Raw genomic sequence first — 71,632 nt, 5'->3', positions numbered from 1 at the left:
AGCTACCTTTACCGGGTTTTTTATCATCTCGAGGCACCTTCACAAAACACTCATTCAGCGACAGATTGTGTCTGATACTATTCTGCCAGCCCTGCTTGTTGTCACGGTAAAATGGAAACCTCTCCATAATAAACTGGTAAATCCCATTCAGGGTCACCTTCTTGTCAGGCGAGTTTTGGATGGCCATGGTGATGAGCGCAATGTAACTATAGGGGGGTTTGACCATATCCTTGGGCTGAGGTTGAGGCGTGTACGGTCCATACGCACGGGCCATGCTGGCAGGGTACTGGTCATGAGCCGCATGAGAGTACATGTTCATAGGTGCAGGCATTCCCGTGTATCCCCCACCGGCAGCGGCCCGGTAGTAGCTCGGGTCGCTGCTGATGTAGGGCACGACGCCCAGGGAATTGGGACTGGAGACGGAGTAGCGAGCCTGCATGTCTTCACTCTGATCCGGCGAAAATAAAGCTCCAAAATACGCAGAGCTCCACTTCTCCTCTTCTGAATGCTGAGGCGCTAAAATCACAGTTCCTCACTGCTCACAAAAAGGGAATGAGAGAGCAATGTCTCAACAACAGTGTAACGTGCTGGATATTGGCAGTGTTTAAGCTGTCCCCATCTCTGTGTCTCTATGAAACGAGCATTGAAAAAGTTCTGAACTTTGGACATCCGTCACCTAAGAGGAGTTTTTGCGCAGTTGAATTCTTTCCTCCTTTTTGCTGCCAGTGGAGCTCCTCCCCGAAAAGTGGACGAGCCGTCCAATGGGAAGTGAGGCCAAGCAGAGGGAGCAAGAACGCTCCTGACCACACTCAGGGCTTTTAGAAAAACGAGAGGAGGTGTCGGTAACTCCCAGCCCACTCCAGCCAAGATTTCAGAAGTGACAGAGCCACTTGCATGTACACAAACAGATCATGGAGTGAATATTATTGCACATTTTGTCACAAAAGATAGACCTCTATCAGGCCTGAAACTGGCTTAAGCAATCAAATTAGTTCTCTTTCAAGTTTTTATATATACCATTATGTTATATATGATTGGTATTTTTCTTAAAAAATCAAAGTTTGCAAGTAATGCAGTTTTTTTTACACATAATTGTGGCTTTCACCTCCTAAATTAGGCCAACGATTCCTTTTTAAAAAAATAGTAAACAAACAAACACCCTAAAACCAAACAGCATCGTTAACATCTAGTTTAAATATCTTTAAAAGTATTTTTTTTTTGTGTGAAAAAGACTCAACACAACCAGCAGATCACAGATGTCAAAGCAGGGCAGAGCCTAGCATCGTTGGCAGTGGGAGGTTAAGTGAGATCTCATTACAACAATTAAAAGACAGTTTGGGCCAAGAGTGGCCGGAGGTGTGAGAGTTTATTCAAGAAAAACATTTTAAACCAGGGAACCAAATGGGATGAGCGCCACACCCCACATGAGGAGCTTTTTATCAAATTTTTGAATATCTGTTGTGTTGGGGTGTTGGAGGCCTATTAAGGGTTTATTGTCTCTGTGAGCGAATAAACAACCGGTTTAAGCAAATCTTACCATAAGTGTAAGTCCATCATTGTTCTTTCATTTAAGAAGTCCCTCGAGAATGTTAGAGGTATTTTATAGCAGATTTTTTTTTCTCCATGTAATTGATTGTAAGGCCATCGTTTGAAATAAAAGAAGATTTTGACCAAAGATAGGCAGCAGTTTCTCTAAGCCGACTCAGGAGGCCTCTGAATCGCCTGCTGTCAAAGGCGATGGTGCATGAAATTGTTAATGGTCATTGTGAGGCAAAGTTACAGTCCTAATATCGATGTAATCCTCTGCAGGTCGTCTTAATTAAATGTCCGTGCAGTGGCCTGGTGCTCCGCCGGTTTCTCCTTACATGGACCCGGGCATGAACTTTTTCCACCGCCCCGGGCTGTTTACACAATTCACGACGGAGTTTTTTTACTTAATACCAAGGCCTGCCCACCCAGTCCTCCTTAACTTTTCATTATTTAAGGTATCCACTGAACTGAAGAGTAGCGAAAAAATGTAAATGGGTGTGTCGAAATGTTTTGGTTGTTTTTACCCAGTAATTAAAGGCAAATGAGAACACCATTATTATTCAAACACATGTTATGGTTATATGGTAACGCAGACACCTGAAATTTTTTTGTTATGTCTTTGCTATATTTTATCCCACATGTGCACTTAAATAAAAGGCCACAATCGTAAGAAATAATCAGACAAAACTAAAATAACATTAAATGAGCATATATAGAGAGAGATAAGACATAAGACAATACAGTATGCCATAAAAAAATCTTCTTTATTCTGATTTAAAACAAATAGCGTGACAATATAACTAAACTCACAATGCTGACAGTTAAGAGAAATATAAAGAAAGAGGAGACAGGGAGACAGGGAGAGAGAATATACTTTATTAAAGGTTTATCATTACTATGATGTTGGCTCCCTCTAGTGTTCAGAGAGGGCCAAGTAGAAATGCTTTGTTGCTTTACTCAGTGAGCTCCATAGACTGTATAAGGTGAGCCTATTGATTTGAGTAAATTCATTTGAGTTACTTTATTAATTCCAAACCGCCATGAAGACCATTCTTTGTTGTCCATCAGCCATTTTATGACCTAATGTGTCACAATCTACATTACTGAAGACAAATAGAGCTGAGTAATAATAACTGACTAGTTGAAAGAAATTTATTGGACAAATAGGTCTGAAAGATTCTTTAAACTTAACTGGACACATCTGTTTTTATTGATGTTGACCTCAATTTCTTAATCCATTGTACCCATTGTTATTGTACATTATCTATTGTACCATAGCAGCCTGGCAGGCAAAGACGTTGCAGAACATTCATGAGACACTACTGTCACCTAACGGTTTGTTTTAGTACTACAGTCTGAAATCAGTGGCCTATTATAATTAGGAGATACCAGTTAGCGATTTAAAAAATCATGACTATGAATACTGAGATGTGTTACTACAAAGTATGTTCATACCCCAATCTTTCTATATTTGACAGTATGACCAGATGTTGCACACAGTGAGAGTAGGCCTGCAATGCATAAGCGTTGTCATTGAAACGCTTTTTCGCAAAATATATTGCAAACTGAGCCGTTTTACACTACCTATTTACCACATACTTCTTTTGGTTTGTAGAAGTTTGTATCGAACTATGGGCACTGCATCTTAAATAGTCGGATACGTTTTTTTTTCTCCATATAAAAAATGAAATTTGTATGTATGTAGGCTACACATGTATGTAATAGTGAAAACAGCTTAATGCCAACTCGAACAGTGGCGATCAACTGTTTAATTTTTTTAATGAAATCTTAAATGAACATGGTTAATTTTACCAAACATACAATGTATTTCAAATCCCTAAAGTCATTTAGAGCTTCCAATTTCTTCCACCGCCACACTCAGCTTCCTCCTTCTGTACATACCTTATGTTTAGTGCACCAGGATGATGAAGACAGCAATGACAGCCATACTATAAATATTATATTAAACTCAGTAATGAGGTCTAACACATCTTTCTGAATGACATTTTTCATTCATTTCCAAGCTGTTTGCTCAGGAAGTGTATTATAAATCACAAGTTTCCACTCACATCCCAACCAGACTGTCAGTCTAGTTTAGACCACTCCCATCCCTAGATGACAAAACTCCACCCTTAAGGCCTGTGACTCCCTTATTTCCAACAACTGCATTCAGAACAACGAGAAAAACTAATAGAAATATTTAGAAAATCCACTATCCACCTATCAACATTTGATCTGTTAACCATTTGAATCCACCCTTTGATTGCAATACATTGTAAAAACAGCTTTCTGGATTCAGTGTTTGAAATTGCTTATCAGATTTCCAATGAACCACACCACCAACAATAACTTTTCCAGAGATACTTTTGTTTTATTAATTGCATATAGTATGTGGGACATATCCATTATATGTGGCGCCAATCCAGCAGCAGGTACATTGTCATTTGTTTCTTAGTAAAATTCTTAACAAATAAAGAATAGAATAGAAGCATTTTATTCCTTTTTAAGGTGCAATAAAAACATTCAAAAAAATAGACAACATACAACAAAAAACACATGCAGCATTCATACTTTATAATAATAAAGTGTAGGAATTATATTCTGTAGTAGAAATGATACCTTTCTGGGTGAAGAACGTCTATCAAGAACTAGAGATAGGATGTCAAATTCCAGCAGGACTGAGTTCTAAAAATACAAAATCCATCTTACAAAAGGGTTTGGGTCAAAAAATGTAAGGAAAATATATTAACTAAAAACACAAAAAAATCAAAGATAAATTGATAAATAGTTACAACTTAAGCACGAATCCATGGTGTTCATGTGTATCAACCGCAGACTTGTCTCCCTGTCTATTCATAACAATCACACCCAGGCCCTTAAGTTTGTAATGATGATTGTTGTACATTAGTCATTTCCCAAACAATTCTTCCCTCCAAAATTGGTGACAGTGCGCATGTGTCGGCGTTTGTACCCGCAAGAGGATCTTTCAATCACGAGTTGACTGACTTTGCATCCAGTGTTTAAGTTCAATCGAAATCTCTGTGACACACTTAGATCTTCTTCGCTTACAATATATCTATACTGTGGATAAAGGATTATAGTAAAGCTGCTTTAAGGAGTTGTCCTCTGCTGCACTCACGATGGAAAACACCAGCCAAACATAAACATCAATATCAGGCCTGATGCTTTTCTTTTAACTATCATGGACTCGCTTTTACCATGTTTTACACTTTAACATTGCGCTGTTTTGAGAGGTGATGGATTACAATCAGCTATAAATACTGTGTAAAAGGATTGGGAACTTTAATACTACTCACTCGGTTAACTTTCTCTGACCGATTGTCCTTCCTGGTGGATGAGGCCCCGTTCCACACTGGCCATGTCTCTGCGCGTCTCTACCACCTGTGGCCAGCTCTGGTCAGACAGCCTGCCAATCCGCCGTATGCTGCTGCAGAAGGATTGAGCCTCATCGCCCAGCTGTTCATCTGTACAGGCCTTCCATCTTGAGTGTCCAGGTAACCCAAACACATCATCATATTGTCGTCCCCTCTCACTAAGCTGATGGTTTTCCCACATCATAAATTTGCACACCTGGCTCCATTGTATTCCATGTATTTGATCAACAATTTAAACTTGTTCTGGGACCGTGTTTTACACTTCGAGAGACGGGATTTATGTCAATTTAGCATGCATTCTTGACCTCTACACCTGTATGACAATTTACCTGGCTTTTTAACCAGTAAGCCTGCACATTCTTACTCTACGGTTTCATCTCAGGACGGCTACAGCGCTAGCACCCCCTACTGTGATACATTGGAATTATTTAAAAACATATTTCCCAATCTCTGAGTTCTCTGCTCATTTCTCCACAAGCTACCAGTACATGTGATCCATTGACTCCAACATACATTCCAGTATTATTACCACACTGTACTTCTTTTATTGGATTTCAGGGCCCCTTCTATACAAATATTTTTATTAAAACGTGTTTTTTTTTTTTTATTATTGAAAAGTCTTGATTTTTTGGGACAGAGTAATTCAGTGCAAATTTGTTTTATAAAATTGAAAAAGTAGAAAACGCGTGTACCTTTTTCTTTTCTATATGTTCGTGATAATTCAGGAGTTTCTTTATTTAGAAGCTTCCATGTCACGTGATTGATAGCTTTCATGTCATGTGATCAAATTATTCTTAATCTATTCAGAACTGAATTACTACACAGGACCGGCATGAAACACCTGTTTTATAGGGGTTTTAATCCTATTTAAAATTATTTTCATGGAAATTCAGCAGTCTGACCAGAGCCTTTATTGTTTCAATAGTTTGCTTGTCATTTCACTCTGTGACAATCAATGTAGCTTTGTATTGCTGTTCTCGTATTACTCACTTCCTTTTTATGAAATTTGAGTCCACCTCCTATTTCATATGCCTTTTTTATATAAAATAAATTAGTATTTTGTTTACTCTAAATGTTGGCATTTTATTTTTTATTTTCAATATCATGTGACTTAATGACTTTACATCAATACAGAATTGTATTATTACACTGGACAAGTGGGACACACCTTGTTATTGGACTCTTTCTATTTTATATCATTATTTTCCTAAGTGAGCTGCTAATTAAAGTTATTTTTGTGTGAGACACCTCTCTTTTCATTAGAAAGTCCTTATTTTGCTTTTATATATGAATATTATTATGAAAAGTGAGCAGTTTTTAATGAAGAGTCTTGATTTTCCCCAATTGTTTGAACGTCATGTCACCCTTGACCATACCAATCCATACCAGAGATTACTACCCTAGACAAGTAAAACTTTATTGGAATATCTTAATGAAACCATCTGCAGTTTATTATTTTAATACTATTTACTAATAGATTTAGAGCTTGTACAGCATAGATTGCTTCCCATCACAAGTTTGATGTCTGTCAGACATGTTGGGATAGTGTCCAGCCCTGAAAGCGCCAAAATGAATATAGATGAACACAATTGAAAATGTAGCTTGAAACCTTTTGTAATGAATCACCTTTAAATTGTCAAATTTCCGGAGTCAAATAGCATGTTTGTGTACAATTATTCTTTGAAATTGTATTTCCCCATATGTTTTTAGATTAGCATGGAATTATTCGGTAATCCATACTTTATTTCAGGTAAACCAGGTTTTTTAGGGAGCTATCTCAGAGGGACAGTTACATTTCAACCTAATGGATGTATTCGTTGATGACCAACATAAAACATAATAAGCCTTATTCATATTCTATATTCTACCATACCCAATGACCAACTGACTGTTCTGTTTATCATCTTAATCTCCAATTTATTTACGTTTCATAACGTAGATGGCTTAATTTAAATGTATGCTTTGAGCCCCTACATTTAAATTAGCACTAGATGGCAGTAGAGTCACGTACAAACCATTAAGACTAAATAGGAAAGATTGTTTTTTTATTTTAGACCTTCCAGGTCAGAGTTGTGTAAAAAATGTGCATTATTTGCCGTTTATATTTTTGTTAATTCATGAATCAAATAAAAATGATGTAAGTCGTCTTTTTTTAGGATATTTGGAGACACAAAGTTCACTCAAATTGTCCCCGATGTATGAACTAAATCAAAAAAGGAATTCTTTAACATCATTTAAAAATGTTTCTTTTCTTAACACAAAATGTCTGATCAGAGTTGATCACAACAACAACACCCTTTGCTAAACATTTTTTGTGTGAAAATGAGATACGGTGTGAATTAAGAGGGCACTGAATTGTGATGATGTTGCTCCTGCTTAAATCTTTATTGTTGTTATTGTATATATTCGTCTCTCTTTTTGCACTATTCTATGTATCTTATTTGCACCATGTATGTTGAGTTGTTGGAGGAGCATGCATGGGATATAAGATTTTCATTGCCTGTGCATATGACCAATAAAACCTTGCAACCTTGAAACAATGACAGTTTCTCTGATAAGTACCGTTTGACGTTTGGAATGGAGATTTTATTCTTGAATTCATTTATTTTTTCGTTATCAATACAGTGATTAAAACTCAAACTTTTTCACAAGAGTTGGGAGTCAAGGGTCAATAAAAAAAATACCCATAATAATAAACCCTAATAAATCAGATTATGTATCATGTTGGTTAATCGAAACAGCAGCAACAAAAACAATAATAATAATATTGATTATAATTATAACAATAAATAAATTGCAGAGCTGAAAACTGTGTGTATAAAATATTTTATTACTGAAATCACTTCCAAATATCATTTTAAAATAAATGTCTTTAATGGCCTGCAGCAACAATTTCAGCAAATGTAGGAACACAGAATGAATAGTGCATGAATAAAGATGAATTCCGATATGTGAAAATATTTGTTATTAAAAAAAATGTTGGTACTGCTTTATTGCTTGTTCATGTACAATCTGTCATGTTGTGAAAGTGGCAAAACGACTCATCAAAACCATTACTATACGGTTGAATGACTCAAATTGGGATAAAATCGATATTTTAACCGAGGGTCACCGATCAAAGTGACTCCAGCAATGGGATGAAATTAGCTGAAAAGTCTGTGACAGTTGTGTATCAGATGTTCTGTCACATGACGCATGGCTTCACGTCCTGGTAGACACTTTGGTGATGGTGATGAAGCTGATGGTAGTAGGAGCCGCTGGTGCTGGGGTGCAGGGAAGAGATTCCATTGAGGTTCAAAACGAAGTCCTTCCTGTCACACACAGGAGCTGAGTGGCTGGAGTATCGGGACAGTCCTGCTGAAAACAAACAGGACACAAGAGGTCAAATGTTTTCTTTAAACAGGATTTTATCTGTATTATTTGTAACACAAACAATCTGCCGTTTTTTTGGCAAATTTTATGACTCTTTTTTTCTTTTTTTTACTAAAAGGCCTTTTTTAAAAATATATATACACAATTGACAAATGCTCAATTGATCAGTGACTAGCCACTTGTAAGAGCAACTTTGGAGCAAAGACTCCTTTGGATGATTTTTTTTTTTTTAGTATTTTAACACAAATGTAAGTAATACTATAAAACGGCATACATATATATTTCTAAATAATCATCCAGTATGCAGTTCAATGCATTAATAGGGGTCCGTTTTATTTGTTTAGATTTTGCTTACAATAATCCATCAAAATTTGCAGTTGTAATTGCTAAGAAATTGTGGAAACATTTATGATTGAAAATCAATTAAGGTGATGCTGTGCAGCCCTATTTCAGAGACTTCCTCATTGACTAAGAATATAAAAAACGTTATAGCACTTCACTTTTACATGGCAACCCGAAATATTTTCTTATCAGAAGAGTCTAATTGATTAATGAAACAATAGTACATTGTTTATTTACCATTAATATAGCTATCTGTTACATACTGTGAACATTAATAAGGTTTCTTTTTTAAGTGTTTTTGCTATAGCCTAAATAGAAGACAATAAACATAATAAACAATAATAGAAAGGAACAAAATAAGTGTTTTATGATTTTAAAAAAAAGCATGTTAAAGGCCTAAATTAACCTGCACCTAAAATATTTAAATTCATTGTTGAGATTATATTTTTGGACAGCATGTTGTTTTTTATAGATTTTTTTTCCGCCGGCCCTTTCTTTAAATTCGTATTGTCATGTATTGTGTTACTGTGCCTGCTATTTATACATTACATAACACAGTGGCTTCTAAAAAAAGCATGCGTAATAATTTAGTCAAATTGGAAGAAATTAATATTTAACCCCATAGGCATAATGGGGCTATATGGTCTAAATTGCACGTCAGTCATAAACGTAGCCGCACGTGCATTTCCTGAATACATTTGATACATTTTCATTTAATAAAGAAAATAAATAGTCAAAACGTAATTTCTATAGATTTGTCAATAATTATGATGTACTTTTTTTGCATGCAAAAGATCACTCATCACTGCGATTACATAATACATCTTAGCCTTCGATTCTTATGACTTACACATGCAGGAATCACAAAAATACAAAACATAGTTATGCCCATTTTACAAGACTCTACCTGCAATTTCAGAGGAATCTCGTGCATTATGGTGCAGATAGCCTTGATCCAGAGAGTAAGATGACATCCCCGTGTGCAGAGCAGAAGAAGTGGGGCTGTTTGATGCCAGCGACTGCTGTTTGATGTATGAAGAAACACCAGGTGAACTCCAGTGTGAAGCTGCATTTGCATACGGAGACTGACAGTCTAAAGTGGATACCATCGCTTGGGGGGACTGCAAGGGGCTGCTGCTGCTGTCGGGGCAATAGTCCGCATTAGAGGCCACCTGACATGCGGCCATGTACGATGACCCGGAGCCTGATGACATTTGTGGGACGTGATATCCCCTTTCGAGTCCTTCGAATCCACTTGGCACTGTATTACCCATCAAGTCTATGTTGTAGCCGTTATGACACGCTAATGAGCCTGAAGGTGACTGGAAATCAAAGTTTTGCGGCAGCATGGACGCACCAAACCCGATACCATTCATCATCCTGTACATTGGTTTCAAAGCTTGGCATTTTCTACGGAACCCCCGAGGTCTGCGACGAAACGAGCCCTCCTCGAACATAAACTCACTGCTCGGGTCTATGGTCCAGTAGTGCCCTTTACCAGGTCTACCGAGACCCTTTGGCAACTTTATAAAACACTCGTTCAGAGATAGGTTGTGTCGGACGGAGTTTTTCCATCCCTGGTATGATCCCCTGAAGAAGGGGAAGCGGGCCTGCAAGAACTGATATATTTCACTCAAAGTAAGCCTTTTGGTCGGTGAACTTTGAATTGCCATCACGATGAGCGCGATATATGAGTAGGGAGGCTTTTCAGGGCGCCTCATGCCAGAGTTTCCCTTTTTCCATTTGGGTGATGCATTGTGCGCGCTCTCCATCACTGGCTGCGCGCTAAGAGCTGCATTCAGACCTGGGCTGGAGCGAAGATCAGATGGATCCAAATGTTGCTTGGAGATCTCGGTCGTCATAGTTCATCCAACACTTAATTAGATAAGCAAAATGATTTCTAATTTAATATTTAAACGATCACTTTACTTTTGCGATGCTCTGCGCGTCTATAACCGTGAAAATCAAGAACCACCAGCCGCTGTTCCCCCTTCCTCTCTCTGTCCATCGCTGGCAATAATCCCATAAGAGAGGGGAAATAAAGCTCCCCGACTTTGCCTGCGCATATCCACCCGGCCAAACACAACTCGACCACCTATCAATTCTTAAATCTCTCTCTGCCCCTCTATCCCACGAAATCCCTCCAAGAAATCGCCAGGAATTACTCCCTCCCCATCTGGCAAGTTTCCAGACTAGAAGCCGGACACAGCGCAGTGGAGTAAGACAGATCTCCTCCCACGACTTACTTTCCATAACATCTCTGAATGCATTTGTCATACTAATATTTGGCACAATAATTTGATAAACTTTGATGAATAAAGCTCCACATGACCGATAATCGTATACCTAAAAAAAAAACAATAAACATGGCTAGTAGTTTTATTTAGTTAAGGTATATAAGAGAAAGACTCATGCAGTGTTCATTTGTTTGGGATCTGTTCAGGGTTAGATCTCTGACATGAGAGGAAGCATGCTTTTTCCATCAGAGCGTGCCAACCACACACAGCGAGCTAGTGTCAGTTTACCTCTTGGAGCCTTGATTACATCCCTGGAGAAATGAACTGATTAAAGACTCTAAATAGTTTTAGAATTTGCTTGCATTAAATATTTGAATACATGTTGTGCTAGCTTAAGTAACAGCCACTTTTGTGCATTATAGTTTAGTTTCACACGAAGCTATGAGCAAGTCACCAATACACAAACGTGGAATAATATCCCACAACAGCAACGTTAAACACAATCTACCCAGATTGTCAGCAACATCAAACGTGTTGCCCCGCTGCGACCAGGATGCACAGCTGGTTTCAAGGAAATTTACTTTCTAGCCTCAGAAGAATAGGCCTACTTGGAATACATTTCTTCCTATTGTGGATTCAAGTTGTGTTCGTTCAGGATGCACCAAATGTACAAACCCTTTCCTGCGCATGTGTGGTGACTGAGGAGACGGCTATTTGCAGCACCAGACAGAAAACATAAATACTGGATGCCCCTATCCGACAGAGAGCTTCATGAACACTGAAAAGTAAATCCTAATAGGGAGTTTATTTTTGCATTATAAATTATGGAAAGAGAATACAGACTGTATTCGAATCATAACATTTTTTACAATTATTATTATTATTATTATTATTATTATTATTATTATTATTATTATTATAGGACGTTCATGTTTTTCTAAGGAGTCACTTACCTAATCAATTAAGAATAACTCTCTTACCTTTTACCTACAAAGTATAACCTATTAGACTGCAAACGACATTTGCATTACATTTTTACGAATAGGAAGATGGTGGTGTAGCCTCAGGCCCTGGTGCAGACGCAACAGATTCCTAAGAGCTCTCTAAGAATTTGGCATGGTGGAGTCACATGAACACACGAACAAAAAACTAGTATTGCCTTAGCACCGGTAACAGGTGTTTCAAACTTGTTTTCTCCACATGAACAACATTCAATATAAAAAGCAGACGGTGAGATTTTTATTTCATTGTAAAGAGCATACTTTTATTTTAGAAAAACACGCAACAGTCAAAGTGTTTCTAACAGTTCAGTAACATTTATAACAAACAATTGTGTATAAAGCATCACATCAGATAATGCTTAGAGAAGTACAAACATTCTGTAACACCTTGGCATTACAATAAAGTCATATGTTAACCATCCTTTGTGCATCATCAGTCCACAATGATGCTTTTTATTTATTTCTGATTTTGCAAAACTCTCTGTGAAGCCAGTATGCACTCACAGCCGTTTGGCACATGCGCAGAAAAGGAGTGCATGTAGCAGGCTGACTTGACGTATGAAAACGAGGCAGGTGTATTTAAATGAGACAACATTAGTCCAGTGTAGCGCGGCCAGGTGGGGGCAGGGGGGTGAGGTAAATATCCCGTGTTTGAGTCTCTCTTGAACGGTTTGCTGAGGATGCTGTCTATTGCAAAGGAACTTGTAAATTTGACGCGTGAATCAGTCTTGGTGGCGGATGCAGTCTGCTGAATGCTCTGCGGCTCCTCTGCTGACACCTCTGGCTCTCTGTTTATTTTTTTATCAATGCGCTTTCTTCTGCGCCGGAACACCCCATCAGCAAAGGTGTACTCGCTGTGGGGATTGAGCATCCAATAATTATCCTTTCCCCAAGGTCTGGACGGGTCACGGAGCACTTTGAGGAAGCAGTCATTCAGGGACAGGTTGTGTCGAACCGAGTTCCTCCAGCCGGTGTAGCTGCCTCTGAAGAAGGGAAATCTTTTCATCAGATAGTCGTTTATTTCGGCCAGAGTCAGACTTCCAGCGGGGGAGTCCCGGATAGCCATGGCGATGAGGGCGATGTACGAGAATGGGGGTTTGGATCTCCGAGTGTACGGTTTGGATTTGCCGCTGTTGCAGGGAGTAACAGGTGCAGGACTGTGCGCAACGCAGTCTCCATCCGAGCCCAGCTCCTCCTCGACAGAAAGGGGAGAGCACCCACTCCCCTCTGCATCCTTGGATATCTCCAAATGCTTCGTGTTATAGTGGCTTCCACACAACACCTCTAACTTCATTGTCTTGGAAGTATTTTCCGCTTTATATTACCTATCCAATTTGCTTGCTGCGTAAAGTCCGGTTTGTTTTCGTCAAGACGCGGAGTGCTTTGAATTGAATCCGAAGAAATTCTGTTTAGCTGTCATACCTGCCAGAGTGCTGAAGTCAGTCTCACCTACAACTGCGAGAGCAGCTGTTTATAGCCGGCTCACCTCAGGACCAACCCAAGTGGGCGGAGTTAAATGATTTTAAAAGATTTGGAGCATCACAAAACATTAAGTGCGGTTTATCTATTGCCTATATTAAAACTGTGAATAACACTTGTACCAAGAGCATATAAGAAACTTTTAAACAATCATAATGTTTAATGGAAAAACTTTTTCACTTGTGAAATGTGAGCAGGCAGACACCTTGGGACTATTTCACCTGAGACAACCAGGTGGCGTATGTTTCCTTTGTATTCAAAGGTGCGGTGCCTGCAGGTGTTGCAGTGTCATTTGTCAATATCAGGATGCACTGTAGAGCCACAACTGTCGTTTCATATAGAAATGGTGTATATATATATGTTTTATTATTTAGATTTTTTTAACCTTTTTTTTTTTTTTTAGAAGGAGTGGTATTAAACACCTGTGGGAATAAGATGCTCTACACATTTCCTCACCAAAGATCTATCTCAACCAAGCACAAGGAGGGAACTTTGGTTCTTTACAGCCCACATAGAAACCATGTTTTTGTGGTACTCAAACAAATAAGGTCTTGTCCTTATTGCCAAACAGTTGTAAGATAGTGGATTTACCTGGGAATTGATTGAGGTTAATTTCTTTTTTGGATTCTGGATGTAACACCAGTGTTTCTCTTGGGATATAGTTCCAAAGAGACGGTGCAAAGTGACAGGTGAAAAGACACATAATATGAACCCCAAGGAATGCTTTTAATAACCAAAATAATATAGTGCTGCTCCTTGGCGTGGATATGTTCTCCTTTTACTCACTCCCTCAGATTCATCAGGCAGTCATGTTGAACTCAACAACCCATATTGCTATAATTGATGGTCTTACGTACTGCAAATTGTCAGGCCAAACCACTGGTTTCATTGGTTGTGTTCACCAGATAGACAAAAGGAACAAACAATAACCTCATACATCACCTGGAAACCAATGTTGACATGTTGTTACTCTGACAAGTGGTTTAACTTTTGTTTATGCAATATGTGCTTTTCAAGATGTTTTTGCTGGAGTGCCTGTTTTGATGCTCAGGTAGTGATCTTTTTCTGTTGTCTGTGACACCAAAACCAGGCTGAAGTCACTATTTTTGAAAGGTGGCATGTGAAAGATGGATTCCTGTAAGCTAACCACACAATGACAGGAGCTCAAATACTGCGTATTCATTCTGGTCACTGCATGTAGCAGCTTGTGAGGCTGTGGTGTGTCTGTGTGTTCTTGTATACATCAGGATCTACTTAATAACAGCTTTACAGGTGGAACCACAGTGGAATATGTGTGCCTTTTTAAAGGTGAAGGAAGGGGAAAAAAAGTAAAAAGTGAGAAACCAACATTTAAATCTGCATTACAGAGTTGTTGGCAAACCAAAATCTGTATTAGAAGAATAACGTATTGCTAATTAATTAGTTACTATTTATAAGCCATTTCCAAGACAGTAAAGAACAACCGTAAAATCATTTGCTGAACCTACTTTAGAGAGGCTACAAGTACTGGTATTTTTTATTTTTATAAATGAGTTTAAATAGTTGTCCACATAGTGTTATAATCCTCAGTCACTGTCTCACTGCCGTACATTATTTGAACTAGAGTCTCTTATTGTTCATGAGTCAATAAGGTTGTGAGATTTACGAGCACATACATACAGTTTGTTGTCTCTCTGCAGACACCTCATCAGAAAATAACTTTCACTCACATGACATTAGTACAGTATAACTAGTGTTGTAATGAAATAATGACATTTTCTAAACAGCATTATGTCCATTAAAAATATTTCTTATGACATTGAAATTATTTTAAACATTACAAATACAAATATGTATTTGACTGCTATGTATTCTATGGCTGCAGCTCTGAATCTGGCCTAAATCGATCACTTGTTGTTGATCTGTTGGAATGAGGAACATTGTGAGGCACATTAGACATCAGTGACCAACACCCTGATTGTCCCTGATACAGTTCAGTGATTAGTTGGCACAGAGCTCAGTTTATAAACTTTAAAGAAATACCTACTCCTGCCAACATAAAAACATCCACACAGTATACTACAGTTATGCTTCCCCGCATACAACAGTTGCATTAAAACTCACTCACAGTTGAGTGTATGTGGAACATCAAGTATTCTGATCCTGACCCTCTTCTTCTCTCACAATTGTTTAAGCTCCAGCTAACCAGTACTTTGATGCCTGGAAGGTTATTAGGACCAGCATTTAACTAATAAAAGAGACACAGTCATATGCGCATGATTTATAATCTGTTCCCTCTGTTTGTGGTTGTCTTTGAAGGAACATAGTTTACCAGTTATGTTAAAGGGCAAGAAGAAGAAATAAATATTCTTAGTTGACTGCAGGTGTAGAGAACAAAGCTGGGGCTAATACTGCAAATGATTGAGAACACCAGGTGCTATGTGATGTAATTCATGTTGAGTTGTCCTGTTACTGTAGGTCGATCAGTTCAAAAGTGTGTGGTGAAATTATAATGCACTGTACGCATCGAAATAGAGGATGAAACAAAACCTTCAAGGCAGTTGATAAAGTGATGTATTCTACATTAAGCAAACAATGTGTATTTTTACATATATAACCCTAAATAACTTGTGTTACTATTTGTTAGTACTGTGCTGAGAATTCATCTTTATACATTTATCAGTTATATACATTACTGATCTGTTTATTTAAAACTTTTAATAGTAGATCATTTTTTCACATATAGGTTTTGATCCTTTTTCTTGAATGTCTTTTTAATTAATTAAACCCTGCTTAACATTTCAGTAATATAAACTGTTGCAGCGGATTCCACAAAATGTCTAAAAATAACCGTGTGAAGATGTCAACCTGACATGTATTTAGTTTGCATAACTCCCGCTCAAGGCTTGTGTGTGTCTCTCTATGCAAACACGAAGCTTTTTGCGTGCGAGGCAGCACATCATTTGAGATGTTCAGTTGTTTTGCAAGGGATTATGTTGCTGAGAGCGTAAAGATCACTGAGTGGCTTCAGAGTTGGGGATCTATTCAAAGGTTCAAAATAGAAACAGAATTTCTTATTGATTCCAGGCATTCCTCCATGCTATTTATGGCAGCCGTGTGTTTATTATCGTTGTACAATACGTCCCACCTCAAAATATTTCATCAGCCACTAATTATAGTATTTTGACAGCTCTGTTTTGAAACCATGTTGCCAGCGTCTCAGTATTTAACTTGAGCATTATGGTTTTGCACAAACATATGCGTGTTCTTAGTCATCGTCAGCTTGTTTCTTCATGTATATTTGGCTGCACACGTTTCTTCATGTTTATCTGGTCTCACCCTTTAAATGCATTCACCTGAAAGAACCTTATGTCTTAGTTTAGACTTTTGCCTTACCCATTAATATGCCCTAAATATAGGTGATGTTAAATTTAAAGATGACAGTTAACCAAGTTCAAGTTCTATCATGTCTCTTGATGAGAGAAGTAGCGATGAAAGAAAGAATGGAAGCAGGCCCCTGCCTGTTGCTGGGTTTGGAAGTTACTATTTTGGTCTTGTCTTGGAGATAAAGCAAATGAGCTGCCAAACAAATAGGAAGAAATACTGTCTTGAAGGAGCAGGGAGAGGGTTTATCGACAGTATGAGAATGATAAGCAAGTGCTTTTTTTCTCTCGCACTTACTTTCTCAGTATGTTGGATCACAGCAACCATAATTATACTCTCATAACAAGAAATGTGTTGATCTGGTACAAGAAAATCATAATTTCTCTCTAATCTTGTGTTGCTTTGTATTATCTTTCTTTGGAAATCATGGGATTTTACCTTTTTTCACTTTTAATTTCTCATTGACCAAATCATTTTCAGATTCAGCTTTTTCCCCTAGTTGATAAACTATCGTAGTTTTGCTCATCCAGCCAATTTTTTCACATTTTTCAATATTAGATTTTTACATATGGTCTACTAGTACACTCAATAACGTTATCTCAACTTCTCCTTTCTTAAATACACTGCTTTGTATGCTGCCTAATTTATACCAGTCATATTTTAAGCAAAATAACATTTAAAATCCAAAGCAGGCACCATCTGGTAAATGTTAAACTAGACACTAGAAAAATAAACGTTCAATAAATAAGTGTGAAAACTAACTGATGCAGATCCTATTTTGTTTGCATATTTGCATCAGAGAATATTTCATTTAAAACCGTTACAAGCTTCCTTGCACAAGGTTAGAGAGGCCAAGTACCTGTTAGGTACTAGACACCAGATTAGTATACCTCATGCATAACTTATGTGTGAATACACAATTTAACTCCTCTTGAGTTTATACAAAAAAAGGTGGCATACCACGTAAAACATGCCATAGACATAGTACAAAGGGAGGGGTTGTGATAGATGTGTGTTAATCTAGCAAATTGGGATACAGGGTTCTGGGTACTGAGATCTTTGTTGAGGATGTAAACTGACAGAGTCCTGCTGTAAGCGGGCAATCTGCAGGGCTGCAACTCCGGAATTGTCATCACACAATGGTAGAGAGAAAGGCTGGATAACTATCTGAATATGGGTATTAAAAGCAATAAGGCAGGCCTTCGTGTTGTTAAACTGGCTTAAATGTTCAGTCTTGAGTCGATTTTTAGTTCTTGTAAGAATTTAAAAAGAAAAACTGCACTTTGACAGAAAAGGTTAAATACTTAGGTTGGTTGAAATGTTTGGTTTCCATAATAGTTTTAAGAGATATATCAGGGTTATCATCACATGAATTACGACAAACTCTTTTACTTTTTTTGTGTCATTTCCTGTTTACAAAGATTCGGAACATGACAACGCATAACTCAAATATAGTCAAGTTAAAGCTGTAAACAAGCGAATACATGCTCTCTGTTTTGTTTTTGTGCACATGACTTGTGTTGTCGTGGCAGAAGTTACATTTCCTCAAATTCTATCACGCGAAATACAGAGGCTCAAAAAGGAAGTTAGAGCCGTAATGCGACTACTGAGATCAAAGCAGAAATGCAAGAGAATAAATGATCAAGGTACCAGAGCGGCTCTCTGAGGCAGGGCCCTGTATAAACTGGAAGAAGATATTAAACATTTATAAATATGTTTATGCAAATTGAAATTCTGTAATTAAATACATCAATGGATCTTCTTTCTCATCTGTTTGTATTCCCTTTTTGCATGTTACTGGTCAGATGTGGATGCTGCCATTATGCAATTCCTGGGAACAAGCATAAAGCATAACCGTTGCTAAACTAGAGAAAAAGCTGAACTATTTTCCCTTATTTCCCTCTGTGATTATCGTGACAAGCTGGTTATATTCAAAGTGACAACCCAGTTACACAGAGAAACAAATGTAAAGCAGACTGTGCACTGTAAACATTATGACATTCCTGACAATAATTGGAAACTAAAGGACCTGCAGAGTTTTGTTTCTTTGATCTGGGACATTGTTACCTCCATTCAAACATTTTGCCGTAACCTCTACATTTATCCTCAATTAGTTTGGACAAATTTGCAAAGTGTGGCCACATATTATCACAAATGTTAAAACATTTCATCCTGGAATTCCTACACAACACGTGTTTTTGGGGGGTTCTCCCGGAAACCAAAAGCACGATATCTAGAGGATTTTCACTTGGTTCCCCGAAACAAACTGTTATATTATAGATTAAAAAGATCTCTGTGTAGTCAAGTCAAAGTCAACTTTATTGTCAATCTTTCAATTTGTGTGTACAGACAGAAAGATCGAAATGCTGTTTCTCACAGTACCAATGTATTAAATTAAAAATGTACAATATATATCAAAATATGTATATACATTACATACATTACTATATATACATACACATACAGTATATACAAAAAACACAAAAGTTTCTTCAAAAGTAAAGTTCCTTAAACTGTAGATATTAAAAAGCTGTCTGTGCAGTATAGTTACTTTAACACCATTTCCAGTACATTTGTTTTTGTTTTAAACAAGTCAAATGCTAGCCTGAATACTGAACAGAAATCTATAGCTTTGATCTGAAGGGCAAAAGTTGCGTGAGGCCATGCTCTGCTGCCATGTGCCGAAACATTTACGGCTTCTTTTGTATGTCGACATGTGGGATCTTGATGGGGCTTCTGATATGATCCACATTTTAATCACACTGTGTTTGAAGTCTCTGTTTTTTAGTTTTTACACTTTGGATTTGGATTTCTCAGTGAGTCCGTCTCAAGCTTAAAAAAAACGATTTTGATATTTAAAAATCATGTTAAAAAACTAAATTGTGTCAATTCCTAAATGCCCTGCAACATAATGCACCTGCTACCAAATGTACTGACACGTTGCGTGTATTAACCAGGCAAAATTACAGCAACATGTTAAAAAAAGAATCCTGAAGCTCTCAGCAGGGCTTAGCCTGCCCTAACTGTGCTCAACTTGTTTTGCCTGCCTTCAAGCCTCCAGGCCATATTCGTGCAGGACGGGGGAAAAAATCAGTGCGATGGAATCCCCTTAAGGTGAAGTATGCTTAGATAATATCACCGTTACTACGTCTACAAGACCTGTTTGGGTTATTTTCAAATGAGAGAAAGGAAGACGGGGGGAAAAAATGCTCACAGAGTAGACAACAAAGGGCTCTGCGTGCAAATAAGGAGGAACTCCCTTTAGGTGAGTGCCTGTAAAATGTTGGCTTTGCACGAAACCAACACGCGTTTACCAGCACACACCTTATTTACACCTACTCACATAGAAGTCAATCAGAGGGCAGATGCCATCCTGTCAAGAAGATTTAATGCACTGTGGATCCAGGATAATCATAATCTTTATCTTCTCGTTTATTCTTTGCGTTTAGTTGCCACATTGTATATTTGTTGCTTTTGTTACCAGGGTTGTCTTTCCTAACTATATTGCCTCATCCTTATAAAACACCACAAGGCCAGGCAGATGTTAAAATGAGTTACTATCACCTATTAGCTACAGACCGGGAACTGCAGTGTGGGCTTGTTTACAACAGCATGTCTTTGTGTATGATCACAGCATGACTTTTTTTTTTTATCCATGTTCCGAAATCACAAAACTTCATTTCAGATGTAAATGAATGATGTTACACAGATCTTTTCTGCTTAAAGCAAGAGGCTAGGTCTGTTTCTCGTGTGGTCTCTGCTGGGTTCCATAAACAGATCTCCCAGGTGGTCTGAGTGTATGTGCATGTGTGTGAGTTTGTTAGTGAGTGAATGGATTTGTCCCTGCATGTGTTTGCATCTGTTCATTTTGGATTGGTGGTTTTAACATGTGTATTTCAATGAGCATGTGTGTGTGAGAGGGAAGATAGAAAATAAAAACCAGCGCTCACATGGGGGAAAGCCAAACTCTTATGGATGGCGGCGCACACACTCAGCAGAGTCAAATGCCATCTGACAGCTAAGTTTAATGATATTTATTTCCAAGCCACACACTTCCAGACATGCTCTGGATCTGTTCTCTCAGCTGGACCTCAGCTCAGCACAATGCTTCAGGCTTGGTGGAAGTTTACTTGAAATGTCTCTGTATGGGGAATGTTTACAGCACGTTTGATGAGTGCGTGTATGAAGTAGTGTGTGGGCTCGCATTGCCTGGTATTGTACCAACCTCTTACTGTCTCTTTAAGAGTGCAATTGCACATATGATGGCTGTAGTAATGGATCTCCTATGACTATTTGGATATACACAAACTCTCCTGAAGGTGAAGTATCCTGCTCCTACCTGCCACCCAAGATGGCTAACAAGCTTGACTGAAATCCACACACCTCTATTCCTTCTTCCCCATTGCAGAGCTGCATCAGCTCAGCGCTTTGTTTAGGGTTTGACTAAAACCAGTCCCACAGATTGAACATGGTCAACATTTTCTTCTTAGCGAAATGGCTCTTGGGATGGTGGTCCAAATTGTACCATCTGTTGAACAAGTTGCTATAAATAATGTTCCCTATAGAATCAATCATGCCGACTTTGGCTATCCCCTAGCACGGCCTACCTTTCCTGTTTTAATTTTGCAAAGTGTGAAAGTGATTATCAATATAAGCTAAGGCAACAAGACGTTAATGGACTTTATTTTAGTTCATTTAAAGTGAATCCATGTTATACAAAACAAAGTTATACCTTATTCTTCACAACCTAAGTGACCTTCACCATATTGTGATGATTCAAACAACTTTTTTATTCGCTATTGTATTACTTAATTTTGCTGAGGGAAACATGACTGTCTCATCTCAACTTGGCATTTCTGTTGAGATTTGAGTTTTGGTAGAAGTATAACTCTTTCGGTTTATTAGAGTTTCTCTTTTGTGTCAGTCTCTTTAGCATTATTAAACATGGAGACAAATTATATTATTTATCAACGTTTGCAAACAAGTGTGTGTTGAAAGAAGCAACCAACATCTTTTTAGGCCTCCATAAAATCATTATGAATTCAGGTTTGGCTGTCAGATGGAGAAAGTCAAGTAGATGTAATTTAAAAGAATGTCACTAGTCCACATACTGTCTCACCCACTTTAAGCACACTTTTGTGAACCGACAGACCGAAAGAAGTCAGATAACTGAAATCAAGCAATGCAGCACATAAAGTCGGTAGTATTTCATTCTAAAATATAAATGTGAAATTCAAAATGTAAACCACGATAAACATTAATCCAATAAGAATCAACAAGTCTAATAAACTAAGGGATAACCTATAAAAAAAATTACTTTCTTAGAGCAGGACATGTATCATCTGTACGAACCGCATGACTCTGCTTACTAAGAATGTGTCTTGGTGTGTGGTATGTCTACAACGAGGAGAACGTAAACTGTGCTTGAAATATGATCTCTTCTGTTATAATCTCCCAGGTTCAGAGATCTAAGAGAGATTACAGCCACATGCATAGTGTTTGATGTCATCAGGGGTAATGGCAATTGTTATTTAAAAGCTGGTTTTATCATATTATTATGACTGCTAATTAATAGTACAAGGTGTTGCCAGGCATAACTGGCACTGGCTAATGTGTTTTTGTTTCCTGTAGTTGCATATAAAGGCTAAGGTCAAAGTTATAGACTGTCTGGGCAAGGCTTACAAAAAATATGCCAAGGACAATAAGGCCTAATAAAGGTGTGTGATAGTCTCGGCTCCACCCCTTTAAATGACTCATTCCTCATTTATCAGATCAGATAAAGAAGCATAAATCATGTCGTCTATATAAACATTCCTGATTGTGATTGATGCACATGATTGATCAAAAATGAGCCTATGATTCATTTGGGTAAGACGAAAACACAGGAGAATGATTGGAAAGGCACCCAGAATCTGGTGAGGTTGAATCTCTCTCTGTAAACATAAATGTCAAGTCTCTTCTTACATTGTGAGATCTTTTTGGTGATGTGGTGAAAATGGAGAATCAGGGTTTCTCAAAAGAGGCTTTTAGCAAAAAATCCACTTTTACAAGTCTTTAATTAGCATAATACTACTGAAGCTTTTGCCAGAAGAAAAGTAATTGTCACTGGCCGCAGACTCCAAACAGAGAAAACTCTCACAGCTGCTTACAGAACGAGACCAGAGTTGTAGTCTCTCCAGGCAAAATAACGGCACAACAGTCCTGTCTTTAAATAGGCTTTGAAGAGGCTACGGAAAGCAAGCTAGCTCGGATAGCTAACTTGACTGTCTCGCTAGCGCTAGCAAATTCCCAGATGGATAGATGCCTATCAGTCAGCACTTTAGAACGTCACCGAGTTGTAACACCTGGATTACATTTGTTTATTTATTTTCAATAAAATGTCCAGTATTGTATGTTGCATGTTTTTATTAACTGTTATTTACTTGTATAAAATGAAATGTGTTTAAAAAGTGAAACACTGATTGTTTGTTTACATTTATTTCACAGACCAAACATATTTTTATTGTTAAATCTCCAGTGGGAGTTTTACGGCCAACTGCGATGATTCACCAGCTGTTACTGCTAAATAGGGAAGTTCAGGTTTCTGGGACACTGCAGGAGACTGGTATACCTTTTCCAGGAAACTGGCAGTGGGACAAGTCGTGAAAGGATGTTTTCTTTACTACACCCAGTGTTTTTCAGGTCTGGGGAGGAAAGGTGGGTTATGATGAGGTCAAAGTAGGTGAATTGTAATTTCTATTTTCGTCTCTTTGAAGGATGGCGATGTCCATCCTTTGGGGGTCTGCGCTCTGTCTCTTACCTTTGACCGGGGCTGTGACATGGGAGAGGAAGACGATATAAGTCAGAGGGAAAAGAAAGGAAATCCAACTATTGTTAGTTATAGTTTCATTGCAATATCTTCTTATCTGGAATATATTCATATTAAATTCTGATAATAATATCACCTGTTTTTTTTATTCAATTATATATTATATTATTATCTTTATGTTTGCGTGTGTCACTACATTACTCAATACACCTCTAAAATGATGCAGCACTTGGTACCTTATGATGATCTGGGAAACCCATCAAGCAGCGTGAACTTGGCCCATAAGCACAATGGAGCCGGGAGTCAAAGAGTCAGGCACGATGAAAGCATTTCCCGTCCATTGACCTCTTGTCATTCCAAGCCCGCCGTGCTATGGCGCGAGATTAAAACAAAGCCTTTGTAATCTGATCCACATTCAGCATCAAACAACCACTACCAACAAAACAACAAACCATGAGGTAAAAGGGCACAAAAATAGTCAGGGAAAAGGCAATAACACAATGCCATTGTATCCACAGAAACAGACATGGGAGACTGGCATTTTGTCTGCTTAAGTTTGACACAGGTCTCTTCTATTTTTGAATTCATTTATACCGTATGATCCCTCTTCGGTTAGATCCGATTGCAAGATGTTTTAGTCAAAATGAAAATGGCAAGTAGCTATAATGCAGGCAGGCTAGACAATAAATATCAATAAAAGGGCCAAGTATCCTCTACAGTACAAACATGTTGATCTCTCAAACTGTTGAGAGCCAACAATTAACACAGTCTATCAAGTTTCAAGAGAGCTAGAAAGTAAGGCTTTTGGAATAGCTTAAATTCCTCACAGCACAGGTGCAAACCGTACAACTAAAGTTATGATGAGTGAAAAACCTCAGGCTTTAAACAAGGATGTCGTTCTTAAATCATCCTTTAAAACATCTCAAAGTTAATAGAAGTAGTATTAGAAGTATGCCAGTTACATTAGTTGATTTACAGCCCATTTCATGGAAAGACTATGAATATATTGCTACTGGGTTGAATTCAGTCCACAGAAAAACTGAAATGAGATTTTCTACTGTTGATATATTATAAAGGGAAAAATCAACAAGCACTCCCCGAGTGTAGGAGGTTGTGATGTCCATTCAGAAAGACACAAACAAGCCATGACTCATCATGACACAGATGGTTCACTTTAGAAAAACATTTTTGTAAAACCTCAGTCGATTTTCTTAGTGAGCAAGCCATTCAAATACAGGGTTAGGTGGTTGTTTTGTGACATAAGAAGAACAGAACAATAAGAGCAGAATAATAACAGCCCTACAAGTGAATGGTGATTAATAGAGGCTGTTGTTATCTGCTATCCCATAAGGTAGAATTATGTGCACATTGTTATGTCTTTTGTGACACCCTAAGCATTAAAAGTCATCACAGTGACAGTGCCTTTGAAGGATCGTTTGATGATGAAGTCTTTTGACCCAGGAGAAGGGTGTGTCCTGTGTGAAAACAAAATAATGTCTAACTAAACTTTACATCCCAGTCCTTTAAAGCTAAACTATTCCCTTTTTTTTCTAAATCCCGCATTTCTGTTGAATTTCTTTTCAATTACGTTAACCATTTGTGTTTTTTTCCAATGTTGACCTTTTCACCACCATGTTTCAGTGCACCCACTTTACGTGTTACATCAAAATGAATTGATTTGGATAGTTGGACTTGTCGGGTTTATTTCTCAAAGGATTTCCCTATAGTAAAGGCATTGTGTTGAAGGATCGCAACAAATATTTATTGTGTAGTGATCATTACGGTACAAATGATGACTAAAACTATGCAACACATATTTCAATAAACTAGAATAATCCTTTAAAACACAGAAACATTGTGTTTCAGTGCTAAAGTACAAAATGTGTGAAAATGTGTTTTATATCAGAGATTTTTACAAAGTGATGTATAGACTTCACCTTTGCCCTATGAAGCAAGTTGATGTTTTTTTCCCACAGATATGTTGTTTGTAATTGTACGGCGTCATATATAATATGCAATAATTGCTCTTTGGAAACTTTAATCACTGCTGTTCATAACAAATTAATTATGTTTTATTACTGTTTCTTAACCAGCGTTAAAATATACACAGTGAACTGCTAAGCAACCGCTCTCAGTGAAACTACAAAGATGTATCTTTGCTATTTTTGGTGTTGCTATTTATCTTTGTCATTATTATTCCTTTAACCTTACTTTACAACCGAAGAAAAAGTGCAATTATGCTCTTCTAAAATCTTGTGTGCAAACATTAAAAAAAAAAGAATATGCATGATGTTAGAATTTGAAACCTGCCCCTGAGCACAGATATGCATTTAGCGATGACAGTAAAATAGCTCCATTATAAAAATAGCATAACTTGAATGGAAGCTGTCAGTTAGGGTGAGGCCCATATCTAAACAATCTGAGGAGAGGCAGTGAGGCATACATTTACAAATAGCGCTGAAATTCCTGAGTGTTATTCTTCTAGGGATTTTAAAGCTTACTTAATAGGCTAAATGATGAGAAAGACACAAAGTATAGTAAACAGTTATGACTAATGTCTCTTTCGAAGCGAATTCTATGCTTTGGGATCAGTGTTGACAAGGGTGACTCCTGTCTGGCACGCGATGTGGGCTTTAGGACATAAACAAACCTGCTCTGGCACCGCCTGAGGCTCACGTGCACAACTTTCCTGATAAAGGAACGCCCCAATAGGTCAAGATAGAGACTGGTCCCTTTTAAGATCCATTTGAGACCACAAACCAGTTTTCTTAAAATACCTACTTTGTGTGAGAAATACATTTAAAAAATAGGGTAACGTACAGTCTTAATGAACAACATAGTACAATTTGAAATGAAACAGCCAATCTGAAGTGTCCATAACAAGTATTCTGATCACGTATTTTCTATTGTACATTAAGGGGGTAGATATGCTGGATGAGCATATCAAGACGAGGCCTGTCTATCTATCTATCATACTTGCTCAATATGTTTACCCATGAACACCAGAGATAAGATATCCAGTAAACGATAAGTTATGATGTCTTTTCCTCTCTGACTACCTTTTACTCTCGTTTTATGACAATATGGGCCACACCTTGGTTAATCTTTAAGCATTTTTATACGGTAAGTTCAAGGAATCGAGACATCCTTTAAAACAATAAAGTTTCTTTAGATCATGACGGAATGTTGAGAAGTAAAGACAAGGTGTACCTGAAGATTAGAAAGCAAATAGCATGTATTTCAACACTGCCTTATTTTGTTTGTATAATTAAAGACTCTATTTGCATTTCAGCTGCAGTACCGACTCCAAATATATGAGTAGTTTGTCTCTGTCATGCTATAAGTGTGATCCTTGTATATATGCAGTATATATATAAATAAAATCAAATGCAATACAGCTTCTCGTAGCCAGTGTGATCAGCTTTATGACGTAGTACTATTGAAACCCTATTTTTATCACGCCTTATATATGAGATAAGCTACTGGGGAACTGTTTTATTGTTGGATTTGTCTGAGGGCTGTATTGTGTCCACCTGATAAAAATAATCAGCTCTAGATGTACTATACTAATTCTAAACCACAGTTTTATCAGCAGTTATGTATCTTTTACAGTTCCAAGGAACTTTAGAGAACACGGTAATCTATGACATGATCAGGGCTTTATTCCTAGGTAAAAAGTCACAAGGTTTAATATCACATACAATTTCTCTGTGTTTGTTCTTGTGGGTGTCAGTGTGTGTGGGTGTGTGTGAAGGGCTTCTTGTTAACTGTTTTCACAGCTGAGAGCAGCAGAGAGGCTTTTCCACACCCCTTGACAGCTGTGTTCTGCCCAGTCACGCTATAGAGACACAGCACTGGTCTCCCACTCTGACTGCAGGGCCCTCTAAAGTTGGAGTTACAAATAAAAAGTCTCACTTTTAACACGAGAATAAATGATTTCAGGGGCATATGATTATTTGTTTTTTAAAATGTTTAATTTAAATAATATCCTGACCACAAGTAAACCTGGACAGCACTTATTTAAAAAAATCTCCACATTAGAAAGGCATCTGAATTATGTTAACCACATTAAGGCATTCAGTGCAAAATTAACACTCCTACTTTCTACACAATGCATTTGATAATGTGATTGATATGATTTGTGTTTCCTGGCGTAACCCTAGGGTGCATTGTTCTCACATGGCTGCATTAGTTACATGATAAATTATAACAATCAGCTATTAATCTTTCTGTAGAGTGAGCTATTGTTTATTTTATCAAGGTAGAAAGAGACGTCAGATAGGGAAACAAGAGAGGCAGAGGGAAGGACTGCAACATGCTTAAAAACTTGATGTAATTGTGCATTATATATATATATATATAAATACATGTATTTTACCTTAAAGCGTAACTTGTATGAAGGCAACACATTTACGTATATGGGGACAAAATCAAATAAAGGATAAATTATGTTAACTTGAAGAAGAACATTATTTCTGACTATAACATCTCTCACTACAAGAAACCAATCCAAGTAAACCTCCATATAGTTCCAATAAAAATGTTGTGTTGCGGCACTAAAGATCTCTCTTTTTTGAACTATCGATTTTAGAAAGGCCTGTAATATTGCAATAATTACTAATAAGACAAGAGCTAAAACTACCGTTGACACTAAATCAGCTACAGGAAATTGTGGTTTGGCTTATAGACACAAAATTGATATATTGAAATTAACAGATGGTGAAGAAGGAAGAGAAGAGAGCAAAGACACGTAAACAGGATCAGAACAGAAGTTACATAAGCAAGCAAACGTCATGTTTCTGTTGACTGAAATTAAATCTGGCCACCATTAAGGGAGTGTAACAGCCTTACAACTTTCAAAAGCAAACTCAAATTTTGGATTAGGGAACATCATATCTGTAACCACATACCAAATGCTTAAAGCCATGTAATGTTATTCTTCTTTCCCCCCTTTCTTTATTCATACTATAACCTACTGTATGCTGTCATTTTTATGTGGAGGGTGTAGCGAGAGGCGTGCATTGTCTGTGTCTGTTTGAGGGTGTGTTTATGTCTTTTTAATTATGGTTTTATTTGTTATCAGTTTATTTATTTTTATATCTTAGGGTGCCTTTTAAGATCTGGCTAGGGACAACAGATGGAAATTAGCATAGCAGCTAACTCTGGCTTATTTACAGCAATTTGTCTGTTAATCAATGAGCACTGTCCCTACCAACTAAATAAATTGTCCCTGTTAAGAAAGGGGGTGTGTTATTTACACATGCTTCTTAAATAATGTAGATAGCATTCTCTTATTCTCTTAAAATTAACCATTGATTTAAAGTGATCAACTAGTGACATGTGCTTTTTTGCTCTCTTCACATTTGTTATAAAGCATTTATATTTAGCTAAATGTAGTATTAGATAATGAGTTCAAACTGAGTCAAATTATACAGGAGCAATTCATACTATATTTTCCTGTTTGTACTGCAATCAGATTATGTTCAGGAAGTCACAGGACCAGCTTTCAAATTTTATTTTTCAGGAACACTTCCTCTTGACGTAATGTTTACAACTACCATTAACTACCGTAGAGAGACGAAATTACTTGGAAACATGTTGGATCCAACTGGCACTTCGGGAATGTATATGTATGCCATATTTGATGGTATTTATTATCTTGGTGAACTCACGTTTGTTCCAAAAGCATTAAGGGAAGTTTTAAAATAAATAACTTTTCTCGCTCTCGGCAGTTTGTAGGCCTACCTTGCATTTTTCTTGCTTTATTTTACCAGTTTTATAAAACTTTGCACTTTTGGATATGAATATTGCGTGGTTGGGGTAAAGGGCAGCTCATTCAAAACAACTGCTTGAATAATAACAGTCATGTTTCAAGTTCCATTCGTGTTGGCATGATAACCGCCCCATATTTTGTTAAAAATGTTGTATATGTGTCAACAATCTGCTATTCTAACCACCTTCCTTGTAAGGTTGATATTCAAATAATAATTTGAATGTCATTCAGGGACAGAACATAGAAAAGTCGTTCACCTTCTCAGGGAACTACTGGCATAAGCATATGAATGCAGTATGCTTAATGTCATTTCAAAATGTTCATAGAGGTGTGTTCAACCATGCCCCCTGCTGGGCAGAAGAGACAGGTTATCCAATGCGTGACGTTTGTAAAGAGCTGATGAGCCGTTGAATCTACACTGACATTAAAATGTCACTAAGAAATACAACTTTCTTCCATCAAAAAGAGTCTTCAAAAGCGATTAAGTGTTAACAGCATGTCATGTTTTTAATATTTCCACACTGCATATATGATGATCTGTACCAGGGAATGTTATGCAAATGAAGCTTGAGAAATGTGTGAGTTTTTTCAAATGTGTATTATTTGTGATTCATTCCTGCTGCTTAGTTGCCTTTAGTTACATATACATAAAATGTATTACAGAAGGTGATTGTTGAGCAATGTTTTTTAAACTGTCAATATATTCTTGTAAGGGGTCAATGCAAGGATCATATCACCAAAACAATATTTCTATTGAAAATATCACTGATAGTATACAATTGTAATTGATATTGCAAGTAACAAACTAATCAGACTCAAGGTTAGGTTTGAGAATATTACATGGAATTGGTGCATTTACTATGGGCCTCTAAGCTTGTGCAAGTTGCAGTCCTGTAGAAAAAAAGAAAGACATTTGTATTTGGGCCTGTCTAAAGACAAACAGGACATATTAGTTTGAGAGGGATGGGAATGTTCTACAAAGTTTGGTGCATTTTCAGAAATAAAAACAGATATTTTGTGGCACAGAAAATAAGAGAAAACATTTATGGTATCGCAAAATCAAAAGGCAATAATTTACACTAGATACATTTGAAATGTTTTCAGAGATTTATAAATGACATTAACAGTTAAATTAGCTTAAAGTTAACTGCCATTCGTCCTCTATTGTACGAAGTGATAGAACAAACAAATGCTTACTATAACTCTTACTTATGATATATTTTTTTAATGTAAAATTGTAATAATTTTAATAATCTTAGTTAGCATAAGTAGCATTAACAGCAGAATTGGCCAGTTATAGGCTCAACATGTTTTATTTTAAAATCACATATTTCATTATTGTATACAACTGTATAAAGGGAAATGGAATTTTCTGTTTACATCTTCAGAAACATTCTCAGCTACGGGTTTACGATTTACACTAACCTTCATTTTATTACCCAAAATGTTTGCGTTTTATAGTCAAAACAAAACTAGTCCTAAACTGCACATTTTGAATATCCCAAACATTATGCTTTGAGTTTTCCAGATATCTTATTGCATGTAGTAGCAAATAGCAATTTAAACTGCTATGAGACAAAGCCACAACTCAGGCTAGATTGACTTAGACAACATTAAAACTATGAGCTGGCACACAAGAACTCCATTCATAATCTATTGACAGACCAGCTTGTCGCTAATCTTTTTTTATCACACAGCGATGAATATTCTCTTGGCAAATACAGCTTGATGTTGTTTCTACTGGTGTTCGGCGGCCCTTTTAATCCAGCACCAGGGTGTTTCCCTGCTGTACCAGTCTGTTGCATGTTGTTCTAACCGAGGTTGTTAAAACCTCCACACTGCTGTTAAAAATACATTCCCCCGGGGGCTTGCAGAGGTCTTAACATTTAAGCAGGACAGAAAGCTTTAAGTCGTATTTAATGGAAGGTCAACATTAGTGTAAAGTTTGCAGTGTGTCCTTTTAATTTTTACACCTCGAAGAATGTAATTGCAGGGCTGCACTTGTGAATTAATGCTGCTTTATTGTGTTTTCCCACATTCTCAATCCACTCTGCCAGTCTGAATCTTGAACTGTGGATCGTCACACACAGTAGCAACTGAGAGGCCATATCGATATATAAATCTATAGGCTTTCACTGTTGCATTACTCATGAAAGCTTCACTGTGATTTACTTGAGACATTCAGAGAGGACATACGTTGTTATGATTCTTTGTTATATCACTGGTTTACTTCTAATATTAGCATCTATTTTCATTTTAGTTTTATCCATGCTAACCATGCGCCTCTATGGCAATGTTGCTAATTTTACAGCTTTGGTCCATGCTTAAATACCTCTACAACAATTTGATGGATTTACATGAAATTTCATACAGACATTCATCATCCCCAAAAGATTAATCAAAAAAGCATTTTTCTCCAGCACCAGAAAGTCAGTTATCAGAGTTGAAAATGCCTTTAAAATATTTAGAGCAATAAGATAAATTGACAAGAAACTAGCTTTCTATATTTGTGTGGCTTTCCCATACCTGTTCCTGTACCCTCTTGTCTAAAATCTTATTTTTTCAAGATAATGGTTAAAGAATGAATACATTTTAAACTACTAACATTCCAGGCAGCCTAAACTGCACTTAGCACTCTAGCTTTACATCTTAACATCAGCGTGTATTGTCTCTGTGAGCATGGTAGCATGCTGACCTTAGAATTAAGCTCAAATTACCAACCTCAAATAGCCAGTATGGCTGCGGATGCTTATATTTCAGAGCGAAGGCAGGAGCATTCAGGAAAATGCATTAAATTTGAGTCTGCAGTTAAAGACCACGGCAAATATTCATATTCTCTCTTTTAAATGTGGGTCAAAATTCTTCTTGAGTGACAGCTTGTGGTTTTACAAACCGTCTCAAAATGAGTAGCCAGTGTCTCAGCGTGTTTACATTGAGGTTCTGCAGCTCAGAATCTCGTAAAGAGAGGATCTCCTGAGCCTTGTGTTTATTCTGTCTGTTTCCTGTGTGGCTGTTTGGGAGCCTATGAGGGAAAACACACTGCAGTTGGAGACCAATCAAACATAAACACAGAACAATGGATGATGGACGGAGGAGGATTTTGCTCCAAAGACACAGTTTTAGGGTATAAATTGGTGCCATTTAAGGACAACTTAAAGGTACCCAATGTTCAACTTGTTGAAGCATTCAGCATACACACTTAGGACATATCATTATACCTTAGATCCCTTTAGATTTTATCTAGATGAGCTCTGCCCTTTCCGGGTGAATTATAGCCATTAAGAAACATGGTATTATCCCTTAACAGCCATATCTGGAGTGAAAGTGACTTTCATGACACAGCTCTTTAACTCTCTGGGGTAATTTCACTAAGTTGTATGTTTATCTTAACTAATAGGCCCCATGATGTTTGCCAACCAACCGCAGCTGAAGCACATTTGACCAACAGGCTCATAAGTTCGACCTACTGAATGCCAAGTGAGTCTATCAGACTTTGATCCACCAGCTATCGGGGAAAACTTGCTGCACTATCAAAGCACCATCCCTCCTTAGAGGAGACTTGTCTATCTTATCAAAACAAGGACCCGGCCTCTGCCTTGCACAACCAGACCCCAGCTCTTGGGTGGTCTTTGGGCTTAGCTGCGTAATAACGGTGCCTAGATGTTCCAACAAGACGGGCAAGAATGCTTCATTTCAGCCAGATAGGAATCGCCTCATAACCTTGATTGGACTGATAAGGCAAGCTGGTGTAAAGCTTGGTTTCTCAAAATGAAGTAAATGAGATATCCGCAAGGCAGAGCCATGTGAATCAAAAGTGACCTTGTGCATTATCAAGATTTAACTGATTTCATACGTATATTTCATATCCCATGCATTTGTTCCATGCCCATATCTGAATGTGTGGAAGTCTGTGTGAGGCACATCCTTGAGAGGTATGGGGAGCACAGTTAGTGAGAATAAGGGGGATGTGCAAAAACAGCATTAAGTGAGGTGCTATATGCTGTGTTCTCTTCTCTACTGTCCCATGTCCCCGACCTGGACCCTGACCTGGACTTTTTGCAGGAGTGAGAGAAGGGGGTGTGGTCTGTTCTTGTCTACTCCATTTCCTGCCTTCCACACCAGCTCTAATTAGAAATTTGGGTGGCCCTGTTTATTTACATGGTTGAAATGCGGCGAGGTTGTATTTATATTTTCATGGCGCGTTCTCAGCAGTGCTGCATTACATAGCCTTCCCCTGAGACTGCTGTGAGAGAGGAACGTAGAGAAGCCCAATGGTTGATGTGTGTGTGCAGGAGGGAAGACCAATTGAGGTTGAATGAGGTCTAATTTCCTTCATTGTGAATCTGCACTGAATGATCTTTAAGGGAAGACCTTTAAATAATCTGTTTTTTCTTTGTGGTTTAATTAGGTCTGTCTGTAGACTTAATGAAAAAGACTTAAATAGTGATTAGTCATAACAACATACACAAACAGGAAAGAAACCCAAAACAAACAGAAAACACAGACAATATTTTAGATGCATTGAACAAATACTAAACTGTGCTCTTAGCAAAATCAGACGTCTCATTAAATTAAATAGTTTACGCATATCTTACTTAAGAGTAAAAGGAAGAGTCTGTTCATCAATTAGGATTCGAGGATCAAAAGGATTATACTGTATGTTACATACACATTATATTATAATATGAAATAATGTGGCATGCTTCAAAGGCTCTGCAAAACACTAAGAATTAGAACAAAAGTATAAAGGGTAATCATTTTGAATAAAGTCAAAGGAACATCACAATTGTAGGTATGGTTTAAATCAATGAAAACACTGTAGTTAAGTAAGATGAAGGAATTGTGTAGATTTTCAACTCGATAATGTGAGTTAAAGCGGTTGAACAATTCCTCTATACAGGGTTTCAGTTTCAGAAACTACACACAGGCCTAAGCCCCTGGAACCCAAAGGTCTCTGCGGTCCCATATGTATACATGGATAAAAATGATCCTCAGATGAGCCATGTCAAAGTGGTGGCAGTGTGTGTTTATCTTTCAGACCGGGGCTGCTGAGTGGCGGAAGGCAGAGCTTTCTAGTCAAGCCGTGGCTGCAGAGAGCCTGGGCCTGACTCTGGATAAAGTAAACACATGAGCACACACACACACACACACACACACACACACACACACACACACACACACACACACACACACACACACACACACACACACACACACACACTCACAGGGCTCTCCCGTCCTCCTCCCTGCCCGTCAGCTGCAGACCACACACCCAGACCACACAGAGTCTGAGAACAGTCCGAGTCACTCTCACGCAACACAGCCCACGAGCTGTCACTCTGACCACCTCTGTCTCTCTGTCAACTCTGGTTCTGTGTGTCACTTGATGCACAAAGCAAAGTATTGGGGTTAAGAAAGGTGAAAATCAAAGATGTGGAATCACTTTTTTAAAATATTAAATAAGAAAACCAGAGAGCATGATTTGATAATGTGATTACAAATCAATTGAGGGAATTCATTATAAAGTGTGTTTGTGCACTCGTGCATGTGTTGGTATGTTGGGGCAGGGGTGTTACAGACAGATATGTCCCTGGGCCATTAAGAGCGATCAAAGGGTTTGTGAATCCACTGATTACTGCGATTCAACCACCTAAATGTGTAAACATCATCCTTTTTTTTTTGCATATACAGAATGCATGCTGTATTTCTACACAACTATACCAACCAACCAATGATACATCACTCCCTGCTGGTCATTTAATGTATTGCACTTAAATCCAAGCAGTCAATTTGTTGGTTGGTAACCTTGAAGGAAATCTGGATTATGCAAAAAATGCTGCACTTCCTTCTTTGATCTGATAGCGTAACATCCTTTTTCTCAAAGATCTTTGCCAGGGTTGCCATCCAAACTAAGCAGCCCACCCTTTGCATTAGTGCCAGGTAGACACCTTATCAACCCTTATCTGTTTACACTCATGTCCTGAGTCATCTGAATGTTTTCCAGTACTTTACTGCTCCTTATCCGACAACTGTTATTGCTTTCCTGCCATCATAATGTATTGGGTCAGGTACATTGTTATCTAAAGAGTCTCAGATAAACACAGACATTTAAAAACAATTCAAGCTGATTTATTGTTGCGATAAGGTTTTTATTTACTGGTGATGGGAAGCACTTGTCCTGCCTCATATGTCACATTGCCAGCCTAATATTATAATCTGTTAACAGCTTATCTAGGCATCTGTTCCCATAAGCCATGCCTATTGCTTAATAAGAAATCAGTCTCAGCAGCGGGCCTGTAATTGATGATTGGTAGATTTGCAGGGCCAAAATGTGTTAAAAAATAATATAGGGTCAACGCCCTTCTTACCACAAGGTCAACCAGCAGCATCAACCAGAGTTGACATGGGTTAAACAGGACTGTCATCAAATCCAGGGCAGAGGTCTGACCCTAAACAAACTGGGGTCATGGATTCAGAGTGTATAATTACCACAGGTATGTTTTCAGGGATAAGGACACTATTTTATACCTAACTGCATATAATGACAGCTACAAATAAGAATATAGTATCATCATGATCACTGTAATACTATGACCACTCATAGTACTGTATGTAAACCACCTTCACTGTATTCTTTAATGTGCAGCTTGGGTAGACTTTTCAATCACATTAAACATGACTTCAACCTTAACTGAGGATTTAGCAAGATGAACTCCACACTCTATCCAAACAGTTTCTGCTTGTAATTCTTTAAAACAACAGAGTCAAATCACAAATCCTCATCAAAGGTAGCATAATGCTTAGAAGTGTGAAGGGTTAAAACTATCATGCATTTACATCTGTTACATCCTTACTTGTTGATCTAGCCATTGCCCAGGTTCTGAGCTTTTTGTGGATCTGTTCTACACCTACCAGCAGATGTCAGCAAAAGATTGCTCCAGTTTTATTGCAATACACCCTAATTTCTTTCCTGCCTCCGAGCCTTGATGTCAGATGAAACAAACAAAAGAGAAATGTGCAAATCTACTAAATGCTTCATGAATATGTATCTTGAAATCACAACAACAGAATCATAAAATGAACATCGGAGAATCTCAGAGCAAAAATATAAACAACTAATACAGTGATTCATGATAATGCCACTATATTATTAGCAGTGAAACCACCAAAAGATGGGATCCCTAGATAACAAAGTAGCAATACCAGAGTAGGATAGAAAGATAAATGTACACGTCAAATAAACAGTGATTGCTGCGAACATATTTTTTGGATTTTTTTTTGGGGTCGAAAAAATAAGCATAAAGATCCGCACAGTAACATTTTGTATGATGTGTCACTATTTGTAAAAAAAGATTAAGCAGCTGTCTGGCTAAATAGTGACTGAGTCAAAATGTAGCATTAATGGTAGTTTCATTTCTCTGTAATAACCTTTTTTTAGTGAACTTTGGGGCATCAGTTGATTAAGATATCTGCTGTCCGATGTCGCTTGGAGTAACGGCTCATACGGGCGGAAAAACTGAAGCCTGACTACAAATGATGTGGCTTCCTGCAGAGGGGGAAACACCATGGTAAAAGTGTGAATGTGCTTTTTTAGTTTTTGTCTTCATCAATCAGAAGAGAATTTAGAGATAATACATCAATAAGACATGAGTAGCAAACAACTGATCACTTTATTTCAAAATAAATCATTTATTCATATCGTGAGTCATAATCTTTTTTCCCTGTGGTTTTTCAGATATTTTGTACAAAATGCTGCAACAATTTTGTTCAGTATGCACTTATTGTGTGATTTTCTGTGTAGCTTGTCCTGAATGTTTTACTGTTACTTTGAAGTGTGATGTGTAATTGGTGTGCGTGACCTTGTTTGTCACTGATGTTGTAGGTGGGGGAGTCACATGTTTTATCCATGTCCATAAATGTCACTTCCTGATAACAGTAATAGTGCAACTGTGTGACACATTAACCCACCTACACACAGATGGCCAACACAAACATCTGAAAACACACTGTTTATCACAACATTACACTGTACAAAGAGCTGGTAACAATTCTACTATTAGGATTTGATTTGTAGTAGTTAACAACATTTCAACCGAGACAGAATCCAACGGACTGTGATGTCTGAGTGGGAAAGTGATTTATGGTTTAGACAAACACTCACAAAAGGAAAAAATTCCCGTCTGTGATTTTGGTCAGACTTTTGCCATTGTGAAAGTGATGTGGTTTAAGTGTGAAGGAAGTATATCGAGATCGAAACTCTGGACCACAGAAGAAGAACATTATCCTCTTCTGATGCAGCATCTGCCTTCAAGACTTAAAACACTGAAGGGAGTTGCATTATTCTCACCATTGGATGTTTACGTCACATAGGTTGTTAGGATCTGAGAATAGTTTTTGTTTGAAGCAGTTACCTCCAGAGTGAGAAATCATACAGTATCACAGGCATGGGAACCAGAGAGCTCTTCTCTGGCTGAACTTGAAACACACACCACAAAGGTAGTTTTTCTTCCCATTTATGAGGCCTTAAGTTTCAGGTCAAGAGGAACAGGTAGATTTTTGCAAGTTACAGGATGAGCATGATTTTTCAAGTCAACCACCTTCAGTCAGGTTAAGGCCACCCACTCTATGAGGAAAAGGACCTTGAGGCCCAAGCTGCTCTTTGATTGTGTTCGGTAAGCCAGTGGTCACTTAACTCAATTGTTTTGCTTTTGAAAGGTTTGCGTTTTAGTGATTCGGTCGAAACATTTTCAAAGAAGATTGTTTTAGAAACTTTAAAATGTTTTGGCAGTATTTTACAAGACAAAGCCATACAAAAATCAACGAATACAGAAAAATGAATAGCCATGATTTTATGCAGAAAAATAATATAAACACTATATACATTTTCTGGTGACTTAATAGATCCTCTTGTGACCTCTTGTAGCTGTTCAGTTTGATTTAATTTAACAAAATCAGATATCTTTAAAAAGCTGCCCAGATTCAGCAGAAGTTGTAGCTTCAGTAGTAGCTTCCTCTACTACACCAACAGATCAGTGATAACATCATTTTTTCTCAAACTTCTTCTTTTCTTTACAATGAACCCAGAATCCAAGTTAAACAAGGACCAAGCAAGGACGTTGTTGACTTTTCACTTGCTCACTTATGCAAATTGCACAGCAAGCACTTTATGCAAGAACAGTTTTGAATCACAGAATGAGCTGTGTCGACTGAGTTTAAAAGACAGAGTTTGTAATTATGCCATTTCAGTGCGTGAGTACAACAAACACATTGTCAAACCTGTGAAGATGCAATAAATATTCATTCATGCTCTGCTGTGTCCCTTTGACATATCAGTGTCGTCTTAGGGGCCATTCTTCCTGTGCACCTGTGCTAGTACTTCCTGTCTCAGTCGCCCTTCGCTCCCCTCATCCCCCAGCCCTCAAACCGCATCCTTCTCACTGTCACAATAATACTTGTAGAATGAAAAAAAAAAACAGTACTACACAGTCACAGACATAAAGACTATGAACTATAGGTGTGCAAGTGAAAACAACAGGGTCTTCCCCATCTTTACCCCTCAGTGCAATACCAGCTTATACTACCATTTAGAGTACGCGGCACTGCAGTCACAAGGCATGAGAAACGGTAAACTATACATTCACAATGTGTGTGTGTGTGTGTGTGTGTGTGTGTGTGTGTGTGTGTGTGTGTGTGTGTGTGTGTGTGTGTGTGTGTGTGTGTGTGTGTGTGTGTGTACACACGTGTGTACGTGTGTACGTGTGTACGTGTGTTAGATTGTTACTCGTGAATGTGCTGTAGGGGTCTTTAAGAAGGATAGTCGACAGTTAGAGATGTATTCTGTTCCTGGATGTGATCAAAAGCCCGCATGTAGTGGCTATTGTTCTGCTGGTAATAGTACACCAGTTTTTTGGCAAACACTGGCTCCACCTAAAATAAAACAAGGCATGTGTATTAGATATATCTGTGACTGCCTTAAGCAATTGCCTCTTTAGTCGTATCGGAAAAAATAACTGAGTTATTAACACGTCATTCCCTATTAATGTTATTTTTCAATTTCTGATAACCACCAGTGGAAAATGTTATGGACATGAAGCTTTATTTTCTGCTAACGCCATGGCATATTAGTGCTTCGCGTCGGTAACAACCTGATCATCCGTTGAGTGTTCTTTTTAGGATAACTACGACCTCGCTGCACTAATGCTAACTACCTACAACCAATTATGGAATAGCCAATATTAATAATAACAATAATAATTAAAAGCTACCATCTCTACTGTGAGAAGGATAAATGCTTCCAATTACTAGGTAAGCCTCTGTAGTTTATGGTTACCTGTGCGGTGATCATTTTCCTTTGGCGCTGTGGGTCAGGGTACTCATCTCCAAAACATAACACCACCTGGTGTCTCGGTAAATGTCGGCCATATTGGGCAAAATCTTGGAGCTCTGAAAGAAAGAGTGCAATATATGCTTTTCACACAAAAACACACTCCAGCACTTCACATTAAAAATATGCAGTAAATCAAGAATCACACTCTCCCTTCTCATGGTGATTTCACTGGAAACTACTGATGTGGATGATGGAAATTTCCTTGTGAAATGTCACACAAAATACTATCTTGTCACACAGTGTGGTGGACCACAGGAGGTGGGTGGGGGACTCCACACACTTTGGCCCCCTGTAGAGAAGGTGACTTGCTCATTAAGTGCTACTTCAGCACTGTGAGGGACTTACCCAGCTTAAGAACCTGCTGCCTCTCCCTCATCAATTTATCATTCACAACACAGCAATCTTCAACATGAACACAACCATCATAATACTGCTAGCAGTTGAAACTGAATTAGAGTTAAACTACCAGTAAAGCCAAATCCATAAACTCTGTTTCTAAAAAGCATCTACTCCATAGGATAGAAAAAACATTTAATGAAAACCTGTGCTGGAAAATACTTTCAATTAATTGCTGTATTTAGTAGAATTTTAAATCACTTATGTGTTACTAGAATCCATTTATGGAGGAAATGTTTGCTTTTTAGTGTATTTATAAGACAGCTTAAGTTACGACTGTACATATTCAATTGTTACACAACATTTGATCATGTTACTAAACATGGCTGTAGAATAAACTTCCTTACTGTAATTAAAGTAGATCAAATTGCTGCTACAGGGTAATACTTAGTCCATTTACCATATTTCTTCAGAGGAGAAGAAATACAAATACTATATGTTTATAAAAATAAAATTTGACTATTAAACTAAATCTAAAATATAAGACTATTATTTTCATTTACATTATTATTTACTATTATTTAATTTCTATTATTTCCTTTGTTTATATTTCTACTTTTCTATATATAAAAAAGTTAGAGGGGGTCATATGATGCTCCCTTTGTTGAGAAGGGAGTTCCGGGCTGGTACAAAGGACTCTCTATACAAAAATCTGAACAAAATGAGTGCTTACCAATGAGAAATTGCTGGGTGTCGAATAGTTTGCATGGCTGCTCCTTCTCCAGCTTGTTGGGTTTATCCATATATGGAGCCATGGGTCCCTCCCAGTACACTCGTCCCTGGCAGAGGCGATTAGCATATAACCCATCAGCCGTCATCCACAGAAGCACTCCCTTCTCCAGTACGTTAGGAAGCATGTCAGCACCCTGCCTCTGAGACTCTGGGTACGGGAATGGAAAGAGGATGGTTTCTGCCCCGCTGTGAAGTTTATCCTCTGAGCTTGGGGAAGAAGAGGAGGAAGATGATGGAGAGGAGGAGGAAGAAGAGGTGATCCGACATCCTTCTGGGCTGGTGGTGGTAACCTCCTTCACCATAGACTCTCTGTAGTATAAGGACACATGCAGGCTGAAATCTGGAAGAAAGAGAGGAGCCTTTAATAGATATACCAACACAAACCAACAAGCCTGAACACATGGGGGCCCTGAAATGTCAAGCGTAAAAAAACTGTTTTCTTAGTATTATTGGCATGCAGAGTATCACTCACTTCTGCATTATAATTACAATAATATTTTCGACCATCTTTTTTGAAAAAAGAAGAAAAACACAATTCACTACCGCGCGTCAGAATGGGGAAGTAAGAACGGATTTTAGAATGTGGTTTTTTTCTGTAAATGCAAATGTCTTCTACACAGTAACATGAGTAAATGTCTGTGTGAATATATACTCTATGTTAAATGAGTGCGAGTTGATTCCGTACCTGTTATGGCATTTCTTTGGTCGAATGAATACATAGGGAGTTGAGACTCTGACAGGTATGTGTGGAAGGAGAGCTGAAAACCTGTGCAGTATAAATAAATAAACAATGATCATAATTAGAGTAGTGGTTGTTAACGGTTAGAGCGACACCTATTTGCAGAAATGAGGGTCTTATTTAATCGTTGAAGTCTAATATAAAACACAGCAAATCTAGAGAATGTATGAAAAATCCCTAAATGAAATGTATTGGAGCCTTGAGGTAGATCGGAATGAATTTGACAGATATTTAAAAATACTGGACCACCTACAATTCACTAATGAAACCTTATTACCAAGCTGCAGTAAAGAGATGGATTTTAGGATTACACAATGATATAAATAGGTAAGATTACTCACTCTCAGTAAACTTAATTCAATCTCAGACTGCTAGTTTTATAAAATAAAGACATTACACCACATCTGCTTGTCTTTGGAGTCCTACTCACATAAATGGTCAACAATTATCTATATACTGTATTCTCTAGTTTTGTAATCCTGGCGACATCGTACCATTTTCTGTGTGTGACCCCGGCCAAGCCCGGCTAAACGCTGATGGGTAGTGGCTCGAACCATACTGCAGCTCTGCATGTGGCCCATGATGATGTGGAGGAGGAAGAGGTTGTTGTTCTGGGGGTGAGTAATCCCTCCAGTCATTTCTCTCCTGTGAAACCATATAGCCAGATACCTGAGAAGGAACCACACAGACGGTCATGCCAGAAAAACTGAATTAAACCACGACATTTGCAATCAGAACACTGAAGATTATTTTTATGTGCATGGATTAGTCCATAGCATGCAGCAGCCACACAACAATCTGCTGACCTGGTTCTGCATTGACGTATAAGGAGTAACATAGCCATGGGAATTTGCATGTGATGGTGTCTCCTCCATACTCATCTTCATCCCTGTGGATGCACAAATGCAGTAAAACATTTGTCAGATAATTGGTCCTCGATATTGGTCATGCTTTGCTATGAAAGCAGTATCATCCTCAGAAAAAATCCTCAGAAAAAATAAATACTGACAATAATCCAGGATCATAGTTTTATATTAAAAAATAAATTGAGAATATATGACTTAGATCACTTGTGAGGTCCTACTATTTTCAATTAAGTAAGTGCAACTCAGAACTGACTAAATCCTGTTGATTTTGGTTTGCTAGCTCAGAGAACAACAACTGCTCTGGTGTGACAAAAACTGCTGTATGATGGCAGACACTTAGTTATGCAAGCCTGGAGGTCGCTTGGTTGTGTTATGTGCACCCTGCGCTTAGTAACCGAAGCCCTCTAAAAAAAGCACTACGGCCTCTTTGGTACATGCTTTGGCTTCCTTTGTGCTTCCTGCCTCATCAGACACAACTGCAGAGGTGCATATGTGAAATTTTGCCAATAGTATGTGAATAAAGCTAGATGCTATGTGAAATGCAGCAGTGTCATGTAATTCCAAACGAACCATAGCTATGGCACAGCTTTACATTTAACAGTCTGTTATCAAATTCTAACCATAAACAATTCTACTTATCTTGAAACATCTGTCACCATATGCATTGGTAGCTGAGTGTGTTTCTCACAAACTACACTGTATGTTATGATGTGTGCTTACACGTACCTCTTTTGGCTCCCTCTGGAATGATTCTGTAGACTTTATAGGGGTCTGAGATGTCCAGTTGACTTCTTTCCACTAATTCATCAAAGTCATTGCTTTTATTAAGAGCACAGCGTAGTCTTGTTTTCCATGTGGGGGGGTCTGGTTTGTCGACTCCTTCCTTATATTTTCCCTTAAACAATGCCCATGCCTGAAACAATCATTTAGCAGATCAATTTACACTACCTCTTTATGTATAAGCGCCAAACCAAGTTGGGCTGCAGACAAATAGATTTATGCATAAACACTTGAAATCCGTGTAAAATGTTTCTAAAATGTAACAGGTGCACAGTGAGAGGAAAGGCAGGATGATCTGACCTTGAAGAGTGCAGCATCCTCGTCTCTGTTGTAGTCTTGTTTTCCTGCATGTTTCCACGGAATCCTAAAGATACTTTTTTCCTCATTTTCCCAAACCAGGCCAGCATATAGTCTGCTGTCAATCTGATCTATCAGCCACTGTCTCAGTTTGCCGTTGCCACAGCTGACTGACAGGCCGCTGTCCTCGTCCAGGTTCATCTCTGAAAAATATGGAACAATATATAGCGTCTAACTGACCTGTAGGCCCAGTAATAGTTATATTTCGCCTTTTTGTAACGCAGTGTTTCTTTAAATTAATCTGAGAATCTAAGATCGACAATACTTGAAGTTTATCATAAAACAAACATTTTCATCTTAGCTATAACTTTGAGACTTTTTAATTACAATACTTTTAGAGGTAAAAAAGATGCTACCGTTAGTTAGTACTTGCCCCCTGAAGCCCTATTGCCGCAATATTAGCAATATATTTGAATGAATTTTAACTAGCCATGCTTTGGACTCTTTTGGCCATACTGATTTTTTTAAAAAGTTCATGTGGAAAGGCTACTTCACGTTTAGCTCTTTGTCATATCTGCTGTCGAAAGTAACTGACTCATTTAAGACATGTATGACTAGAAACAAACGTACTGTAGGCTAGCTATAGTTAAAATATAGCAGGGTTTTAAGATAACTGCGATTAAACATGATGAAATATATGTATGCATGTTTTAACATATGCTCACAGGTGGAAAGTAATTAAGTTCATGTACTGAAGTACTGTACTTAACTACATGTTTGAGGTGCTTGTAATTTAGTACTTGTACTTTACATTTTATGCCACATTGAACTATTACTCCACTACAATTTGGAAGAAAATATTGTACTTGTTTCTCATCACATCTATTTTTATAAAATGAGTTACTTTGCAGGTTTGAGTTTTTTATTACAAAGATGAAATTGACGAATAAATTATGGCGTACTATTATGGATAACAATACCTTGCAGTATAACAAGTCATTGAAGGTATCTCCACCTTTACCAGCTGCAAATAAAAATAAAAGAATGTCCATTAATGGATCAAAATTAGAACCCTATTTTTTTCTCCTAAAATGGCCACTATACATAATGAGTGTACTTCTAGTTTTGAATCATTATAATAGCCTACTATTGTACTTCAATGTATTTCTATAATGTGGTATCTGCGACTTTTACTTAATTACAACATCTGAGTTCTTCTTCCTCCACTGTACTGTATATGTTAATAATACATCTTACATATTTATTTGACTCAATGTAAAGAGTTCAGTCGACTTTTTGTTTTCTTAAATGTATTTCAAGATGTATTTAACTACCACACCTTCTAAATTGAGTAACAAACCAATGTTATCTTTAGATTAGAACTACCAAACTTGATGCTACAGAGGTGGTTGAGATCCAGCTGTCTGAACTAGCTTGGGTTCAAAAATGTAATTAATAACAATGTTGAAACTACATTTAAAAAGGAGCTTCTGCAGCTTACCGTTGATCATGCGAGCTCTCCCTGCTGAAATCTGTTATTAAGGTCTCGGTTTACTGTTCTTAAATGTTTTCACATCTTGATTTGTTACAGGGAGGGGCCTGAGAAGTTGAAGAGGAGATGCGCAGCAGTCAGGCGCTCATTTCTGTGAAACTTAGCGCCAACGCACTGCGGTGGGGAATCCCTCTTGTGAATCCGTGAGCAGACACCGGGACCAAGTGGAGCAGTTACCTGTACATCATTTTCCTAATGCAAAATATTTCCCCTACGTGTTTTTGGTTTTTATAAAAGCCTACACGTGCAGTCTAATTTCCAATGACAACTGTTGATTAGTCTTTCTTCTGTTGGTACGGGGGAAACTAAATTGGCATGAGGAACCAACCGGAACCAACCAAACTCAAAAGGCACATGGTTGAATCCGAAAAAAATTGTTTTTAGGCTACATTAGTTTTACTGCCCTCCAGTGGCTGTCAATGTGCATACCCTGCAGTTTACAGTAAAGACTATCAAATCCCTTACCATGCTGGAATATATGATTTAAATGCTTTATAGCCTTTAATGAAATTGATAAGTAAGCCATAAAAGATCATGTGATAACAGAATGTGCTCTTGGTGTTTTGGATGTCACCATGCATGACTTACCTTGCACATTAGACAAACAGGAAGACAACCAGGAAACACAGATGTGAACACAACACAGTGTTCTTATCAGCTTTGATACGACAACCCACCACAGCGCTTTAGTGTACCCCTTTTATTTTCTCAACTTGAAATTATTGTGACACAGTACAAAAAACACAGCATTCATAAATTAAAAAACAAACAGCATCAGAAACATCAACCATACTAAAAATGAATATGTGCTGTAACATGTTAATTGTCTCTTCCAGTGTTCAGAATATTGAGTGATTACTCCAGCGGCGATAAACATCTGGTCAGCAGTCCTCTCTAGTGTACAGTTGAGCACTGTAGCATCACATGGTGGTGAAATCCTCCAGGCTGAGCGGCAAAATATCTCATCAAAAGATCTGATCAGATACCTCCAGGTGGAGTACTGGCCAGTTTGTCTACACTTTCACCATTGGCTTTAGTCATCTTTGCAAGCAATTCACGTAGATCGGCCTCATCATTGAAAGGGTTGTCTTTATATTCTTTTTGTAGCCATTCTCTGAACTACAGAAAAAAAGAACAGCTTCTAAACAAACACACAAAATGCAAAACACTGATGGTTCACTCTCTCCAGTTCCTAGCACTGACCTGTTTAGCTTGAGTAGCCTCAAACTCTTGGAGCTGGTGCTGAAAACCCCTGTTGGGCCCAGCACAGGGCCGGACCACCTTCACTGCGGCCAGCGCCTCCTGCCAGCCCAGTCCCGTCACCGTCATGATGTAAGCAACCACCAGGGTGACACTGCGAGACACACCTGCCAAACTGTAAGCATAGATGAATATACAATAAGTATAATGCATTGAACCTAAACTGGAAAGCTATCTTTTGCATCTGTAAATACAGTTATAGTGTGTCAATTGTACATGAGCATCCTGGATATGCGAGGTTCAGGATACTGTGGTGTATTCTGGCTGAGTTTTGCATACGTAACATATCATATCCTGGTTTTAGTCATGTAAACATTCCCTATGAAGGCTAAACCAGTTAAAAACCAGGTAGCTAATTTACATGTATAAATACTATATGAGGGTTTAAACCAAATCACCATATAGCAGGATTATGTTAAATACTGTACCTCAAAGAGTCACAGATAAAAAAAATATAGGCAATATCAACCAGACTACTGACAATGACAGATAGACACAGAAAATGCATTGACAGAGTGGTACAATGTGGTGTGGAAACTGATTAAATTAACACTTTAAACATCTGAACGAAATCTTAAGTATTAACTCAATAATTAATATAGTTGAAAAAGAAAACTGTAACAGTGCAGATGTTTATAAATAGCCTCTTATTCCCCTGTATTTCTAAGAAGACCCTCAGTCTAACCAAATATAACTTTCCCCTGTGAACATATGGTCAGCTGCCCTATTACACAAACACAATGTGGTCAGCCTTGTTACTGTACTCTGTTTCGGGAAGTTCAAGAATAGGATTTTGCTTATCATTTAATCCCCTCTGTGCAGCAGTTATACATGAGTTCACTTGTGTACTTGATTTATCTGTTTCGCTTTTAGAGTAGCATCTCGTTCGTGTGAGTGAACATTGAATCAATCTTAGAGGTACAGATACAACAAGCAGTCTTAATCTCACCAGTGAACGAGGCAGCCTTCTCCTTTCAGGCGGGACTCGTGCATGAACATTATACTTTGCTTAAAGTGCTGAGTCCTGTGAAGCAAATAAAGTTAGTTAACATAATAAATCATGATGAGAACAAAGCAGGAATTGCTATTAAGAGTGGTGACTATGTGTGGTTATTTTGTCCTTATACTGACACTAATAAGCATCTCAAGGTGGATTGCTTATTTACAGTTTTCATGTACATACGAGCAATATGTTTTGCACCAGACTTGTCAAACCCTTTTAATGTCTTATCCTGGATGAATCAGGATAGGGGTGTGTTCATATCAGGTTCGAGAGAGTTGGTGTCATATTTCGCACAACAGGTTTTAAACACCTCGCAGTGTGAACGCAAGAGGCATTAGGCCACAGGGGCAAAAAGGGTAACAAGGGCATCGGCGTGCAGATATACAGTACGTGTGTATAAATATGTGCATGTGCAAGGTATAAATAGAGACACAGCGCTGCAGAACTGAGCTGTTGGACTTCCTTCCTGCTGAAGACCGTCTGATATGTGAATTGAGCCATAGAAGATATGTGTTTGCAAGTGTGTCTAAATCAGGGTATGATTTTGTGATACATCCACCATCCTTGATCTTTCTTTGCATATGTTTGGGCATGTCAATTATGTCCAGCTGTGTTCTAGTTTAGAGAATAAGTCCAGTTTAATGTTAAGCTTGTGAAAGCATATCATTTACACGTTAGGTTGAAAAAAATGAACCTCAGACACCCACACAGTACAGCGTCAAATGCATGTTGTACTCTCTCTCTGCCTCAGCCTTTCATTGTTCTGTGCCTTGTTGCTGTGCTGCACATTTTGGTACTTACAGATTTTGTGTGGGCAGGTCAGCTGCTGAAATGCAGAGATAGGTCATCTCCTAAGGGACATATAACAGTATAACAGTTACCTGTCAGCAGTCATTTACTCTGATGCATTTTAACATAGATCAACCAACAACCGGTGATAAATAGCACTCAAGGGTATGTGGTGAGCACAGGCTGTGCTTTTGCATATGGGAGAAAAGGCCATTTTAAGCAGATTTGTAGTCACACCCCTGCATGCCTGTTTCCAATATTAAAAAACTGAGAAAACAAAAGCAGGGCTGGGCAATATATTTAAAAAATATTGATATTATGATATGACACTAATAGGCTCTTAGGTTTTTGACATTGTTGTATGGTTTCAGTGATAAGTGGTCTTAAATGTGGCATTATAGTATATCAATGTCATTAAATGTAATTACGAGTCTGATCTAGCTGTTCTGTTTTTTCCCTTTACCCACTTACTTATTATATCCACATGATTAATGCTTATGTATTAATAAATGTATTAAGAATAACAGAAAATACTGTGACATGTAATGTTCTTAACGCCCAGCCTTTGACTGAAGCTTCTTATGTATTTGCAGTTATTTGAGAAACTAATCAAAATCCATTACCTAGAAAAAATAATGAAGCGAAACAGCACAATCCACAGAGGCTGAAGCAAAAACAAACGCCTACTCTAAAACCCACGCAGGCACACAAATCAGCAAACTGACCGAACCAACTGTTGTTGACTGGCATTTTTCAAGATACTTCAACCATCACATGAGTATGAAACTCCTTCTTACTGTTTACTTACTCACTCACCCATTCACTCATTCACTCACTCACTCACTCGAGACTGACAAGTGTTTGCTTAAGAAGCAGTAAGGCACGTTTTCCTTACCAACCTGACAGACCAGTTTATGGACAGTGAAATCTATTATCATGTGCACTGTACTAATTCAAGAGGCTCAGCTCATCAGAACTGTTCATCCTTATATTTAATACCCTGTTTAAGCGATTGATGAGAAAATATAGATGCAAACTAAGGGAACATTATGTTAGATGTATAGCAAGTAGATGGAGAGCTTCTCACCTGGAGGATGGGAGCAGCACTGTCATGAATTGACAGGATGTGTGTGATGTTGTTTCTGGCTAACTGTTCTCGGTCTCTGGCATCTGACACAAAGATATAACAACACAATGGGTATCTGGGGTCATAACTAAGATAAAACGCTTTTTAAAAAGCAATAAGACAAACCTTTGAAATTCCCCAAGTACAAGTCAGGCAAGACCTATAGAAGGACAGAGAAACAGTTCATGAATCAGACATGGTCAAAGCATCATAGTGAGGAGGTGCAGCAGCTGAGGCAACTTGAAACAGCTGACTCAAATGACACCCTGGAAATATGAAGTGAAAATTAGAAATGGTAGGTCCAAATATACATTTCAGATCTTTTGACGAGCAAAAAGCCAGAACATCAGTAGAATAATCGCCATTATGTTAAAACTTCGCCACTTAGGTTAATAAAGCACATGTTTAATTAATTTCAAGATACGTCATTTCTTATTCAATCACGCCAATCTAACAAGCGCAACTTTTTTTCAGTAAAAATGTCAAAGACTTAATGATAAGATGAAATCTCCTTAATTACTCTCAAAAGGACTGAGGAATACTTGTGTATGAACTCAACGCTAGTCGCTTGCAACAGATGAGAGTCCTACCTTGTTGATGCCATTCCCCATGCTGAGAGATCGTCTAATAGTGAAAAGAAATGCCACGCTGTGTTTCCTCGTTGTTTAAAAATGCTTATCCAGCGGCTTGACGGCTTCCCAAACCCACCGTAGTGGTACGAATACAGCAGCTCCGTTTCCGAGCGAAGCCGAGCACTGCTTCCCAAGCTACACGCGTTGAATGCTGGGAACTGTAGTTTTCTGAAGCAAGGACCGCTACATTCAGGGATACAAATGTGTAATCTAAACACTGAAGAGGAAAATCGGATCATTAATCTCTCCCGAGAAATGCCAGGCAATCCAAGAGTGATCTATGGCAGCCAGGCCAGTGCCAGTTCCTTTGGAAAACGATAGTTACTTTGCCACCAAAAATAAGGAAAAAGCCCCCCATAACCAGTCCAGTATAAGCCCTATTTGATTTCACGGTACACAATTTGTCATTGCAGTGTAAACACCTGTGCTATTATTTAACATTCATTTGGGCTCGGTTCCATTTAGGTAGGCCAGGGACCTTGCATTGTACATGCTAGCCGTTTTTCTTGATCCATGATGTTGGCTCACTCGAATGGCTGTGACAGGTTATAAAGTGTTGCACCATAATACAATATATTGATAACAGCTGTGTTTACACTGCAATGATATGTAGTAGTAATAATAATAATAATAATAATAATAATAATAATAATAATAATAATAATAAGGGCCTATTGTAGCACATTATCAACTCTGGTGAGGTATTCATCCACCATCCACAATAGGACAAATGAACAAACAATCAACAGCATGGTTAACTTCAGGGGTGCTATTACAGAGAAATGGTGGCAGCTGTTCTATACTGATTATAAATGCATGAAAAACATCAACAGGAAGTCATGCTACCCACTGCCCCACATTGACAGCACATTGACACCGCACGCAGACAGTGGTATAACTTCCTGGTGATCTGTTGTTGCTATGCGGGGCAGTGTGTGACCACCAGACTATGAAAGAAGCCTACTACACACTGCTCCACATGCGCAATGGCCTCTGTACCATGATTGGAGCTGGAAAATATGAAGTGGGCTGGTTATCGGTCCACTCCATGCTGATACATTGCTCCTCCATGACAACTGTACTGTTATTCTGGTCTGTATTAGTCTAAAATAGCCATAATATCATAATTTAATACCTGAAATCATGTGTGCTGTTGATAATAAAGTTGTTTTAGTGCATGGAATTATTGGAAAAGCTGACTGATAATGCACCATTAACAAAATGAATCCAACCGCCATTTATTAAACAACTTGCTGGAGTTTCCATAGAAATAATCCAAATAAATGGACTTTTCTGTTCAATCACAGTGGTAGATAAACTGCACAGCAGAATAGTTCTCTAAATTAGCTGAAGATTACCAGCAATAATCCTGAATTATAGAGAGACAACAACATATGTTGCCCAGGAAAACGTGACACTGCAATACAAGTACATATCCAACTGCTTTGAAGTGGTTTTAGTGTGCAACAGGAGGAATTTATAGTATGGGCGTTCAGGCTGCCCAAGATGTAGGCCTACCTGTCATACATCGCCTATGCTGGCAGGGGTTACAAATCAAGTGGTTTTCTGCTTCAATTTCACATAAACACGCACACGTGTTTGATCAATGAACTTGTTTATTTGTTTTTTAACTTAAAGCTAAGGCATTATTAGCTCTGCTGCTGTGAAATTGTGCTTCCAAAATTGTTTTTCTCTTCCTCATTCTTTTTGATGGTTCTGTTAAGGCTTTGCTCTCTTAGATGACAAATTATGTTTTGACACAGCTTTACATTGTATGGAGGCAAAGCTAAGTAGAACAGTATGGTATCAACATCAAATCTCCCATTTAAAAGCCAGAGTTACAGGGGAACGCAAGATGGTTTGGACTGTGATATTTAATTTCACCAATAGGTGGCGACTAAACCACGCATTAAGATTTACAATGGGGCTCTTTTTAGAGGAATTTTGTTTCACAACACCGAGTAAGACAGAAAATTACTTAATTTTGCATCCTGCATTTGTGTTTTCATTATAATCTGTATGGTTTTCATATGGTGTTTCGTTGCTTTTTGTTTTTATTTTCATACATAAATATATATCTGAGTTTGTTGGTCCTCCTGATCTGGTATCGACTTTTGAGCCTGTTTGTAGTTTTTTTATGTCCAAAGAGTTTCGTTTTTGAAGGAGGACGTCGCGGAAATCCCGGAACTACATACCAAGTGCCCCAGCGTTGCTTACTGTATCTTGTACAGCAATTTTTAGGTGGGTTACCCGATATATTGACAATATTAATGGCGGTTGTGGTTTATAATGTTGTTCGTCGAGTTAAGAGTTTAGTAAACATTTTCCAGAGTAAAGTTATTGTCGCTGAAACTGTCGGATAACTTTACCCGTTACCTCATTTCTTTATTCTGCAATTTACGGATGCAAGCCTTTTTGTTATGCTGTTTCCCCTAAGTTGTGGTGTGTATCGTTCAGCTGTTTTATTGTGATATTTTACAGGGATGGCCACCGCGCCACAGTCTTCATTTCAAATGAAATCGGCTGATCTGATCAGAAAAGAGGCCCTGGACTACGGAGGGTTTGGAGACGTTTACCTCTGCTACCATGTAACCCTCGGCCAGGTGGTGTTGAAGACCATGTATACAGGCCCTATTCGCAACGAGTAAGTTCTGTGTTACTGAATGCAGTGTTGGTCTGCGGGGTATTCCCCCTCGCTTCAATGGTAACTTGCATCATGTGTCCAGTCAGGCTACAACATGCAGTGACTGATAATTTTTTTTGACAGGATAATTGTATTATCTCCTATGATACTGATAAAAGAATGTCGCCTGTGTAAAATATTGTGTAATCCAAGTTTAGCTGTACATGTCCAGATTTGGCGTAAGGAAGAAGCTAAGATTTTTTTTACTTCCTTTAAACAGGACAATGAAGAAAATTACTTGAAATACGGATGTGGTCTAGGTCCATCATCTGTTTTTTTTCAGAACATGCCAGCAAATTCTGTGTTGATGCACTTTGTTTTAAATTCACAGCCCAAAAAACATTAAATACATTATATTTTAATTGCAACCATAAATTGGATATCTTACAAGGAAATTTCCGATTCTGATTTTACTGTTATTTATAGCAAGGACACCTAACATTTTACTAGCATATCAATACCAGTACTGATCCATAAGTGCTCTTTTTAGCTAAATTTAAATCTGTATTTCACTGTGTGCAGGATAACAATAAATGGATGTATTCTTTCATTCATTGTTATTGTCACATTTTGTCTAAATGATAAATGATTGTAACTGAGAGCAAATATTGTATACTCAACCGTATCCAGGTTATGCCTCTTGTCAGGCGGATATCTGGTTCTTACTACTTGTACTAATACTGCACTTTTCAGGGAGAATAAAAAGTCACTGCTGGAGGAGGGGAACATCATGGCCAGCCTGAACCATGAAAGGGTGGTAAAGCTGCTGGGTGTGATCATGGAAGATAGAGACTGCTCGCTTGTTATGGAACTCCTCCCCAGAGGCAACCTGTCAGTTATGCTAGAGATGGTGAGCACATTTCATTTCATTCATAGTTTGCAGGCTTTTTTATATATATATATGAATTCAATTATAAAAAACAGTTAATTCTTCCAAGGTGCGCGTGCCACTATCCATCAAGTGCAGAATCATCTTAGAGGTTTTGGAAGGGATGATTTACCTGACAGAGAGACACGTCATACACAAGGACATCAAGCCGGAAAACATTTTAGTTGACAAGGATTTTCACATCAAGGTATATTACACACTACACCCCATTTATGATTCTGACAGCAAGCACATACATTTAATGTAATCCCAAATGTTTTGGTTTTGCTTTCATAGATTGCAGACCTTGGCCTGGCCACCTGCCTGACGTGGAGCAAACTCACAAGGGAGGAGTCCCGCAGAAGGAGTCGTAAAGGGCAATCAGAAGGGATGAGAGGCGCTGGCACACTGAGCTACATGGCCCCTGAGCACCTGGAGAGTATACACACAACATCTACTGAGAAGTCTGATGTCTACAGCCTTGCAATCGTAGTTTGGGTCATCCTCACAGGGCAAAAGCCGTATGCAAGTGAGTTGCGATGGCAAAAAAATCCTCAAGTAAACCAATAATAAATGTTGAGGCTCAGTTTTTAGACCTCAACTGACTGATTTTGTGGTGAACTAGTTAAATAGGTCAAATTCATAAATCAACAACTGAATTAAATTCTATATTTCTAGATGCAAGGAGTGAAGAACAGATCAGCCAGTGCGTCCGAAATGGGGACCGACCTGCAGAGAACCTTATTCCAGAGGACACCCCTGTAGAGATCATTCAGCTCATGAAGAGGGGCTGGGATCACTATCCGCTGCAACGTCCAACATTTGAAGGTGCACTTTGTGAATATAAAAAGCTGGCATACAATCGAATGTGGCTCCGTGGAAAATTACAGTCCTATGTATTTAGAAACAAAGAAAATAACATTCAAATGATTCGTGGTTATTCTTGTTTTTTTTACAATCATTAATATGTTCAATTATTGTAAAAATTGTATATGTTTTTTTTACCTATCTTTTCCTTTTTTGCAGAGGGCTATCACTTCCTTCTGCCTTTCTATGTGGAAAAGCTTGAACCTCTTGTAGAGGAAGATTTACACGAGTTGAGGGTAAATATATATTTTTATGATTCAATGTAACAATCTCATCCTCTATGCACAGTGAAGTGAAGTAAAAAGAGGTGAAGTAAAGAAAGGCAATATCGATACAATTTCTGTCCTTGATTTTCATGCAGAAATCATATGAAGGCCCTGAGGAACTTGTTGAGAAGATGAAAAATTTGTCAATGACCCAGGAATGTTCTTTGACAGGTGAGCACTGTTGGTAATCTTGATCACCTGATTATAATCTATACACTCATGTCCACCCTGTGCAAGATGTATAACATGTATGTTCTCGACCCTCGGAAAGCTAGAAAAAGATTGTGGGATCAAGTAGCTTTATTGCTTTAACATGTCTCCTCACCCTGCAGATGGCCCCGCTCCCTTGGTGAGTTCAGAAAGAAGTGCACCTGGGCCAGTTGAAGCCAGCATTGAGGACATGCATGACATCCAATATGAGCAACCTGTGGAGTCTATTCAGACGGACGCAAAGGCATTCAGCAGCCCTTCAGTTTTGGAGGAGAAGCTGGCTCGGGAGTATTGGTACCACAAAAATGGCAGCTACAACTGTGAGATCCAGCCTGACGCTACCCTCCATCACAGCAACTCAAATCCTTTCCTGCAAAACCACTTCAGCAATTCAGATCAAGCTATTCGGCAACCAGAACCAGACAGACCCTCGTATGCATCCTCTGTCCATTCCTGGACAAAAGCTGAGGCAGTGCAGCCCACCAGTCAGGAGGAGGCATTGTATCGCCCTACTGCTGGTCTCTATGATTCCATGAATTCCTCCTTACCTTCTTCATCCCAATTTCCACTGTCTGCCAGCAGCCCCTCTCTATCACAATACAACCAGCAACATCCACACTCCCACTTGGACCGCCAGCGGTCCTGCCCAGCTTACCCAGTGTCTGATACGTCTGCTCCTGATATCAACCCTGGGGGTCTCCAAATGCCTTCAAAGGGCTTCTCAAAACAAGATCCAGGTACAAACAAACATGTCTTTTTGATCAAGTATTTCTTCAGTAAATGCTTGCTCTAGATGCCTGAGCTTTTCACAGCTGTCAGCTTTGATTGACATGTTGGAGAGACTGTGTTCATGTGTTCTTGCCTTGTGCCTGTTTCAGGATCTCTTTTCATTCAGAACGCGAGTGGGATCCAGATTGGGAGCAACAACTTGATGAGTATCAGAGGTCCCGAGTCCTCCAATAGTTCGATGTCTCTGCTTTCGAATGCCACAGCTTATTCTCCAATCAAAGAAGGCATTTTGAAATATGGTAAACCATGGCAATTCTTCTTTCATGTTACACAGATAATAGTTTGTCTATTTGTTTGCTGTTCAGTTTGCAAATAGGTTACTAATCGGGGCTGCAATCTAAACAAACATGTATTGCATATTATTGTTTTGCTGTCAAATGTCAGAAAATAATCAAACAGGTCAGGTCAGATAAAAACAACAGTTTTCAAATAATCCAAAGGTATTTCATTGTTAAAAATTCAGAGGTAAACTTTAAACAATTTGTCATGAGTGTTGAATGAAGTCGTCCTCAAATATGTATCTTTTGTTTCCTTCAGAGGACCATGCCGTGACAGAGGATCACCTGGATATACTGAGGGACAACATCGGTAAAAAATGGAAGGGATGTGCACGGCGACTGGGTCTGACTGCTGTGGAAATAGAAACCATTGAGCACGACTGTTACCGTGATGGCCTCCCAGAGATGGTGCACCAAATGCTGGATCGGTGGAAAATGAAGGAGGGAAGTATTGGCTGCACAATTGGGAAGCTTTGTCGTGCTCTGGAAGGTAACATAAAGATAGATGTCATCCAGAAAATATTGGACTCCTGCAGTTCTTCCTTCTAGATCTGATAAACTTTTTACCTCTTTGCGTCTAAAAGACTTTCTGATCATGAGGGTCACTTTTTATGAACCGTTTGCAACATTTGAACGTTTTCTCTCAACCCAAATATGTATTAATTTTGGTTTTATGGGACACATGTTAAATATCTTCTCTCGCCCACAGATGTGTCTTGCTCCAAGCATTAAAAATGGCATACTGAAAACCAAAGAGCTCACTTTACTTCTTTACTGAAACGTTTCTTTGTTACTTTTTAAAACCGTTAGAGCTCCCTGTGAACCGTTTTCACTTTCTGGAACTGGATCTCATTTTGAGGAAATTATACCCGGACTTGGCTTTTATGTGAACGTTACCACTTGACTTTATACCTTTTTTTTCTACCAAATATATCTTTTTGAGAAGTTTCAGTAACAAGACAAGCTTGTTAAAATGTAAGGTTTTTCTTAATATGGAATTTTAAAATCTGTTTTAATAGTAATAAGAGCCTGAATGATAAGTATATTTTACGCATATTGCAAATAATGTGCTGATTGTTTTGTGTTTGTGCACAGTTACTGTAGCTTAAACTGAATAATGAACTCTTATTAAGGGACAATTGAATGGTGTGTGGTAAACATTTATTACATCCCAACACAAACAGAAAGACTAGGCATTTAGCTATTTCTTTGAATGATCAGTGTGTGGATTCACTCTCATTATATCAGATTGCCTTTAAACTGATAAGCTGCTGTGGTGTACTGTATAGCATTTTCAATTACAAGATTTGTCCTCCATCCAAAGATGATATTTTCTTTGAGATGATTTTATGTTTTGTTCCTTTTTAATTACAAAAAAAGTCTTCATTGTGTTCTTCTTCAAATACTCAACAAGCTTTACCCAAAACCAGATGTATTTTAAAAGCCACTTGGACATTCTAAATAAACTGAACAAATGTTAATACAATCCCAAAGTAAATTAATTTCATCTGTTACGTGGATGGCACGACACACTTTTAAGATGGTTTTACTTTTATATTAGTATTTCCAACAGATGGAATCCCCTGCTACTCGTTGACTGATATCTATGTAATAAAAACAATAACAGAGCTGTCACTTCTAAATGACTGAGTTTAGACTTCAATTATACACTGTACTGTATCTGTATCCCTATTTCAGACGTCATCCATAATCTCAGGGTACGTTGAGAATTTTGTCAAAAATACTTATTTACTTTTGTCTTGATTAACACTTTTATTCACAGTACCATACGCAAAGTAAATTGAAAAGTGTTCAGAGAGGGACAGAAAAATGAACAAACTGTTTTGTGAAAAGCTTTTAAAGAAACAAATAATTGAACTTCAATGTTAATTACTTTTAAATGATCTGTCTTGATGTATTTAGAAGTTTGGATTGCAGTCTTTTAAAGGTTGCTGTTTGATTAACATTTTGTATCATTTTCTTTCAAATAATTAAGTATTTGGACATTTTCTAATGCTAAGACAATATACTCAAATATTATATATTTACTGTATGCAGTAAACAGTATGGAATTGGGACTTCCTAAATATCACATCACTCAAAAGCTAATTGCCCTTCAAGACAAGCCACATAACTGAAGTCGAAATGTACAATAACATCAATTATTTTGTATTTTTGATCCGACATACACAATGATGACATTAAAACCCCACATTAGAATCTAAAGGGCTCTGCATACAATGACAGACTATCATTTAAATATGGGCATGGAAGTGTTGTAGTATGTAGATATTCTAAACAGTGGATTATTTTCTTTTTACTTCCCCAATACACCTGATGGGAAGACTAATTTTCTCTTTCTGTTTTCATTAAAATACCGTTTGAACTTCCATTAAAGGGATTACAGATGATGGTGATCTGATGATGAGCTGTAGTGATAGCCACTGCTGTTCTCTTTCCCATGGTAGGTTTTATATTATCTCCACTAAACACTATGACAGTGATTCCTTTCAACCCATGAATGATAATTAATAATGTCCTGGTATACAAATGTGAACAGGCTTTCTAGTTTTTTTAAAGTAATTACATCCAGGTTCTATAAATCTATGCATGATATTAAAATGGCACCCTGTTGTTTAATTTAAATACTTTTGTTAATTAAAACAGCATGCCTTGCATCAGCGACATATTTAACATGACAATAAGGACATTTCGTAAGATTGTAATTAGAAAAGATGAAACAGCAGTTGGTCTACCGGATAATGTGCGGTTAATAATTCAGTGAGTGTCTGAAAAATAAATGTTTGATCCGTCAGATATTTGGTCCTGAGAGAATGCATAAGTCATATTCCAGTCGTGTTAACTTTATAATGGATTAACAAACGACAACAATTACAAACAGCATGAACTTGATAGTCTTTTTCCACTTTTACATTGATCTGCAGCTGCATATTAGATTGCATTGATTGTTTGTTTCATGTCTTTCTTCCATTTCCCTCTATTGTAGTGACAAACATATGATACAAAACAACTAAAGACATCCCATTTTCATTGTATACAAAAATATTGACTTGAATTCACTAAATACAGATAGATAGACATTAATGTGCAGTACCATAACAATCGTTTTATGGTGCCACATTTTGTTTTACAGTGAGTACATGGATAATTGATCAAGCACCATGAACTGTAAACCTGCAGTTGTCACATGTAAACAATAAGAGGTAGGGCAGGGTAATGATGATTTTACCACTTTTGAAATGAGTTGTATTTTTGTTCTCCTGCAACGCCATCATCCAGGACAAATCTGTGTAGAACAGTGAGACTCATGGTATCAAAGTATAGAAACTATACAAATGATAGATACTGTATTAGTTGCTCATAATCAGCAGACACCCGCAGTTAGCAGCCAATTGCCTGAGGTTTAACCCATGCTTTACTAAGATAACAGCAACAGCAGATTGCTAAATCAAATATCAAGCCCTTAATAGGGTCTACAAGTACTTGCTAATCAAGTATCCATGTCTTTAAAGTGCAGAATGTTAGCTTTAAAATGACTCTTAACTGTAGGCTCAACAGTTAAAGCGTACATTTTTTATGTTATGTATTTATATTAGATAATTACTTTGTAGTGAGCAGTCAAAACTGTACAATCATTTCTACAACATGGTATACTTCTGTATATCAGTTCTTTGTCCCACTCACATTTGCCTTTATTGCCATTATTATTATTTTCAAAGTTAAATCAGTATTGGTTATATCAAATGCCCGCTTTGTGTGTTTATTTTTCCTGAAGCTACCGTCACTGATTTGAGATGTGTTGGGCTTATTTGAAAAAAAACTGTTATGTTTGCACCGATATGGATTTAGCAATATTTGAACCATCATCTGATAATAGTTATTGTTTTATCACAGTCAATCAAACCACATCCATACAGTCCTGATTAAACAGATGATATTATCTTTGTTTGTTGCAGGCTCATAATGAATATTATGTTGTTATAATGTTTTTTTTACTTTTAAACATACAGATTCAACCGTTGATATTTGACGATTAGAAAACAACATTAAAATCAAGTTTTCTGGAGCTTCAATTGACTGTCACAGTATAAACAGTATTCTTCCAATTATGTTGAAACTTGCTACCCATCCAATTTGACCAAGCTTATGCAAACGTCAAAGTAAAATAGGAAATCTTCATTAAATCTAGCATTTTTAAGGTAATACACAGGTACAGTAATTCCACAAAGAGGATGCTGCCAGTAGTGCTACACGGAATGTTTTAGGCAGTCAAATATAGATTTAAAATTAAGTTGCTACAATTCCTCAACACCTTAAATCTAGTCTATGAATTTGGAGACTTTCGTAGATGTTACCTGAATCTGAAAAAAAGTATAAAAACTGGCACTTTTTGTCAACTTTGATAAAAGTCCCAATCCTATCCATCTTGAGCCACGTAGCCCTGGCACAATCATTTTGAGGGTGGTTTGACTCAAAAGGCGATACACTGCCAATTGCAAGGCAAAAAATAAGAATTCAGTGCAAATATAACAAATTGTAAATTACATTCACTTCAAATGATTAAATACTACTCTGTCATATTAACCAAATAAAAATATAGTGGGTCACAAAAGATAAATGAGCTACAAGGAGCATACGGTACATTGCTGAACAAGATTTCCTGAAATATATAAATGAATGAATGCCACATCTTAAAGAACATAACTTGCAAAATAAGTCCAAAGATATTCTGTAAACATTGTAAATTGAGATCAATATCAAGGCCAAGCGACTTTTGCATGGCCTGGAACCATCTCCAAATTAATATGAAAGTTGTCTATTTCTGAAGTCCTTTTTGCACACATGATGGCCAGCAGAGACTTTTTGTGTGACTTTTTGCAAACATTTTGAGTCTTCTGCTTTTGTGTTTGGGCAATTGTATTATCTAGATCTTTAGATGGGTCTTCATTGGCAGGGTTAGTGACGCTGCACATTTGAGGGTAGTGTCTGAAGCATTCAAAAGGATCCTTGCAGTGTATTGTTTCTATAGGAGGTTGAGCAGAGTAGTTGGATGAAGGGAATGGGTTTGTCTGTCTGTGGATTGAGCGAATTCGGACCCTGACCTCTGTCTTGGAGCAGCAATTTGCTGACCCCTGGGTGCATTGACAGCAATTCAGAAAGACGTGGCATAGAGCAACAAGGTCCGTGCGCATCACCTTGCGAACGTTTGGCCTCAGCATTAGGTAGATGATTGGGTTGTAGATGGTGGACGACTTGGCAAACATGGCTGGCAAAGCAAATGCCAGAGGAGGGATGTTCTCAACGTGACCAAAGGCAGCCCACATGGACACCACAGCATACGGACTCCATGCCGCAAAGAAACCGATGCAGACAGCAACACTTAACTGGGAAGAAATAGATAAAAGATGAGAAAACAGTGTATTTGATTGAAGAATCACTTTGTTGTTTGTTTTGGTGTCTTTGCACTATTGTGACAATAGTGTATAAACAATAAATCACAACACATATCCTTTAAAAGCACAAGGTGAACCTGAAGTGTTTAATGACTTGCGTCAGTCGAAAGCCACATGGGCATTGTGATCCGTAGCTGTTTGAATTGGAGTTCTTCTAACGGAGAAGGTTATATGATGATTACAATCATCAAAAGCAGCAGGTAGCTTCTCATCCATTACAGTAACTCCAGAGCCAATTCCTGCTGATAATGACCGGAATAGATCTTCTATCACTGAAGGATCTATTCAGGTGATTTCCAATTTCTGGAGGAGTGACTAGAGACAAGAATCTACACCAGAGTCTTGTCTTTAGCAGAAGCTCTGATTTCTTGCTGATCCCAGAGGATTAATAACACCCTCCCGGGGTGTGATCAAGCAAAGACACAGTATGGTGGGTGCATAATCATTTAATTTGTACTAGAAAAGACCATAAGAACATTTCATTTCTAAACCAGTACGCAAAAGGATATTTTAAAATGGAGAGGTGTGTATCATCTCACCTTAATTATAATTGTCTGGATGCTGCTCATGTGTGTCTTCCTCGATGCATGCTGCTCCATATTTCTACGTGATACATTCACTGTGACCAGAATGCACGAGTAAGACGCTACAATAACAAAGCATGGAAGGATGTAGCAAAAGATGAACAGTGCCACAGTGAAGGAACGTGCTGTCGAGTGCTGATTAGACAGGCGCCAGTCAATGCAACAGGCGGTGCCATAAGGCTCAGGTCCATATTTCCCCCAGTTGGCCAGCGGAGAGCCGGCAAACAACAGGGCATAGAACCAAGCACAGGCAATGAGCAGACGGCCGTGAACAGAGTTAAACCTGTTACCTGTGAATAAAAAACATGTTGTTTATATTTTACTATTCATGCAGTCATATATATATATATATATATATATATATATATATATAGTAGCTATCACTGTAAAAAAAACAGTATTTAATTTCCTCTTACTGTACATTATCTTACTGTACGTTATATATATACAGTGGGGCAAAAAAGTATTTAGTCAGCCACCAATTGTGCAAGTTCTCCCATTTAAAAAGATGAGAGGCCGGTAATTTTTATCATAGGTATACCTCAACTATGAGAGACAAAATGAGAAAAAAAATCCAGGAAATCACATTGTAGGATTTTTAATGAATTAATTGGTAAATTCCTCTGTAAAATAAGTATTTGGTCACCTACAAACAAGCAAGATTTCTGGCTCTCACAGACCTGTAACTTCTTCTTTAAGAGGCTCCTCTGTCCTCCACTCGTTACCTGTATTAATGGCACCTTTTTGAACTCGTTATCAGTATAAAAGACACCTGTCCACAACCTCAAACAGTCATACTCCAAACTCCACTATGGCCAAGACCAAAGAGCTGTCAAAGGAGACCAGAGACAAAATTGTAGACCTGCACCAGGCTGGGAAAACTGAATCTGCAATAGGTAAGCAGCTTGGTGTGAAGAAATCAACTGTGGGAGCAATTATTAGAAAATGGAAGACATACAAGACCACTGCTAATCTCCCTTGATCTGGGGCTCCACGCAAGATCTCACCCCGTGGGGTCAAAATGATCACAAGAACGGTGAGCAAAAATCCCAGAACCACACAGGGGGACCTAGTGAATGACCTGCAGAGAGCTGGGACCAAAGTAACAGAGGCTACCATCAGTAACACACTACGCCGCCAGGGACTTAAATCCTGCAGTTCCAGACGTGTCCCCCTGCTTAAGCCAGTACATGACCAGGCCCGTCTGAAGTTTGCTAGAGGGCATTTGGATGATCCAGAAGAGGATTGGGAGAATGTCATATGGTCAGATGAAACCAAAATAGAACTTTTTGGTAAAAACTCAACTCGTCGTGTTTGGAGGAGAAAGAATGCAGAGTTGCATCCAAAGAACACCATACCTACTGTGAAGCATGGGGGTGGAAACATCATGCTTTGGGGCTGTTTTTCTGCAAAGGGACCAGGACGACTGATCCGTGTAAAGGAAAGAATGAATGGGGCCATGTATCGTGAGATTTTGAGTGAAAACCTCCTTCCATCAGCAAGGGCACTGAAGATGAAGCATGGCTGGGTCTTTCAGCATGACAATGATCCCAAACACACCGCCAGGGCAACGAAGGAGTGGCTTCGTAAGAAGCATTTCAAGGTCCTGGAGTGGCCTAGCCAGTCTCCAGATCTCAACCCCATAGAAAATCTTTGGAGGGAGTTGAAAGTCCGTGTTGCCCAGCGACAGCCCCAAAACATCACTGCTTTAGAGGAGATCTGCATGGAGGAATGGGCCAAAATACCAGCAACAGTGTGTGAAAACCTTGTGAAGACTTACAGAAAACGTTTGACCTCTGTCATTGCCAACAAAGGGTATATAACAAAGTATTGAGATGAACTTTTGTTATTGACCAAATACTTATTTTCCACAATAATTTGAAATAAATTAATTAAAAATCCTACAATGTGATTTCCTGGATTTTCTTTTCTCATTCTGTCTCTCATAGTTGAGGTATACCTATGATAACAATTACAGGCCTCTCTCATCTTTTTAAATGGGAGAACTTGCACAATTGGTGGCTGACTAAATACTTTTTTGCCCCACTATATATATATATATATATATATATATATACAAGGGCAGGTATATCATATTCTATTTACTTGTATATAGACTTATGCGTGCACAATTTCATTAGTTTTATTTTATTGTATTTGTATCTTATTTTATTTTTGAATTTGTTTGATTGTTTTATGTCTTATATAACTTTGCTGCATTGTTGGAGGAGTCGGCACTTAAGATTTGTATTGCCATTACTACACTGTAGTTTATGTGCATATGAAATTAAAACCTTTGAATCTTGAGTTAAAAGCAGAATTAACAATATATTTTACGTTCAGAGTCCTTCGTTAGTCTTCCCAATGTTAATTACATCTGTTGTTTGCTTGCAGTGGTGGTTTTAGACAATTTTGAATGCTTTAAAACATGAACATGATGGAAATATTTGTCACAGTAAGAGGGACTAGGGTAGCTCCAGGCTTAATATTGGAGGGCACTGTTTTGTACTGATCTTCAGACAGGGAAGTATTTATTTCATTGATTATTTTTGAAAGGAAAGTACATAGTTAAAAGTAATTGCACCAGAGCTACTGTAGCTAGAACCAAATTAACATGTTTTCTCACTGGCCAGGTAGACAAAAAAGCAAATGATTGTGGTGTAAATACAGTCCATTGTGCATGGACGTTGAAATCACCCCTATGGTTTCATGGGCAGCATGCTTTTTCAAATACTCTATAGATGGTCCTTGAATTTGCTTTTTGTACTTATTGTCCTCCCCACATGAAGTTGTGATTCATCAGTGGTGGGTTGGGGACTGGAGAACTAATATTTCTCTTAAATGTCTAATCTTCTCAGACATAATTACTGTCAAGTTGTGCTGAAATGAGTACTTAAATATACAGTGATGGGAAACCACAGACTTTACAATAATGCAATAAAAATCTTCTTTTGGCTGTCTCACATTTTCAAAGGGAATTTTTCGATGGTTGATAAGGGGCTCAGAACATTTTTGCTAAACAAAGTGCTTATAATTAAAGGTTATGCATAGAAACCCCTTTTGTGCTTGGGAAAACACAATATCTTCACCTCAATAGAAGGCTCCAATACACCGAATTAACCAACATCACAAGAAAGGAGTGCAGCTCCTGAGTCAGTCATCAAAGAAAGGCTAATGTGGAGGGGATTAACAGTTTGTGTTGTTGAACAAATATATCAACAATCAGCCACTTAGGGATGTGATGGTAAATGCTGTGTCATGTTGTTGGAAGTAAAAGGTAATCTTCTTTGAAAACTTACCATAATGTGGACAACATACTTTTACAAAGCACACGATGCTGAGCAGGGCCAGAGTAGTCAGACTGCAGATGCCAAACAACATGCCACAAAAAGCATATATATAGCACAATGTTTTCCCATACAGCCACCTACATAGGAGGTTATGGGATAAAGAGAAATAGAACAATCAAGTCAGAGAGGAAAGATCAATGAGGGGTAAAAGAAGAATAGCATGAGCATGACAATCTATATCTATATCCTCACAGGCAATCATCATCCTAACCAACCATATAGTTAAGTGAACCATGAAATATGAAAGAGAGTATTATATAAAAGCTATACCTACTCAATATTTCTTCTAACGCATCAGTTTACATAAATGTATCTCGTTCTCTGGTACTGCTTTCATGCCTGTTAATCCTACAGTACGTGTCATACCTGTGGTAGAAGCTTGAAGTTATCGCCATGGGGTAGAGGGACAGAGTCAGGCCCAAGTCGCTAATGGCAAGGTTGATGATGAAGTACTCTGCTGGTTTCAGAAGGTGCTTTTTCTTGAAGGAGACGTACAGCAGCGTGCTGTTGCCAAACAGTGATAATACTCCTGCAAAACAGAATGAATGATTTCAGAGCAAATTGTGTGCCACAGGAATGTAATTAACCTTGGCAGAAAGTTTTCATGTATTTATTATTTTGTTAGACTAATGAACAACAGACTCTCATGTTTTAAACCTGGATTGGATTTGAACAATGACTAAAAACTGTCATATCTATTGATTCTTTAAATAATCATATAAATACATAAATATACATTTTTAAAACTGGGTTGGGATTCAATAAATCAAATTCTCGGGTAAAAATATCCATTAAATATGTCTTTCACAGGCACTCATTGCGCATCACTGAAGTCTATCTTCACGCTGTTATATCTTAACAGCAGTGTGTACTCACAAGTTATGAGGAAGTTCCCTAGCAGAAGACATTAAAGAATTGGGGGTCAGTGTTGCCAATTTGGTGACTTTCACACTAGATTTTGCGACTTTTGGAGCTAGTGATACTAGCTACTTTTATTGGGAAAGAGTTAGCAACATCCACCTGGGTTTTTCCGTTTGATACTGAAATCTAACTTCTGCTCTACTCTTTGCTTCTTTAATTCATGTAGTAAAAGGAAAAGCATAACAGAGAGACAGCTTGAGAAGTTATATTGCTTTGATCACCATGCAGACACATGAGACAAACATAAATACAACAGAAGCAGAACACACACATATCGGCATAAAGCTGAACATTTATATTTATTTTAAAATGTTTTTAAAAATACATTAAACTAATATTTGAAATTAATAAATAAAATTTGGATTCCTTCTAATAGTGCAGCTTAAGGCTATCTTTAAATGTAAGGATTCTCCAGTAATGCTGCCAAAGGCAGGGTGGGTTTTTTTAGTATACATTGCCAAGATTTAGAATTTATCATCAGAGGCTGCTTACATTGTTGTGTTGGATTTAACAGATTAAACATGCTGCAACACTACAGGCTCTGTACATTGATGTGTGTTTTTTGTTGATGTAGGATTTATATATCAATAGACTAAATAAAGATAGAAGTGATGCATATATTTATATGTACACATACCTGTACATACATGGAGGTATGTTACAACAATTAACATGCCTCCAAGCTCCAAGGCATCACAGTGTGCTGGCTTGCTCGATGCTGTTACCATTTCAGCCTCAGCAGAACGAGTAAAAATGGGTGTTATTAACTATTTCTGTCTGTTGAGTGATTAAATAAGACCAACATGGGTTTGCATTCATGCAGACTTTACTCACCAAAAACAGAGTAGACCACAGCCACGGTTATATCCAGTGGCACAGGGATGTTTGAGTGGAAGGCAATGTCTTCATCTAACAGCCCCATCTGAAAAATAATCACAGTTTTTAAAGCACAATAATAAGTGCTGTCTCCCACATAAAATATCATCTTTTATCATCTATGTACCAAAAAATGAAAGATTTGTAAATCTTATATGCATCCAAATATCTTGCCCTAAAATAAAGTGATACTGAAACAAAGAAATAGTGAGATGGAATTCCAGAAAACAGCATTTTTTCCCCCAACTGTTGTACTGTTAAAGGTTTAGTTTGAATGTATTCTTACCTCAATTGGGTCTGTTTTTTAGATTCATTTTGGGATATTCTTTAAATATACTGCTAGACAAACTTGATTCTTAGGATTTTGAAGCGGCAATACCACACAATGTGCGCGCACGAACAAAACGCACATGTTTAAAAAAAACATAAAGAAGGTAATCACAATGCATAAAGTTGTGTATATTTGAGCTGATTATTTGGATGAAAAACACATTCATAGCCATGTTTGGTAGTTTTTCATGACTAATAGCCTTGCAGAATATTTGAAAAGTTGTCCAGCCTGGAAGAGACATCAGCCTTACATTGCGATGGGTTTAAATAACAACACACAAAATTGCCTTACCTCGACAAACGATTGCTGAATTGCTTATATCCACGTCTTCCAATAATGCTTCTGATCCATTCAGTTTCCGAAATCACCTTTCCCCCATTGGGTATAGGGTGAGCCAGATGAAGTCTCCGAGGTGTTCTGACTCCTCTGCAGCAGAGCGAGCGGCAGCAGAAACACAAGAGAGCGTATCTCACTCTGACTGGCTACGTCTAGACAGAGAAGCAGAAGACTTCATTGCAATAAACTGAAGCTCCAGATCCATAAACGCTCATACACACGCTCACTCACGTAAATTGTCTAATTTTGGGCGTAATTTTAATCTTAAAAATGTAAATGCTTTCATGCCTGGAAACGCAGTCTCGGTTTTTTTAAATCCTAACAAAGTGCCATACACTGTACGCTAGTTGTAGGAGCCTAAATGCAGTTTGTTGATGTTTTGACTTCAATAATTCAGTTCATATTCAAAATGACAGTACTGAATAAATGTGTCATTGAGTTAGAAGGAATAAGAAGGAATATTTACAATATTTACAGGTTTAAGTTGTTACAGTTCATATTTACAGTAATGTGTTAAATTAATTACTTATTCATGTTACAAAGGTGTGTGAATAATTTACATGCATAATGTCTCATTTATATTACTTCTGTAATATTTGGAAATGGGTACTTTGATTGGGGCATCTTGGTAACTGTGTGCCTTTTAATTTATTTTTGATACACTCATGGGAGGAGTTTTCGGGGTTAATCTGGGGTCAGTCAGGAAATGCAAGAGTGGAGCCACACAGTTTTTTGACCTCTCTCACTCTCTCTCGATCTTTGGAATAACTTTATAACTTTGTAAAAAGACATTATTTTCTGTGCTTATTTTTTCTTGAATCGAAGTAAACGGTTGAATTTACCGAGTTGTCCTGTGGATTTTTTGATGTGGATTACGACGAGGGAAATTGTTACGAGCGTCAAGCTAAGGCTTCATTCATTGGAAAGCTACACTAGTGTCACTCATTTATGTTAGTGCACATGCCCGATGCCCCTCTCCACCCATTCAGAAATTCTCTTTGATGTCCCATTCACAACTGTACACTCAAGTCTAATCACTCACATAAAAAGACATCTGGAAGTACAGTACGCATCATGATCACTTTTTAATGATATTAGTTTTAAGAGAGTTTAAAAATGATTATCATCGATTAAATATCATTTTACTTTGTCTGGCAACATAACATAAATGATATTTCCTGCACAGTTTCAGCTCATTTGAGAACATAATTTCTTAAACTACAGGGGACAGAGACACCTTTCCTTTTGGCATGGTGCTTTGGCAAATTACATTTAAAGTGAAACTCTTAACCAAGGTTGAGTGCGGACTTTTGGGTATTCACATCTGTTTGGCATTTGTAACCCTTTTCAGACACCGTCTCCTAAAGGTTTCGGAGCACAGTAAGAGGGTTACTTTTCACTTTCAAAAGCCGAACGTCGAAAGCCACAACATTACCTTTACAGCCTCTATTTCGTTTCAAACACAACATCTTGGAACGCAAAGCCAACTCAACCACCATGTTATTCAAACTTTTCTGTTGTTTTCATTTTCCACACATTTGTCTGTAATTTAGCATGAAATACTGTAACGTTTAATCTTTGCTTCTGCTCTGCTCTGGAATTTAAATAGAAATTATTATGGATGGAGCAGTCCTGTTCCACACACATTAGTTTGTAATAATTGACTTGCCAAAGGGTCCAAGGGGTTGACATGGTTCTATGTGAATCTTTAGTTTAAGCTGTGAGGTTTTCTATAGGATGAATGTCAATTTCAGTAATGTAAACGTCCTGTTCGTGATGATTCACCCATTATGTCAGCAAGGATGTGTTGCATTTAATTACAACTTGATATTACATATCCGCCACAAAAAAAAAAAGAATCAGTGTCAGTGAGTCAAGGGCACATTTAGTGGCCCTTGAAAATTATTTTTTTAATTTGTCAAAGAAAATGCGAGAAGGGAAACAATCCAGTTCGTCAGACCTTGAAAGCGGGGATGACTTATCTTCAAAAGAGTTATATGCAGTTAAAATATTGCCTTACCTACCACTTGCAATCTTCTTTCTCTCTCTCTCACACACACACACACACACACACACATGAAGGTTGGAACCGATTGGGAACATTTTGAGATGAAAACGGAACTCCAGGAGTAATATTGTGGTCGATGGATTGATTGTGATGGTCACAGATGGTAGAAATAAATAAATGTTCACCATGAAATAAACCGTAGCATGAACATCAAAGTGGTCTGCGGGGAACACAGGATAAGCGTTTGATGCAAACTTTGCCTGGCGAGGAAAGGCTGCCTGTAGATAGTCATGAAGATTGGGCAGAATACTAATCATGCTTTTTCGAAAACATAGCACAGTGTTTATGACATAGACTTTATGCACAAACAGAGGGTCATTGTACTTTTTTATTTGTGAAATAGATACAAATTTGGGATTAAATGCATAAAAGTTTAATTTCCATCTGATTAACATTTCAATTATAAACTGCAGTTTTTGTACGTGTGTGCAGTCTTTGAAGAACTACTTTCCATTTGTGTGTATTATGTTTCGGACAATTCATGTATTCCCATTATAGCTCATTTTTCAATATCTGGTTATTCTAGAGCTGACAGTTCCTCAGTAGAGAACAGACAATTTATTCCCCAGTGTGTTTTGAAAATGTTACAACAGAATGACTTGTCTTTGTTAAAATGTACTTTTTGCAGCCCAGCTTCATTGATTTGAAGTCACAGTAAGCCCCAAGAGGTGAGACTTTTCATTCAGATGTATGGAACTAGCAAGCAAGAGACCAGTGTCACCTAAATCTGAGAATAATGTTTGTCCTGAAAGGTTTTATATTACATATAAACACCACACTAGGTGGACTGCAATTCAACCATATAAAATAATAACTAATAACAACACATGATCAAAAAGAAGAAAGTAAACATGATAATAGGAATCAAAATGACAGCAAATCAGTCCAAACTCACAAATTAGTGGTAGTTTTCCTGCAGGGTGTTAATGCAGTTTACACCATCAGCCACCGCTGCTTCAATATGTTAGTTCATAGATCATTGAGTGCTGACTGTGAAGTTTAGGAATAATACTGGCCTTGGCAGGCAGATGAAATGCTCAGCAGACCAGTGAATTCCCATCTCTGCATGACTATGTGGTTTGGTGGTATGTGCATGTGTCTACTGACATTAGGATGATGAAAAGTGGTTTCATGTTATCAGCACTTTTGGGTGGAGACATTACAAAAAAAACTAATTCCATGGAAATTAAATTAGCATATTAACAGTAGAGATTAATAAAGTAGAGTTTCCACTAGGTGCGTTTTAAATTCATTCTGTTAATGTATACTACTTGTAAATTACTTTCCTACATTTCCCAACTAGATTCCTTTATTCCCATTTTAGATTTGAAAAGGTTGTGTTTTGTTCTCAAGTTTTTCAAAAAAAAAAGGTCTATTTTCAGAACAAACATTACATGTACCATGCATAAAAGTTTGTTCTCTCAGAATCTGCACAATTAAACAAGGGAGCAAGGGTGTGTGTTAGTTTAATGCACTTCTTCAATGTTTTCTTTGACCCTAATATTGCACACTATTTGTTGACAGGTTTTTGGTTTATTTAATTTGTTCCCTTTTTTAAGAGCTAAGAGAAAGAAGCATAAATGTTCATACAAAATCAGTGCTTATATAAATGAAGTACTAAATCTCCTTTTTTTCAGTACAACAACCTGCAAATAACTTTGATTCTTTCCATTTTCAAACTATTTGCGCATGCTGTTACATGTCTAAGGCTGACTCTGTTTTACAGTTTGTGTCCAGAAGGGCTTTTATCCTATTTTTGATGACTAAAAGATGATCAATTAGAATGCACATCAAATACAGAAAATGGCGCAAATCCAGCTTTTACAAACTAGTTGATGCTGGAGATTTTCATGGACATTGCCTGAACGCTGG

At 37.8% G+C, this 71,632-nt stretch overlaps 7 protein-coding genes across 9 annotated transcripts in view; 1 reads left to right on the top strand and 6 right to left on the bottom strand.

Annotated features, from left to right (window-relative positions):
- Positions 1–677, bottom strand: part of foxc1a (forkhead box C1a) — a 2,133-nt gene extending 1,456 nt beyond the window's left edge. The window contains exon 1 of the mRNA XM_063885080.1: positions 1–677. This exon is cut by the window's left edge and continues 1,456 nt beyond it. Coding sequence (XP_063741150.1) covers positions 1–439 — 439 coding nt within the window. The 5' untranslated portion in view covers positions 440–677.
- A 7,058-nt stretch (positions 678–7,735) lies between these two features.
- foxf2a (forkhead box F2a) lies at positions 7,736–10,764 on the bottom strand. Of its 2 annotated transcripts, none has more exons than XM_063885272.1 (2): positions 9,547–10,764; positions 7,736–8,282 (listed from the first exon to the last, which is right to left on the bottom strand). In XM_063885272.1, exons 1-2 carry the CDS (start codon positions 10,499–10,501, stop codon positions 8,110–8,112), a joined length of 1,128 nt encoding a protein of 375 aa, XP_063741342.1. In that variant the 5' UTR covers positions 10,502–10,764; the 3' UTR covers positions 7,736–8,109. The 2 variants fall into 2 exon arrangements, with proteins under 2 accessions (XP_063741342.1, XP_063741343.1); XM_063885273.1 differs by having other exon boundaries at positions 7,736–8,279.
- A 1,329-nt stretch (positions 10,765–12,093) lies between these two features.
- On the bottom strand, positions 12,094–13,335 carry foxq1a (forkhead box Q1a). The gene has a single exon (XM_063885090.1). It carries the CDS (start codon positions 13,169–13,171, stop codon positions 12,335–12,337), a length of 837 nt encoding a protein of 278 aa, XP_063741160.1. The 5' UTR covers positions 13,172–13,335; the 3' UTR covers positions 12,094–12,334.
- A 23,616-nt stretch (positions 13,336–36,951) lies between these two features.
- On the bottom strand, positions 36,952–45,127 carry irf4a (interferon regulatory factor 4a). 2 transcript variants are annotated; one of them, XM_063885697.1, is made up of 9 exons: positions 44,999–45,126; positions 43,501–43,700; positions 43,147–43,333; positions 42,361–42,443; positions 42,049–42,223; positions 41,501–41,581; positions 40,757–41,155; positions 39,631–39,743; positions 36,952–39,227 (listed from the first exon to the last, which is right to left on the bottom strand). In XM_063885697.1, the coding sequence occupies exons 1-9, from the start codon at positions 45,006–45,008 to the stop codon at positions 39,105–39,107; spliced, it is 1,371 nt and encodes a 456-aa protein (XP_063741767.1). In that variant the 5' UTR covers positions 45,009–45,126; the 3' UTR covers positions 36,952–39,104. The 2 variants fall into 2 exon arrangements, with proteins under 2 accessions (XP_063741767.1, XP_063741769.1); XM_063885699.1 differs by lacking the exon at positions 41,501–41,581 and having other exon boundaries at positions 44,999–45,127.
- A 607-nt stretch (positions 45,128–45,734) lies between these two features.
- On the bottom strand, positions 45,735–50,451 carry dusp22b (dual specificity phosphatase 22b). Its single transcript, XM_063886813.1, has 7 exons — positions 49,818–50,451; positions 49,354–49,387; positions 49,189–49,271; positions 48,114–48,163; positions 47,259–47,333; positions 46,253–46,424; positions 45,735–46,168 (listed from the first exon to the last, which is right to left on the bottom strand). The coding sequence occupies exons 1-7, from the start codon at positions 49,836–49,838 to the stop codon at positions 46,028–46,030; spliced, it is 576 nt and encodes a 191-aa protein (XP_063742883.1). The 5' UTR covers positions 49,839–50,451; the 3' UTR covers positions 45,735–46,027.
- A 1,492-nt stretch (positions 50,452–51,943) lies between these two features.
- On the top strand, positions 51,944–57,463 carry ripk1l (receptor (TNFRSF)-interacting serine-threonine kinase 1, like). The gene is made up of 11 exons (XM_063886117.1): positions 51,944–52,100; positions 52,341–52,503; positions 53,236–53,392; positions 53,481–53,618; positions 53,708–53,939; positions 54,089–54,238; positions 54,437–54,513; positions 54,639–54,714; positions 54,876–55,490; positions 55,632–55,781; positions 56,080–57,463. Exons 2-11 carry the CDS (start codon positions 52,343–52,345, stop codon positions 56,367–56,369), a joined length of 2,046 nt encoding a protein of 681 aa, XP_063742187.1. The 5' UTR covers positions 51,944–52,100; positions 52,341–52,342; the 3' UTR covers positions 56,370–57,463.
- On the bottom strand, positions 56,982–70,707 carry opn7a (opsin 7, group member a). Its single transcript, XM_063886118.1, has 7 exons — positions 70,656–70,707; positions 67,648–67,844; positions 66,984–67,071; positions 65,595–65,757; positions 65,178–65,305; positions 61,834–62,168; positions 56,982–61,225 (listed from the first exon to the last, which is right to left on the bottom strand). Exons 3-7 carry the CDS (start codon positions 67,069–67,071, stop codon positions 60,599–60,601), a joined length of 1,341 nt encoding a protein of 446 aa, XP_063742188.1. The 5' UTR covers positions 67,648–67,844; positions 70,656–70,707; the 3' UTR covers positions 56,982–60,598.
- Between the last annotated feature and the right edge of the window lie 925 nt (positions 70,708–71,632).

The sequence above is a fragment of the Eleginops maclovinus genome, chromosome 6, assembly GCF_036324505.1.
Source record: "Eleginops maclovinus isolate JMC-PN-2008 ecotype Puerto Natales chromosome 6, JC_Emac_rtc_rv5, whole genome shotgun sequence".
Lineage (NCBI taxonomy): Eukaryota > Metazoa > Chordata > Actinopteri > Perciformes > Eleginopidae > Eleginops > Eleginops maclovinus.
This window is presented reverse-complemented; position numbering and strand designations above follow the sequence as displayed.

Bases quoted from the DNA above. Each gene is read 5' to 3' on its own strand.
- foxf2a (XM_063885272.1), bottom strand. From the start codon at position 10,501: ATGACGACCGAGATCTCCAAGCAACATTTGGATCCATCTGATCTTCGC. The intron at 8,283-9,546 runs GTAGAGTCTTGT...GTTTGTTTTCAG, and splicing joins AGATTCCTCTGAAATTGCAG to CAGGACTGTCCCGATACTCC.
- irf4a (XM_063885697.1), bottom strand. The intron at 42,444-43,146 runs GTACGTGTAAGC...GTGCATCCACAG, and splicing joins TCCAGAGGGAGCCAAAAGAG to GGATGAAGATGAGTATGGAG. The intron at 41,156-41,500 runs GTACGGAATCAA...TCTTTCTTCCAG, and splicing joins CCAAAGAAATGCCATAACAG to ATTTCAGCCTGCATGTGTCC.
- ripk1l (XM_063886117.1), top strand. From the start codon at position 52,343: ATGGCCACCGCGCCACAGTCTTCATTTCAAATGAAATCGGCTGATCTG. The intron at 52,504-53,235 runs GTAAGTTCTGTG...TGCACTTTTCAG, and splicing joins ACAGGCCCTATTCGCAACGA to GGAGAATAAAAAGTCACTGC. The intron at 53,940-54,088 runs GTGAGTTGCGAT...CTATATTTCTAG, and splicing joins AGGGCAAAAGCCGTATGCAA to ATGCAAGGAGTGAAGAACAG.
- dusp22b (XM_063886813.1), bottom strand. From the start codon at position 49,838: ATGGGGAATGGCATCAACAAG. The intron at 49,388-49,817 runs GTAGGACTCTCA...GTCCTTCTATAG, and splicing joins TGGGGAATGGCATCAACAAG to GTCTTGCCTGACTTGTACTT. The intron at 46,425-47,258 runs GTGAGATTAAGA...CTATGCTTACAG, and splicing joins GAAGGCTGCCTCGTTCACTG to TTTGGCAGGTGTGTCTCGCA.
- opn7a (XM_063886118.1), bottom strand. From the start codon at position 67,071: ATGGGGCTGTTAGATGAAGACATTGCCTTCCACTCAAACATCCCTGTG. The intron at 65,306-65,594 runs GTATGACACGTA...CCTCCTATGTAG, and splicing joins ACTTCAAGCTTCTACCACAG to GTGGCTGTATGGGAAAACAT. The intron at 62,169-65,177 runs GTAAGTTTTCAA...TTTTATTCACAG, and splicing joins AGTATGTTGTCCACATTATG to GTAACAGGTTTAACTCTGTT.
- foxq1a (XM_063885090.1), bottom strand. From the start codon at position 13,171: ATGAAGTTAGAGGTGTTGTGTGGAAGCCACTATAACACGAAGCATTTG.